At 36.9% G+C, this 72,089-nt stretch overlaps 2 protein-coding genes and 1 non-coding gene across 4 annotated transcripts; 1 reads left to right on the forward strand and 2 right to left on the reverse strand.

The window, feature by feature from the left end:
- Positions 1 to 22,550: 22,550 nt before the first annotated feature.
- On the reverse strand, positions 22,551 to 28,869 carry LOC122315123. The gene is made up of 3 exons (XM_043130896.1): positions 28,242 to 28,869; positions 26,808 to 27,617; positions 22,551 to 22,979 (listed from the first exon to the last, which is right to left on the reverse strand). Exons 1-2 carry the CDS (start codon positions 28,346 to 28,348, stop codon positions 26,843 to 26,845), a joined length of 882 nt encoding a protein of 293 aa, XP_042986830.1. The 5' UTR covers positions 28,349 to 28,869; the 3' UTR covers positions 22,551 to 22,979; positions 26,808 to 26,842.
- A 6,446-nt stretch (positions 28,870 to 35,315) lies between these two features.
- On the reverse strand, positions 35,316 to 40,475 carry LOC122315133 (protein TRIGALACTOSYLDIACYLGLYCEROL 1, chloroplastic). Of its 2 annotated transcripts, XM_043130912.1 has the most exons (4): positions 40,236 to 40,475; positions 39,333 to 39,375; positions 36,645 to 36,747; positions 35,316 to 36,486 (listed from the first exon to the last, which is right to left on the reverse strand). In XM_043130912.1, the coding sequence occupies exons 3-4, from the start codon at positions 36,689 to 36,691 to the stop codon at positions 35,469 to 35,471; spliced, it is 1,065 nt and encodes a 354-aa protein (XP_042986846.1). In that variant the 5' UTR covers positions 36,692 to 36,747; positions 39,333 to 39,375; positions 40,236 to 40,475; the 3' UTR covers positions 35,316 to 35,468. The 2 variants fall into 2 exon arrangements, with proteins under 2 accessions (XP_042986846.1, XP_042986840.1); XM_043130906.1 differs by lacking the exon at positions 39,333 to 39,375 and having other exon boundaries at positions 40,236 to 40,474.
- An 8,478-nt stretch (positions 40,476 to 48,953) lies between these two features.
- On the forward strand, positions 48,954 to 49,060 carry LOC122293708. Its single transcript, XR_006237344.1, has one exon. It is a non-coding gene; the product is annotated as a small nucleolar RNA R71 (small nucleolar RNA).
- The last annotated feature ends 23,029 nt before the right edge of the window (positions 49,061 to 72,089 follow it).

The raw sequence follows: 72,089 nt of genomic DNA on the forward strand, positions 1-72,089 counted from the left end.
ACCACCACAAAGCCAAGAACAAGCTGATGATCTCAGCTCATATCAACGTTTTCTCAACCTAGCTCCGATGCATAATGTTTCTCTTTAATCTTTACTTAGTCGCTACTGTCAACTCCATTGCATGTCTCTCTCTCGGGCTCCGTTGCCATTGACCCCAGCCGCACCGCCATCGATCTCCACTCAGACCCACTATTGCGTCCAGCCCTTCCTTAGTGAGCAGCCGCACGACGTCTTTCTCTCACATCTGTTTTTGGGAAGAGATGTATCCCTCTCGTAATTTCCAAAATCTCTATGCCCATTTATGATGTTTCCCAAAACACCCATATAGTAAGCTGAGTTTTGTGGGTTGGGGTTAGTTTTAAAATGGACTTGTTTTTAAATCGGGTTGGGTTTGAGTTTATTATAATTCAAAATTTCTTAGAGCATTTTATATGGGTTGAATTCATGTGAACTTGATATTTAAATTGGATTTATTGTATTTGACAGAAAGTGTGTTAGTGTTTTTTAATGTGCTTTATTTTATTGTATTAAGAAAGTACTGTATTATTTTAATTTGGGTTGTGATTAGTATTTTTTAATTAGGCATAATTTTACTTGGATAATTTTACAGGTGATCTTCGTCTCTTTTAAAAAAAAAGTCCATAAACTTGATTTCACAGAAAATATTTAAAGGTTTTAATTATATTATTTAGTTTTAATCTTACTATTAGATTTTGGTAGTAAATTTTAAGTGTTTAATTTTTTATTTTAAACACTTTAAGCCCATGACAATTCATAAATTTTTTTATGGATTTAAATTAGATATGATTATTAGTTTACAATGATTTTTAATACAAGTATTATTAAGGATATTTTATGAACAACTATTTTTTAAGAAATTTACGATTTCCTACTACATTATCTGGTAGTAATATTAAATTAAGTTTATTTTTGAAATGAATTTAAGTAAATGGAGAGTTTTAGCAAGTCATTATAGAAATTTAGTTATATTTAGTATTCCATATAGGTGACGATTGATATTTATTCGGCATGGTTGTGGAAAGATTCATAAAAGTTAAAAAATCTAAGTAGGGTTCTTATACTAGACTTTGTATAAAAAGAAATGAACAGAGGTTAGGGATGTAACCGGTCCGGTTCGGTCCGGTTTTGGACAAAATCTAGGATCAAACTGATAGGTACCGTTTTTCATTTTCCAAAACCGATTACGCACCGGTTACCCTCATAAACCGGTACTCCAGTTTTATCGGTTTCTGGTTTGGTTTTTCGATTTTAATAAAATACAAATTTGTTATAAAAAAATTTGTTTAAAAAAAAAAACTGATTTAAAACAATCTCCAACATCTAATAAGAATACAATGTTATTATGAGTCAGTCACTATTTATTTTAACTTGTCTAGACAAGACAAGATTTGAAGATAAACATAATGAGAAAACAAATGAACCTCAATTCATTTTTAAACACAAAGATAATCTGAATTTCAAATGGAACATCAAGACACTTTAAGAGTTTAGATAAATGCAGATGTTTGCATTTCAACATGTTATCTTTCAAGCTATTAGGAGCCTAAGTGAGGCAGAACCATTGCCTCATACCTTGTTTGTGAAACAATAACTAAAAAACTGCACCTAAAACTAGTTGGCTCATGCTACCAAAAACCCTCCACAAAATCTGCATCATTAAAACAACACAATCTCTCCAAACTGTACCACAAAATCTCCACAAAAATCAATCAATGAAGTAAAATCTCAGCTGATGTCATGTGCATAGCAGATTGCATTAAGTAGTGATTATCACTGTGATTAGAAACAAAATCTAGATCCATGTTTCCAACTAAACTTAACTTAATTAAAGTGATCAAAGCTAAGGAATGCATTGTAAGGAAAATACCCTAGTGAATCAAATTAATCAGGTTGAGGTTTGCTCTCCAAAACTCTCCAAAAAGCCACACCAAATGCCATTAAAATCCAAACAAGCTGAGCAAAAAGTTTTTTGATAGGTTAGAGAAAATCAAGCGATAACCCTAGACTCAAACACTTTGGAGTTCTCAATCCAAAGACTTTGGAGTTCTCAATCCAAAGTGACTACATTTATATCGGCAGAACCATACCCATGAGACTACATTTATATATGCATCAATTTATATTTTGCATTAACATTAATACGTGACAAATATGATAAGGAAATCAACAATCGGCGAAAAGAAGCAATCTACTTTCCCTAATTAAACACCATAAAAAAGATTCATAACCAGAGAGAGAGAGAGAGAGAGAGAGAGAGAGAGAGAGAGAGAGAGAGAGAGTACCAATCGGCAATCAGCGAAAAGAAGCGACAGCTAGGATTCATAAAACTTTGACGGAGTCATGGAGGGGTTGGAGAGAGGGGGATGTGATGGAGGGAGGGAGGGCTAGGGTTTTCGCCTTTCAAGGGAGGGAGGAAGTGAAAATGAAAAGTGGAAAGTGAAAATTGAAACTGAAAGGAATTTGGGGGGGATGGGAAAAACTGACGTTGAAACGGCACCGTTTGGATTGAAATTGGACTCAAACGATGCCGTTTCAACACACGTTTATTTAAAAAAAAAAAACTGAGTTGCGTGAAACCGTTTCACACAACTTAGTTTCAAAATGCTCTCCCCCAATGTATGTAAAAGGCGACATTTAGCTCCAGTTTTATACTAAATGGCGTTGTTTCTTGTTTGGCACATAAGATGTATTTTTAACTTATGATTCTTTTATTTTTTTTGGTACATAAATTAATTATTTAAATTAGTAAAATTAAAATTAAGTAAACTATTTAATGTGGATTGTTTAATTAACTCATTAAAAAATAATTAATCATAATTATAATATGATGTTAATTGCTAATTTGTTACTAACTTAGAGTATGTCAATGTATTATACTAATTGTCAATAATTCACTCAATATATTAAACTTTTTAGTTTTTACATTTTGTATATGATTAATAAATAATTGTATATATTATAATACTAAATAACTATAGACTATACCAATACTAATAGTAATAGTAATACTATATACTAATACTATATGTTATACATTATGGAATTTATATTATATATTATATATATAATAATACATTGATATTAAATTATTACTAATACTATATACTATACTAATAGTGATATTAATACTAACATATTAAGTTAACTATACTATTATACGTTAGTATTAGTTTAAATATTAGTTAAAGTTATAGTGATTACTTATTAGTATAACTATATAATAATATTGTTATTACTATATCACTGACTAGCTATAGTATCATATAGACTTATAGTGATATAGTATTATTATAACTACTAATACTATAATGATGATTTATATAGTTATTTATATATAGACTTAAAAGTGAATTACTAATACTAATAGACATAAAATGTAATTAATATACTAATATACATTAGTATGTATTTATCAAACATTCAAAAAGAATATGTTGATAATTTTAATTTATTAGGCCATAAATGTTATTAATATATATTTTATATTTAAAGCATATGATTAATTAAATTTTCATGTTTAAGATTAAAATTTTATTTTATAAACTATAATAATATTATCTTATAAATAATTATAATTTATTTTATTATATATATAATATATAAATAGAGGGTTCAATAAAATAAAAAAAGTACAATAAAATATGTGATGACCCGCTTTTACGTGTATTTTCACTGAAGGGTTGTTTTTAATTTAATTAATATATTAGTTTATTTATTTTGAATTAATGTGTTTTAAATTGGTTTTTAATTTATTTGATGTGTTTATTTTATTTAGTCGTTTTACGGTTTTTAAAATCGTTTTCGGCGGATCAGTTTTGGTTTCCGGAGTGAGGACTGGACCTCATTTCTTTTCCCTCATCTTTTCTTTTCTTTTCTCTTTTTCCTTTTTCTTTTTCTTTTTCCTTCTTTTTCTTTCTTTTTCTTTTTTTTTTCTTCTTCTTTCTTCTTCCTCCTCTCCCGCGTACGCAGCAGCCCCTTTTTCTCTCCATCCCGTCGCTGCCCCTTTGACCGGCCGGTTCTCCGCCGTCCGGCCACCGTTTGATGCACCGTCACCACCATTCTCTTCCCCTTCCACCATAGATCATCCCCACCAATTTTCAGAGCCATCGGACCAGCCGTTTGCTTTCGAGAGCCGCCGGAAGTGGCTGCACCTACTCTGTTTTTGCCCCTGTCGCCGGAACTGTTTTCTGCCCAGACCGCCGCCGTCCGGCCACCATTTGGCTCGCCGCCGGACTCGTTCGAACCCCCTCCCTCCGGCGCACCTTCCCACCAAATATCTCCCCCATCCGGCCGGCCGTTTGGCCGGAAGAGCCATTTCTTTCCCCACGGATTTTACTCCGATCCGCCGCCGTCTCTCCACCTCCGGCCACCTTTTCTTCACCACTTCATCACCGGTCCCTTGCCGTCCTAACCCACCCATTTCCGGCCTCCAACGACCACCGGAGCAGCTCCCACGAGCTTGTTTTCCGATTTGCCATTTTCGGCCATTTCCGGCCATTCCGCCGCCACCCACGGCCGTCCGTCACTTCCAATAGCTTCACAACCACCTCTAGACCATTCCCTATCAATCCCGTGTCCTAGTTTGTCCCCGTTCAAAAGTGGGTTTTTCAGACCCACGGCCACAGTGAATTTTCACTGTGACGTTGCTGTTTTTCCGCCGCTTGCAACGCCGCTTGTTTTCTAAAATTGCCGTATAGCGCTGTAAGTATTTTCCAAACCCTATTTTCAGATTTTAATATATATTGCTCATTCAATTATTTACTGTTGTTGGTTGTTGATTCCGGACTGAGTCCGAGGAGTTTCGGGGGTCGGATGGATGGAGGACGGAGTTGTCTGTTTTATTGATTTATGTTGGTTGATTATTTTATTATGCATTGATATGGCATTTCATGGTGCATGCACGTGTGTTTTTGTTCATGTGTGAAAAGCCTGTGTATTGGCGTGAGTAGTTTTACGGGTGCGTGTGTATCACGAGCCCAAGCCGGGATGGGTTATTATCTCGGTGGAGCTCCTCTGGTCACTCGGGAGCGGAATAAACTGAGTGATGTCCCCTGAGTTGTCGAGAGAGATGACGGGAGCGGGGCTAGGGGATGCTTGGCTACGAACGCGCCGGGCGTGGAACCGGGCATCGCCCTACTCACCGACTCCGTGGCCCTTCGCTGGCGAGGGCTAGAGGATGCTTGGCTACGCACGCGCGGGAGGCGCGGAACTGGGCATCGCTCGTTAGGTGTCACATGCGTGGTGGTACTCTACGGTGTGACACTGGAGCCAGGGTGTGCGGATGACCCCTAGGGGAGGTCATGGTGCATACGGTTAAAATTGGATAATGGTTTATGAGGCCAAATGGGACTTTTGGCGTGGGCCGGATGGACTTCTGGCGAGATATTGGGCCAAATGGACTTTTGGCGGCCAAATGTGACTTTTGGCGTGTTTTTCAGAAAGGATGTGTTTTTGGGCCAAATGGGTTGTTGGCGTGTGTGGAAAACTTGTGTTTTATGGGTTTGTGCATTGGGCATGTTTCATGCATCTTGTTTGAGTTATATGTGTTTTTATCTGGTAGTGTTTGGGTTTTACTTACCTGCGGTACCATTCGTGGTTCCGTAGCTTTTGGTGCAGAGTTAGAGGATGAAGAGGAGGAGGCTGAGCCCGAGGATGCGGCTCCGCCGGGTTGCTGATGTTATCTTTTTATTCATTTAAAACTGTATTTGTGTTTTGTAATATTTTATCTATGTACGTTTTAAATAGCTTGTATTATGTTAAGAAAAATTCTGGTACTTAGTTATATGACTTTCGTTATCCGCTGCGTTTTTCTTGTGCACATTTGTTGCCTTTGCACACACTTGGCACCCGTCGATAGGATGGTGATCCGGGTTGTCACCATCCGGACGTCTCGAATTCCCCGTGTTCGGGCGTTGAGATTTTGGGGGCGTCACAAAATAAATACAAGATAATTAAAAATACTACAACCAAATATTAATAAAATAAATGATTAAACCCAACAACAATTATATTATTAATATAAAGCAATTTAAATACAAAAAAATAACTAATACTATTATAATATTAGTGTTACTACTACATATAGTGATATTAATACTATAAGTCTATATTAGACTATTAGTATTAGTTTATATATTAGTATTAGTTATAGCTATATAATATATTCAACAATATAATAGTATTAATATTAGACTATTAGTATAGTTATATATTAGTATTAGTTATGGTGATTTAATATAACTATATTAGTATAAGTATAACTATAGTTTATATTAGAATATTAGTATTAGTATATATGTGATTATTTAGTATAAAGATTTATATACTAATTTATGCATAGACTTAAAGTATAATACTAATCGCAATATAGTATAAGACTATTAGTATCAGGTCATAAAATGTAAATTGTATTAATATAAATTATATACTAATATATATAATTTATATTAATACTATATAGTCTTATGTACTTATTAAAAAAAATATTGAGAGTTTTAAGTTTATTAGGCCATCAAAATTTAGCAATAATATTTGATTGATTTTTTTTTTTTTTTTGGTTCTTACTTCTTATGATAAAATGTTATTAATAAATAATATATATTTACAATCCTATATATTTAAAGCATATGATCAATTAAATTTTTATGTTTAAGATTAAACTTTTCTTTTATAAATTATAATAACATTATCTTATATATAATTATAATTTATATTATATATAAAATTTATATATAATATAAAACATATTATATAATTTTTTTAAATAATATATTAAACAGTACCAGTCCGGTCCAAAAATGGCAGGAACCGAAGCCGGTTCCGGCTGGTTTTCCATTTTTGAAAACTAGGTCCGAACCGGACCGATCCAAAACAGGCACATCCAAGCTGGTCCGGCCGGTTTTCTGGTTTGCCGGGTTTTTCTTACACCCCTAAATGAGGTTGATTTATTAAAATGTGTATGATATATTTTGAAAAGAAATATGAAAATAATTTCAGTTATGTGTTCTGCATTACTGTGACGCCTCCAAATCCCCACGCACGGACACGGGGAAATCGAGACGTCCGGATGGTGACAACCCGGGTCACCACCCTAATGACGGGTGCCAAGTGTGTGCAAAGGCAACATATGTGCACGAAGAAACACGCAGCGAATAACGAAAGTCATAAAACTAAGTACCAGAATTTTTCTTAACGTAATACAAGCTGTTTAAAACATACATAAATAAAATATTACAAAACACTAATATAGTTTTAAACCAAATATAAAGCATAACATTAGCAATCCGGCGGAACCGCATCCTCGGGCTCAGCCTCCTCCTCCTCATCCTCAAAACCTGCACCAAAAGCTACGGAACCAAAAATGGTACCGCAGGTAAGTAAAACCCAAACACCACCAGATAAAAACACATAGAACTCAAACAAAATGCATGAAGCATGCCCAATGCACAAAACCCATAAAACATATTTTTCCACACACGCCAAAAATCACATTTGGCCTTTATTCAACTCAAACCATTATCCATTTTAACCCGTATGCACCATGACCTCCCCTAGGGGTCATCCACACACCTTGGCTCCAGTGTCACACCGCAGAGTACCACCACGCATGTGACACCTAACGAGCGATGCCCAGTTCCACGCCTCGCGTGTTCGTAGCCAAGCATCCTCTAGCCCTCGCCAGCGAAGGGCCACGGAGTCGGTGCGTAGAGCGATGCCCGGTTCCGCGCCCGACTCGTTCGTAGCCAAGCATCCCCTAGCCCCCGCTCCTGTCGTCGCCCAGCGACAACCCAGGGGACATCACTCAGTTTATTTCGCTCCCGAGTGACCAGAGGAGCTCCACTGAGATAATACCCCATCCCGGCTTGGGGTCGTGATACACACGAACCCGTAAGTCCACTTACGCCAATAAACAGGCTTTTCACAATTACACAAAAACACAAGTGCATGCACCATGTAAATGCTATATCAATGCACAAAAAGTAACCAACCAACATAAATCAATAAACAAGCAACTCCGTCTTCCATCCGTCCGACCCCCGAACTCCTCGGATTCAGTCCGGAATCAACCAACTAACAGATAAATATTTATTGAATGAGAAAAATATATTTAAATCTAAAAGTAGAGTTTGAAAAATACTTACAGCGCTATATGGTATTTTTAGAAAGCTTGCGGCGTTGCAAACGGCGAAGAAAAAGCAACGTAACAGTGAAAATTCACTGTGGCCGTGGGTTGTAAAATACCCACTTTTGAACGGGGACAAACCAGGGCTTGAGATTGATAGAGAATGGTCTAGGGATGATTATGAAGCTATTGGAAGTGGTGGTTGGCTGTGGGTGGCGGCGGAAATGGAGGTTAATGGCCGGATTTTCCAAAATGGAAAGCTAGCTCGTGGGAGCTGTTCTGGTGACTATTAGGGGCTGGAAATGGGTGGGTTAGGATGGCAAGAGACCGGTGATAAAGTGGTGAAGAAATGGTGGCCGGAGGTGGAGCGACGGCGGCGGATCGGAGCAAAAACCGTGGGAGCTTTGATGGCGTTTTCCAGCCAAACGGCTGGCCGGATGGGGCTGAGGTTTGGTGGGGAGGTGCGCCGGAGGGAGAGGCTTCGACCGGTGGGGGCGGTGTGCCGCATGGCGGCCGGACGGCGGCGGGTCGAGGGGTGAGGTGGTTTACGGCGTGGGAGAGAGAGAGAGAGAGAGAGAGAGAGAGAGAGAGAGAGAGAGAGAGGGTCGACGCGGGGGAAGAAAGAAAAAAGAAGAAAAAGAAAAGAAAGAAAGAGAAAAAGAAAGAAGAAAAAGAAAAGAGAAAAAGAAAAAAGGAAAAAGGGAAAAAGAGATGTAGGAAAAAGATGAGGTCTAATCCTCATTCTGGGAAAACAAAACAAATCCGCCAAAACGAGATTAAAAACCGTAAAACGACTAAGATAAATAAAACACAACATCAAATAAAATAAAAACCAATTTTAAAACGCAATAAGTTAAAATAAATAAACTAATATTAATTAAAATAAAAACAACCCTTCAGTGAAAATACACGCGAAAGCGTGTCATCACAATTACTCATGAAATCAATAAAAAGGAGAAAATATTTTTGGCATGACTGGTTTAGACATGAGCAATATTTTGACATGCTGTTTCTTAAATGTGCAAAAGAGCAAATATGAAATCTGAGAATTTTGTACATGTTATATGAAGATGTTCTGAATCATTTTTTGATTATGTGAAAATTATATGAATATGTTCATCACTCTGTTTAATATGATATGTATTTGAAAAACCTTTAGCATAAATTTCTGATTTTTTTTTTTCTGATTCTAATACGATGGCTCTAATTCTATTATATAATTGGTATCAACATCTCTGATATGAGTGTATCCACCTTGGAAACAAAGTGGTTTTTTTATGTGTTCTTTCCTGTGTGCACACTCGGAACTCCGAGAATGAATAAGGAAAAGTTTCACATTTTAATATTGCCTAGTTTGGCCAGCAGGGATAGCACAACTACCACTGAAGTTAAACATGGTATATGAAATGATATGATATGGCGATATGATATAATACGATATGATATGATATGAAATGATATGATAAGATGATAATGTTCAGTTATGTTATGCCAAAGGGTTTTTGAATATAAACATTTTTAAATGTTGCTCTGATATTCTGATAACATATTTTGAGATCTATATATTGAAACTAAAATGATTTCTCATTGCATTCTAAACTCTCTAAAAAAGCTCATGTTTACATACTAGTATATGATCTCTACTTACTAAGTTGTTGATAACTCATCATTTATCTCCACAATATTTTCATATGTTTTGAATGTTTTAACTGATGATCAAGAATTGAAAGTATGTATAAGGCTACGTGAATATAGTGAATTAAGTATAAAGATGTTACTTCGGTTATCAAAGAATTTTATTCAATAGTTTTGTTTTGCTTTGTTAACTTGGTATTTTGGAAGGTTGATATTTATTTTAAGATTATTTGTATTTAGAATAATTATATTAGAGTAGTTGATTTGAAGCAGAGAGTCTTATGTGCCTTTGAAAATTTGGCGTCTATGACTATATGGTTGTAATATGATTTTAAGTGACAAGAAGTAACTTTCCAACCCATGTGGGCCCCGGGCATTATACTATTCTTATTAATTCAATCATTTACTTATAAAAAAATAATTTATATATAATATAAGAAATTAAATATATATATATATATATATATATATCGATCAAGTTCGGTTCAAGCCGGTTTCTAAAATATGAAAATAAGTACCAAATCAATTTTAGTCCTTAAGTATCACTGGTTTGGTCGGTTCAACTAGTTTTCAATTTTTGTTACACCCCTAGCCCTGAAGGCCACTAGAAATGCTCACTTCAAGCAAGGATTATGTTAGTTGGAGCATCCAGAAACTCGAGCAAAAATGCTCGAATTCTAGTCTGAGCAACATATCCCACCACCTGAGCGAACATTACGGGAAAAAAAGTGCTAGGTGTGGGTGAGCACTATGTTGAGCAAAAGTGGTCACCACCCTAGTGGCAGACACCATGAAAGTGAATGTAGGAGGGAAAAATGAAGGTAGGATAGAAAATGGACCTAGGACGAAAAAATGAGATTGCGACAGAAAAATGAAGGTAGGATGGAAAATGTACCTGTGATAGGAAAAATAAACCTAGGACGGAAAAATGAACTTAAGATTAAAAAATTAAGCATTATGCTGATCAAACTACTTGTCACCCTCATGGCCAAGCATTATGTTGATCAAAAGCATTCAGCCTCGGCGGCAAGCAAAGCTTTCATGCCACAAGGCGACCAAAAGTGCTCCCTAGCACAGCAAGCAAAGGGTGACATAACATAGAGGCAAGTGAAGAGTGCTTGCACCCTTGGTAGTCAAAGAGTGTTTGTATCCAATGCTCGTGTCTAGGCGAGCAACAATAGCTCCTAACCTAGCTAAGCAAATAGTGCTCATTCGATGGGTGAGCACTATATTAATCAACAACATTTGGCAGCTTGAAGTGCGAACAAACTCTCATCCAGAAGGCAAGTGAAGCACTTGAACCACGGGCAAGAAACAACATTGAAGAAACTCTTTTCCCCTGAGTGCAAGCAAGACACTTTTGCTCGTGACCAGCAAGGTGAGTGCTCACACTCTGAGGCAAGCAAAAGTATTCAACCCCCATAAGAGATTTGGCAAATAGTACCAACTCCATGGGAAATGGCGGAAATGCTCCTCTAACGGTGAGCATTCCAAAAAACAATGATGATCATAAAAGGGCTCATCGCCCTGGGCAAGCAACAACATCCCATTCTCAGGGGTGAGCACTTTGCTCACATTACATCCTTAAGATTGTGATCAATGGTTGTGGGAGCTCAAGCAAATTGTATAAGCTCCATTGGATCTAATGCTTACATGGGAGCTAAGCTCTCGAGCATGTAAAGTGTACCAAATCTCTAACAATATTTGACCTCTGATCAAATTGGTCAGATGACTTGGGATATTCGGCCACCAATCAAATTGGTCAGATTATGTGGTGAGCCACAACATCTCACATCCGGGGGTGAGCACTTTGCTTGCATCGGAGCGAGCTACTCACGCCCCATCTTAGAATCATGGTAATGGCAGCGCTACAACCAGAAATCTACATCTCATAATCTATCTCAAAACCATCAAGTTGATGGCACATATACCCACAAAAAATCTCCATCTATAAACAATCATGCTAATGGCAAAAATACACGCCAGAAGTCTCATGTTAGACCCACGACAATGACAACGTTGTGGGTATTTGGTGTGAAAGTGAGGATATTTTGGTTGCTCTATATTTCCATCTTTACCACGATCACGGGTCATGTTATGGTCAAATCCAGTCACATCGACACAATCGTCCATCTCTGTTGGTGGCCATGCTATGATCGATGAACAAACATGGCTATGAAATTTCTCTAGTGAACAAGAAGTCTAGAATAGAAGTATAAGAGAAAAAACAAAAGAATAAAGAACAATAAGAAGGTAGATGAAGAGTAAGGAGTGTGAGAAAAGATGAAGATAAAGATGGTTTTGGAGATTTTGGTTGTCAGCTGGTTTGATTTGGATTAAAGTTGTTACTATCTAATTTGATTTATTGTATGCATATTATAGTTAATTTGGATATGTGGCAGGGGTATTTTTAACCTAACTTCAATCTCTTGCATGGATACTTTGGTCAGATTGTCATTTGTAGCAAGGGCATTTCAATCCAATATGGACATGTAGAATGACATTTTGGTCCAAGTCATCACTTGAATTCTTAGATCATATTCTCTAAACCGGCTCTTTTAATTATAGATAGATATTGAATATGTGGATTTGAGTTGGTTTATTAAAACTTTACAATGATACAATAATTACAAGTATTGGTTCATAGTTTTCTCTATAGAAGGAAGTGTGGCATAGTCTACATTTTACAAGCTTGAGTTAAAATTTGGCTGCAATAAAGGAGCATAGTAGTACCTTATTTATTAAGACGCTTAGCTAGAGCCTAAGGGACTCTATTCAAATGGTTAAATGTGACAAATGGTTGAGTCATAATTTGATAAGAAATATTTAGCTTATAAAAAGATATCACTAGCTAATATGACTTGCTATAATACAGTTTGATCTACTCTATTGTAAAAAACTTGACAATTTAATATACCTCAACAAATTATATCAACTTATAAATTTTGCTTATATGAGACATTTTTGTAAACTTCACACTTCCCTAATCTAATTAGTCCCTACTTTTTATTAATCTCCTTGATACCAAACAACATGTGCATTTTAGTAGTCTAAAGAATCCTCACTTGTGCTCTCCCATGTTATCATCATTATCGTGATCACATACAACAAGCTTGCAGCTTGATAGATCAATGGCTCCACTACTTGTTGCCCTAATCTCTCTCTCTCTCTCTCTTCCTCACACACACACACACACACACTTTTTCTCCTTATCTCTCATTAGCCTTTTCAGCTGAACGACCTAATTAAAGCGTAGAGTTTAAGATCAAATAGTATAAGTTGTACTTGCAATTCAATATAGCCACAAAAAATACAACTAAATGACCTTGGTTAAGGTGTTGAACACACACACACACACACACTCACACACCCACCCTCCAAACTCAATTTACACCCCAGTTGAGCTTTTGGCTTAATGATGCAAGATAGCAATTGAGGAATCAAATTCTTTAAACTATGATTAGTTTGGTTGGGATTAGAGCTTTAATTGAGTAAATCAGGTTCTAATTCCGAGATTAATAAAGAATTGGAGGCACTTAAACATTTCATACAATGACTTGAGAAAACTAAGTCATGACATCCACAAGTATATTTTTGCCAATCAAATGCATGAAAGAGTTTCTTCATCCATGATTCACCTCATAACTATGAAATTATTTTAAGGTCTTAAATCATTTTATGCCCTTAATCATTCTTTAAAAATCATTTTTAAGGATTTTTGTGACCAATAGAGACTTTAGGATGGTCAAGAAGTAGAAAAATATAAGAATGGATTTCAGTATTCACACAAAACACCAAATTTAAGTGGATTGGCATGAAGAAAAAGCCTATATCCACTATCGAATATGCTAATCAAAAGTGGAGTACAAAGGAGTGGTAATAAATCACTCAAACCCAAAGTCCCAATACACCCAACCCTCACAATCTCGTCACTGAGAAACACTCAATTGGCTATGTCACTGTGTGATATCTCAATTTTCAAATGCATGCTTTTATAGACAAGATTTGCAAAATTTAGACATGAGGATAGACAAATCAATTGGCTTTCACTTTTGGGTTGCTAAACTTACTTGCATTTAATGCGTGCAAAGAAAAAGTGGCTTCCCTTTTAACATAGGAAGACAAGCCACTTGTTACATCCTTTTTACTGTAGATTTTCACTTCTCTTTTAACAAGAGCTTCAAGAGAAGAATAGGTAGAAGCACAATGATGAATCAACTTTACATGCATGTGGAAGTGTTTTGGTGAGACTAGAGTTCACAAAACCTAGGTTTCATGTATAATTCTAGTGTCTTTTATCAACAAGTAAAAGGACACCCATGAATGGTCCCCCATAGTTCCCATCCTCTCTCTATAGTCTTCCCTCACTACCTAGTGTCTTCCCAATCCTTCATAGAGTACCTCTTATCCTCCTAAAACAAACTCTTAATACAGAACTATATAAGGGATTCTAACCAAATGGAAATGGACTCGCTGATTTCACAAATAGAAGCACTCTGATAGTAAGACCTCAATCTAGAGCCTGCTGTTGAAGTAGTGTAAAAAAGTTCAGAGCTTGCACCGATTGGACGCTTAGTAGCTGCTCATCCATTGAACAGATTTGCAATACATGCAAGCATCAAAGTAACATACAAAAAATTTTAATAGAAGATCTGGAAGCTAATATGTTCCTATTTACTTTATAGTTTCCTCATGACAAATTCAAAGTCCTAAGTTAATCTCCATGGAACTTCAAAGGCCATCTACTCATCCTCAAACCTTCGTCCCCAGGCTCAGCATTGCAAGAAATATGCCTGATTCATACTACATTTCTAATGCAGATACATGGCCTCCCACTCGACCACATGACCCATGACAATGCTACAAATATTGGGAAAGCAATGGGAAATTTATTGGAGGTAGAGAAGATACAAAAACATGTAGAAAATATATTGGAATCAAGTTTGAAATTGACATCACACATCCTTTGAAACAAGTTTTCATTCTTCCTAGAGCTTTTAACAAAAATGCAAGGGAAAACTTAGTGATCAAAAATATTCAAATGATGACCTCAATGACCTTCACCTGTGGAAACAGACAAGAAAATGTTGGAATTGCTTTAAAAAATTCACTTCCATTCCTGCTATCCGAAATCTCCTAACTATCACCAACTCCGATGGAATTCTCAACAATAAGCGGTAACGATCTATAGCTCCATAATATCTACTCTCCAAAAATAAATCCCTCAATACCTAACAATACAAACCCAATCAGAGCAGGAATAAGTTTCTTCATAGTAAACTCTATCCCATCAATCAAGCCAAGCTCAAATTTCACATCAATGGGGGCTAATTACTGCGTCCCCTCTCTGACTAATTCGACGCAACAGGATAAGGATTACACCCAATCATTTGTATGAAAGAAACCCATATGAAAAGCTCTGTGGAAGCAACTGCACACAACAAGGTTTGGTAATTTGGTGCAACAAACCCAATTTAGCCCAAAACAATAAGCCCAACTCTCTCCTTTCACAACTTATTTTTCAAGGCCCTTCTTTAAACAAATGAGCTCACCAAATCCCTCATCCCAAGCCGTGCAACTTAAATCTATCTAGCCCACAAAGCCCAACAACTCAAGGCTCATATGATGATGTGTTAATTTTAAACCATCCAAAAGAACCCAATGAAGAAGTACGCACAGCTCCATCCAAATCTGAACACATTGTTAAAAGGTTGTGCACTCCCCCTACTCTAGAAAAATTTCAATCATTGAAAGTCACAAACCACTCAGTCCACATGCACAGTCAAAGCCTTATGTTACTGAGATGCAATTAAATTCACTAAGAAAAATTAAAAAATCTAGAGAGCAAGCTCGGTCAAAGCCTTGTCACAAGGCACATGCATCCTCAGTTTATGGAAAATCCCAAAAAGCTGAAGAGGTGAGCTTTAAACTACCTCCATTAGCTACATGAAGGCAATGATATGGAATTGCAGAGGATTTGCCCTACCCAAAGCAATTAGAAATTTTGGAGCCAATATTAGGAAAAATAACTCAAACACCATCGTTTTGTTGGAAGCCATGGTGCCTATAGAATGCATCGTATCTATTGTGAATAGTCTTATTTTTACCATTTTGTAAATTTTTCAGTCTCAAGGAAAAAAATAGGCGTTTTGCTTTTGTGGCATCTAGGTGTAGATGTAGAACCTACTAATATTAATATGAATGCAATTTTTGTTTTGATTTACTTTGATCCTCCTTATCATCATTGGTTAGTTACATATGTATATACTCCGCTCAATGGCACTTTAAAATAAGTTTCTAGAAACATTGGATTCAATATCTCGAACACTCCCCAGTCCATGTTGCTATATAGGTGACTTTAATGGTCTGTTAAACCAATCTGAAAATTTTCGTAGGCGCTCGATTACATCCTCCTCTATTGGAAGATTGAGATTTCTTGTGGAAACTCATGGCCTAATTGATATAGGTTTCACAAGCCCTTCATTCATATGGACTAATAATAAACATGGTTGTGCACTTATCAAAGAAACACTGGATCGTGGGATAGCAAACCAGCAATGGAGGGTCCCCATTTTTCCAAAACCAGGTAAGAGAAAAAAAGTTTCAATACAATCTTTAGGAACAACTAAAGCATGAAGAAATCTCGTGGCGTAAAAAATCCATAATCTCATGACTAACATCATCGGAACTCAACACCATGTTTTATCACCTCTCAACACCATGTTTTATCACCTCTCAACAACTATCAAGAGGCAAAGTAATGTGATTGACTTCCTCAAACTAGGCATAGCTAATTAGACGATGGACTGATCTATTATTGAGTTTTCTTTCATTAATTATTTTCGGTCCATTTATACATCCTCAACTCAATCTTTGTTGAGACTACTTAAAAATCTTTTTGAAAAGCAAGTCATGGATCAAGGCAATGCCTACTTTAGTGCCATTCCAAATGAAGATGAAATGTTTGCTGCTTTAAGACAAATTCCAAACCAAAAAACACCAGGATTAGATGGAATGACTGCTCTTTTTTATAGACATTATTGGATTATCATAAAAAGAGAAGTCATTGTTGTCACAAAAATTTCTTTCAAAATGGTAAACTCTTGAGACAAATGAATCACACAAATATTGCTATGATCCCAAATATTACCAACCCAAGTTCACCCCATCATTATTGCTTAATTAGCTTAGCTAATATCATTTATAAAATCATCATTAAAATCCTAGCCAATTATCTCAAAACCACTTTGCCCCGCATTATCTCCCTACTCCAAACTGTTTTTGTTCTTGATTGTAATATCAAAGAAAACACAATGATTGCACATGAGCTATTCCACCACCTAAAGAAAAAATCAAGGAGAAAATGATTAATTGCTATAAAGCTTTATATGGAAAATAGAAAAAAGAAAAAAAAAAGCTTTTGACTACATAGAGTGGATTTTCTGTTCACGGTGATGAAAGTTTAGGGATATCGTAGTGGTTAGATCAATCTGATTAAAAAATGTGTCACAGCAACATCTTTCTCAATCCTTATTGAGCACCTAGGGGTTTCTTCAATGCGCAAAGGGGACTCAGACAAGGTGATCTCATCTCACTTTTCCTTTTTATTTTGAGTATGAATGTGATATCTAGACTAATAGCAAAACCAGAAGTCCAAGGTAATTTTGAAGGAGTTTGACTAAGTAGAAACATTTCTCCAATTTCACATTTACTATTTGCAGATGATTTAATTATTTCATTAAAGCAAAAGAAAGGCAAGCTCAAGCAATTTCTGAAAGTCTGGAAAATTATCAGGATTAGTTAAGACAAAGAATAAATCACAACAAGTCATCAATATTCATCAGAAGGAATACCAATTCAACAACCAAAGCATCAATTAATTAGATAATGTCATACAAGTCATCCTCATCTAAGATGAAGTATCTAGACCTTCCAACATCGTTCAACAGAGCAAAAAACAAGAAATTATAAAGAATTTCTAGAGAAAATCAACAAAAAGCTAGAGGGTTGGAAATATAAGCTTCTTTTACAAGCAGTGTAGACCATGCTAATCAGAACAGTGGCAAGCACTATTCCTATATATCGAATGTCGTCGTTTCTACTATTGAAATCAATTTGCAAGTCTTTGAATACCAGCTTTAAAAACTTCTAGTGAGGCTTCTCCAAAGACTAAAAACAAAATTTGACCTTAAAATCATGGAAGTCTATATGCCAACCTGAGAATTCAGGCAGACTTGGCTTAAGAATAATGGAAAATATGAATTTAGCTTTGTTAGTGAAAAAAAGGATGGGAAATGAATCAACCTAATTCAGGTATTTGGCATTCGCTCCTCTCAGCAAAATACCTTAAAGCTACAAGTTTTTGAAATGTTAAATCAAAATCATCAGATTCATGGCTATAGAAGGGAATTCTCATGACAAGAGAGCTACTTCTAAAAGGTAAATGCTATCAAATCTCAATAGATTATCAGTCAATGTATGACCAAAGCCTTGGATCCCTACAAAGGAAAACTTTAAACCATGGCCTCTCCACCAAATGAATAAGGTACATCCCCTCTTAAATGTTTCTGATTTAATTATACAAAATCCTCGTTAATGCAATACTTTGAAAATGCCAACACCATTTGAATAAGAAATCCAAAAAATTCATTTACCCCAAAATAATGAAAGACAAGATTTGCTGATTTGGACTCCAAACCACAATGGAGAATTTTCCATGAAAACTGCCTACCATATATTGGCACAAACAATAATCAAAATAGTGGCAAAAAATTCCAGTACACCATTGCAAAGTCTTCCAAGCCCATTATTGAAGAAACTTTGAAAGTTGAAAATTTATGATCATCATAAATTACTACTTTGAAGAATCATATGGAATATACTTCCCACCAGACCAAGACTAAGCAATGTTATTACAAACTTTCTACCTAGAAATTGTCCATTGTGTAATAAAGAGGAAAAAATAATGATCCATCTCTTCATTGAATGTCAATTCACTCAGATAATATGGAGTCAAAGTAGTAGGCCTTTGAACCTTGCATCACTGCCGATTAACTCAATGTTATAGTGGATCTTAATAATAATAAATGCCAAGCTAGTTTTGGGTTTGAATGCTTCAGAGAAACATCCCTTCCAAATTTTCGCAATGCTAACATGGAGGCAGTGAAATGAAATTGTCCACAATCATGCAAATCCCTTTTTAAGGATTGCATAATTCCAACTGTAAAAGTTTTTCCAAGATTATAAACAAGCATGAGAGGAAAAATTAAATTCAATTCAAGATTAAACTGGCTACCACCTGCTTGGAACCATTAAAGTTTTTCCTTTGACGCTTCAGTGAGAGACTCATTCTCAACGTCATCAGTAGTATGCTGCGATTATGAAGGTAAGATCCTAGATATATGGGCCTAAAAAATTTAATCCGCAAATCCAGTCATAGGCAAAGCCTTAGCTAGTCTTCTAGCATGACAAGTTACAAACTACCTTCAAAGAAGTCCATCCATTCCAGTAGGAGATGCTCAAGTTGTTATAACAGCCATTGAAAAAGAGGACCCTTGATCACCAATATGAAAATTAATCCCAATCATTGATGATATCTGCCAAAATCTGCACCCTTGAGAAGATTGGAGAGTTAACAAATTTTATTGATCTCAAAATTGATGTGCGCACTCAGTAGTACAATGGATAACAACCAATTTAGTTTTTGGTTGCATAGCTTTATATAATCTTCTTAGATGTATTCTGTATATTGACAGTGGAAAGAAAGAAGTTAAAGAACCATCTATGAGACAATATGTACTTCATATTATTATTTCTATTAATATAAAGCATCCCTTATTAGATAAACAAAAAAAAGGAAAGAAAGAAGAAGAAGAAGAAGAAGGAAGACAAGGCACTTTACATGCTGAGCTCCAGGCCCTAGAATAAAATCACACTTGATGTTCCTTAGATAGTTTGAAATTTATCAAACCATTCACCTATTTCAATCCATATAGAGACTTACGAAGATGACAAATGAGAGTTTTTTTCACTTCCTGGTAACCAAGAGGAGGTTGTATAGCATATAAACTGTCTCCTTAAGATGACCATGAAGAAATTCATTTTGAATGCCCATATGATGTAAAGACTTGTGGTCAATGGGAAAAACAGCCAACAAGGTAAGAATAGTAGTCATTTTGGCAACGGGAGCAAAAAGTTTTTTGCTTGTGTGTTTGCAACATCCATTGCTTCTAACTATGTCAATGAAAAAGACTAAAATAGGACCAGGAAGACAACCCACCACTAGAGCTTGCTTTGCTCTCGCTCTACTCGCTCCTACTTGCCTTCTTCCCACTATAGTGAGAGATCTTTCACTTTAACATAGCACAAACCTCGCTAACCTTATTGGCCAGTTACTCTAACAATCGGGGCCCCCTCCAGTCCTTCCTCTCCCCTAGGTCCTTTCGGAAAGCTACCCCTCAACCGCTTTAGAGGACTTTCGCTACTGTTCTATGAAAGACGGATTGAGTACTAAGTATTAGCGTGCAATCCCATCTTCAACTGAGACCAACCGACCGACCGAATCCACTTGAAAATTCATGTAAAAGCTAGTCATTTTTTTTTTCTAATAGAGTAGTTAGTTTTGGGATAGAATTTTGTGATTTTAATTAAATCTTTTTTATAAGGGGGAACGCCACTATAAAATCAAATAAAAGAGCTCAATAAGAGAATTCCTTTTATTCCAGGTAAAACAAAACCTCTTTGAAGTATTAACTAATGTAGCAGGAGAGTTATATTAGAAACCCCTTTTTTATTTTCACAAATTAATAGGAAAGGTCCATATCTAAGTTGGATATAAGAAAGCTTACCATATATAACATAAAATTTCTCTGCCAATTCCTTCTAGTCAGGCCTCTTTGTCCGTTATTATACCCCGAGATGCAAGGATTATGTCACCAACTCAACTCCCTTTAAAGAACTCATTTTCAGTCCCCCCAACGTAACAACAGCCTCAATATTTCTATTTCATTAACAGCATGTAAACAACTCTCCTTCACCATCTCTTAATTAATAATAATTAGGCTCCAACTCTGAAGTGATTAAGATCACAAAACATTGCACAATCTATACTCAATTTAATGCCCTTTTGGCAGCAACTAGAATGAGAGAGTTGATTGAGCTTAAGGGCTGGAATAAATAGCTATTACACTTGAAGCCAATGGCACAAGGAATGTAAGTTTGTTTTATGTGTCTGATCATCAACAAATACCCAAAATATCATTTGTAGTCACCTTCCTCTACCTTGCTCAATTACAAGTTCTTCTTAGTTCATTAATTTTTGAGATTTTGAATCACCTCTCTAGCTAGACAGGGAAATTCCTTTCTTTTTTTTTAAAAAAATTATTATAAGTTTTATTATCCCAAATCATTCTTGCTAACTGGCATATTTTAGATGTGATTGTCCTTCAAGAGGTTGATACATTAAACTATTTTAAATGTGTCACATCAACGACTGTTATTGCAAATAAGAAAATCTAATATGAAAAGAAAATACTATTCTTATTGTTCATTCATACCATTTAGAAATTCTAAAAATTTTACTATTTTCTCTATAAAATTTAATTTATTTTCATAAAATCACATATATAATTCATAATTGTTAAGACTTACTGTCTAAGTTAATTAGGCAAACTAAATTTATGAATGGAATTCATCAACCTTGTATTTATAACAAACTAATTATACTATATCTTATGACTTTATTAATAATTTTAGACAGTCTTATCCCAAGTGCATGCCTGCAATTTTCTAAAAAATAAAAAAGCAATGTTACTCTTCATCTTGTATATGTTGTATATTATCATCCTCATTCACAAATTTTGAAGTTACACATAGGAATGTAATCGGTCAAGTCTAGTCTAGAGGGGTCACGGATTAAAAATTTCGGTCCACTCTTTTTTTTGGACTAGACCATTAGCTATCTATCTAATCAGTCCACATGAGCTAAGAACATCTTTTACAACTTTTATTTTTCTGGCAGAGAATTAATAAAAAATAATAATTAAATTAGTAAAATAAAAATTAAGTGAGCTGTTTAATATAAATTATGTAACTAATTCATTAAAAAATTAATTAAATATAATTATATTTATGATGTTAATAGTTACTAACTTAGTACTTTAGTATTCATAATGGCCTATATTAAAATTTTAACATTTTATATATGGTTAATTAATATTAAATAATTTTATTGTCCATAGATTATTAATGCTTACTTGCAATTTAGGTATCTTAAAAGAAAATTACCTAATTACTTTAATTAGGTGTAAATAGTAGAGTATGTATCTACATATAATAATACCATATATTATCATATGATATATTACTTAATTGATAGCATATATTATTTTATATTTTATATGGTCAATGGTGATAGATTAAATAAAAATTACATAATTAATTTATACAACTACTATATAAAATAATATATTATATATAAAAAATATTTAGAAGATTTAAATATTTCATCTAATCTATATAATCACATATATTATCGAATGATTTAAACATAAACATTTCAGTCTGATTTGGTCATGTCCGTTCCAAAAAAAGCACACCCCAGGACCAGACCGAAAAATGAATTTCTCAGACACCATGGACCGAGAACAACTGACCAAGAAATTTTCATCCTCAATTACACATTTTAAGTCACTTTATAGATCACCACTTAAATGAAAAATCACTTAAAATATGACACATCAAGTACTGGTGTGACTAGAGGTGACAAAACCCATGATGAAAAAGAGTATTAATTATTACTCCAAAAATGGCTAGGATAAGCCTTACTAAATTGGAAAAAGAATGTCAATTCATGTGACCCTGGTTTTTCTACAAAAGTTGGCATAGTTCAGCACCAACAATAGAAGTCAATGGCTACCCACTGTACTCCACCTAGGCCATGATAAAGATTTGAATAAAAATAGAAGAAAAAGAGAGATCAACAATGCATAGGATAATCTCCATCCCATTTCCTTCCCGACAAGCAACACCTAAAAGGCTCTTTGCTGAGTGAACCTCCCTTTCTCTACCCCTCGGCATTGTACATGGGACTTGGAGCTGCACAACCACAAGAGCCCAACTGCCTCGTAAGGACCATATGGGGTTTAAAAGAAATTAGAAAGATCGTCTGATATCTTCATAATCAACTAAGAGCACCTGAAACCTGTAATATACAGAATCAACAAAGAAGTTATAACAATTGAAAAGACAGCAATCGACAGAAATAGAAGCAGTCCATTGAAGTTTCTAATTTAGATGACAAGCGAGTAGGACACAGTCAATTAATATATAAGGGCAGATATGGTGAGGTTCTCTGGCTGCTTTTCCAAGTCTGCTGAAAAATTACTTTCAGTCAGTATACAATTTATGCTCCATTTGGTGTTTTAGGCCTTTTTTTTTTTCTTTTGATTGAACTTATGGCGTTTTTGGATTAACCTTTGAAATTCTTGGCAACCACAAATTATTTTTTCCCGGATAACTTTTTTGTTCGGATAAACAAAAAAGGTATTCAGGAAACAAGTTATGTATGAGGGTGGAAATACCATTTGGTCTGAAGCCTATATTTTCCTGGTTATTCTATGATACAGCTTAGAGATGATCAAAAGCTTATAGATCATCCATACTGCAGAAATTGGTAGCCCATGGAGACTATATGTTTCTGTAGAAGCTAATTATTTAGGTTGTTACCTATGCGGTGGAGCCGGCAGGTATAGAATTTTCATATCTATCGACCTGTTAATTACCATTACTCTATGACCTCAAATTGAGATATTTCAGATTGAAACCTGTGATAATGGAACTTTATTGATCACTGAAAAACTACATGAATGAAAGCCAGAACTGACACTGTAACAAGATTTATTAAATGGTACTAGTTTCCACAAGTCTGTCTCATTCCAAAATGATATATTAAAACAACCAAGTAATTTGTATATACAATACACTCATAAATATATGCGCATATATATATGTGCGCGCGTGTGTGAGTACTTATCAAAAAAATATATGCATATATGAAGTCTTGATTCCTTGCCATTCTATGGATTCAATCTTATCAAATAGATCATCCTACACTAACACCTTGTATGTATCAACTACAAGAAAAATCAAGCACTAATTTCACTGATTCCAATTTATGTTGTTGTAAGAAGTTGAGTTTGATAAAAAGGTTGCGTTTGTTTCAATGAAAAATAAGAAAAATAGGAAAATATATTCAGATGAAAATATTTTCTGGAAACATTACTGATTTTCTGATGTTTGGTTGACATCTGGAAAATGATATATTTTTTTTAAAGGCACCGGGTGTCCATGAACAACCTCCCGACTAATCGTGGGAGTGCACAGGCCCTCAGCAAGGAGTTCCATGCAAGTGCATCTCGGGTAATTCAAAGAGAAAATCCCCCAGTCCAATGGCTCCTAAAAATTGTTTGCATGGATTTGAACCTTAGACATGGGGGGAGCATATCCCCAAGCCCAAGGCCTTTACCACTTGAGCCAACCCTCAGGGGTTCTGGAAAATGATATCAAAAAGAGTTACTGGTGTTTGGTTGCACTGAAAATAATGACTACTACATATATAACTATTTATGTACTAATAATTTTTATGCATAATATTAATATACTCTACAAAAATAGAAAATCAATTTAATAATTTTTAAGATTATTTGTAACAATAAAAATATTCAGCAAAAGATTCTCTCTTTCATTTGAGCAAAAAGAAGATGTCTACTTATTGCTTGAATGAAGAAAAACATATCAAGAAGCAAGGGGAGGAAAATGACTTGCTACCCTGTAGAGGGGTAAGTCATTTTTCACCTCATGCACATCATTTTCCCATTGATCAACTAGCCATTTTCTATTAACCGCTGTTTTCTGTTTCCAAATAGTCCAATAGAAGAAATGTTTACCCTGAAAATATTTTTGGCTGAAACAAACACAATCTAAATAAAAATGCACCGAAGCATATAAAGGATTAAACATTCAAACCGATTGCAAACTTATAAAAGAATTTAACCTTAAAAAAATTAAAATTAAAATTAAAAATTAAAAAAAAAACTCCAAAAGACAGAGAACCTTAGGGGATGTTTGGCAAGCATGAGAATTCTCAAAATTCTCAAAACTTCTTATAATTTCATTCACAAACGTCACTCAAACATAAAACACTTTTCAATTTCTAATTTTTCATCTAATCATTATTCAAACACAAAAATCAATAAAACTTTTACAAACTTCAAAACAAAAATAATATTAAAAGATTATATTCAAACAATTTTTTAACTTTATAATACTTTTATTCAACTTTTTCTTTCTCCTTTATCAAAACCTAATAAAACATATTCACTCAAACCATTTCATTTCTATTCACAAAATTTTGAGATACACCAAGGATCCAAACATGCCCTTAGACTCAGGATGGCAAATTCATTTTGAAGGCATTCATGCGTTTGATCCTGTTTTTCCAGTCTTCATTGGATCGCTCTTGCTCAGGTAATCATAGTTTTGGAAGTTGCAATGTGCATCAAGATATTCTATACAGCTAAAGATTTAATGGGTTCCATAGTAGGGCATGCAGGAGAGCTAAGAATTTGATATTGCAAGCATTATCATAGAGGACAGAAGAGAAGAAAAAAGAAAAATCCTGGCTTGTAATTGGAAGAGTTTTTAGCAGAATTTTTAATCAGCTAGAAAGTCAAGAAAGACATAATTTCTCATAAAAGCTAGTGATAAACATTATAAGATACAGCCCTAAAACTGCAGTGAAATTATTTGATATCTTGGTAAAAATAAAGAACGATATCTAAAGTGGCAATGGCTATTAGGCCACATTCTTGTAAGAACATCATGAGAGCGATTTATTTATTTATTTCACTTTTGAATTGTTAATTTATTTACCAGAATTATTGGACCTAATCTAGTCTGCATATGGGTGGTGATTTTAGGACAAACAGGTACACATGTGGCATCTGTGAGCATAACTTAATTGTTTGTTCTAGGTCCTGTAAATGATAACAATTTATATTCTGAGTCTCTAGTGCTGTTTCTAAAGAAAGAAAAACTTGTATCTGACATGGCAATACCCCATATTTAGTATGTGAGGGTGATGAATAAAATCCCACATTTCTTAGGAGAGAGAAATTCTTGCGATTTATAGAGATTCCAAGAATTGTAAACTTGATTACTCTATTTAGAGTATAGTTTCCGGTGTGGCTTGAGTTTTCTATGGATCGTTGACTCTAATATCATTTGTAATGACCCAAGGAACGCCGGCTTTCCTTGGGTCATTATATTGGTCACCGTAAGAAAATGGACTCCACATGATTCTTGCGTCAAACGCATAAAACGCCGGGAAAAAATCAGACGCAAAAACCATGTTATGTTGTAGTGGCCTCACAACTTGGCCTATACTCTAAACAAACTAGTCAGGGTTACAATTAAAGCTCCTTAAAACTATTATAAATTACAAAAACTTCACCCTCCCAAACAATTTGAGATCTCATAAATCACCCTCTCAAGCTAAATTCAGGATAGTACAAATACCATTTATGAAGAAAAATACAGCAACAAATTCTCCTGCACTCTTAGATGGCCACTAGGGAGAATAAATTATATCTGGACTTTGATCCCAAAAAGGAATGGGATGCTGAAATATGCTCAAAAACGATTAAAACAGAAGTACATGAAGATTTACATTGAGACTAGAGTACTGCAGTATGCAGCTCCACTAAAAGATTATCAGAAGTCCAATTATTACAAACAACGTATTATAACTAGGATATAGTTGTGCCGGCTGGTAAATATTGAATCGTCATCATTTACATGTATGATTAAAGATTATATTCAATGAGATTTTTACAAGCTTACTTTTAACAGTGGCTCTTTCAGAGGGCTTTTATGCTTACTAATTTAGAGCTTTTGTTCAAATGCCTTGAGTGTTTGAAAGTCAACATTACCATAGAATACAGAAGAAAAATTATAGGGCCAGGACCTGTACCTTGGTATATACTGCCAAACTGTTTGTCTGTTTCATTAATTGGGTTTGTGTCCACTGAACTTGAACTTTAGTACCAACTGCTTTTTACTGAGTGCATTTACAGTCACAGGTTCACAATCATCCCTTTGAAGCCTCTTGTCCAAGCACTCATTTGTCAGCTCAGATTCACAATTATTCTCAGCATCATTTCCTTCACTCCCATGTTCCAGAGGTTTTTCTGAACCACATCCCAATATTCTGTTAATTCTGTAAAGATCCTCCAAAGTACAATTCTTTGCCACAGCTAAAATATCCACCATTGACCGTTTCTTACGTTTCCCTTTGCGCCTTTTTAGCTTATGCATCAACATCTTTGTGAAAGTCTGTGATTGACTATTCTGATCAACATCAAGGTGCAAACTAGGCATTGTAATTGAAGGTTGAACTTTGGGAACTATGACAGAAGAAGCAAGATCAGAAGTAATGTGGTTGCTCTCTTCAAGCTTACAGCTACTAGAAAGGGATAAATGGCAATCCTGGCTGGAAAGTTTTGATATTTCTTCATAAGAGTATGAATCACACTCATATTTGAAAAGTTTCTCCTGCCCAACAAAATCTTGTTCTTTATCGTCAAAGGAATCCTTCTTTTCATTATCTTTTCCAGAAGACTTGAAACTTGCACCCTGTCTGAGTGATAGAATGGCAGAACCACGGGGTTCAAAGGGTGGTAAAACATTGTGGATACCGTGTTTAAAACAGATTTGCAAGTATTTCTCCGGAAATGGCCAGCTACAATTGATATCATTTTGACGAGATGCAAGAGCATACTGCCTGCAGTACAGAAAGTTATCAGCAAGATCTCAGTCCATTCTCGGACAAACAGCTTAAGTTGAACAAATCAATCTGAATAATTCATCATAAAAAAGATCAAGGTGAGATTGCGTAAGAAGTACTGAAACGAAAAGGAAATCAAATCTCAAAAACAAGTAAAAGCTGGACATATAAGAATTGTAAAAGAACAAATGAAAAGGGGTAATAAGAGGATAATTTCTGATAGAAATACTATACCAGAAGAAAACAGATCAAAACATAAAAAGCTGGCAATTCAAACACATGCCAAAGTTGATAAAGAAACGGATTACAAGATTTGACCAAGATTCAGTTTAATCTTTAATTATGTCAAGGTATGCTCATCCATTTATTCCAATCATCCCATGCGGAACAGAAATTATAACTCTTTCTACAATCAGATTCTCGAAATACTATTAACTCAAAGGAAAACAAATTTCATTTTCTTACTGAAGAAATATCATCCAGTTTCAACAAAAGCGGTGCATGTGATCAAGTGCAATATCGAAGACCATGCAATGCCGGTACATAAAATACTAAGAAAAGTAACTCATAAAAGACTAGAAATACCAATATTCAAAACCAATGTAGGCAAAATGAAATCACCTTATGGAGAAGGACTGAATATCTCTTTCCAAGCTCTTGTCGTCGAGACAATTTTTTTGCTGCCGAGAATGCGAAGTCTCTGGCGGATTTTGCTGCTGAGACAGCATTGTAAGAATTGAACACGCTCAAATCAGCGAATGGCAAAGAATTAAAATGATAACAAGAAAAAAATGAGGTTGGATTAATTATAACGGCTGGAAACTATGCAAACAAGAGCGGGACCAAAAGCTGAGCTCCATAAAATTACGAAGTATTAGCAGAAATTCCAGGCCCCGTTAACCCAGAAAAACAGAATCAGGGACTTAGAATGTTTGGAATTGAAAAGAGGGTAGGCAAAAAGAAGGGGGCCCATAAAGAAGAAAAGAAAGAAATGGAAGGAAAATGTAACAGTTGGCGACTTGTGGGAGGCAGCAAGGGGAAGGAAGAAGGAAAAAGAAGGCTTGGAATTGCAGGGAAAGATTGGTGTCACCAAGCTCAGAGGTGGGGCGAGAGGGAAAGAAAAGTGGGGGTGAGAAGGGTATATAGACGAAGAAGCTGACGATGATGATGGCGAAGGAAAACAACAGAGTGCGAGAGAGGGAGAGTAATGGCAAGAGGGAGCAGGAGAGGCACTACTCGTTGTTTGATTTATTTATTTATCTTTTTCTTTTCTGTTTTTTCTTTTACTTTTACTTTTGATGAATTTTAGGCTGAGACGAATAGACACCGTCAAGAGCTGCTGAGACACAGCCAATTTCGGTCCTCCTTTTGGTCCAGACAAAAAGTGCGAAAAACATATATATTCGCAAAGAGAAATACTTTTTGCAGTCGGTAGATGTAGTCGACGTACAGTCGATTGTAAAAAAATAAATTAATACGAAACTTACATAAAAAAATTATTTTTATAACATTTTTTTATTCATGTAGGTTCCCCTGAATTCCGTACAGCCGACTGCACGTCGATTGCATTTACCAATTGTATGTAGCAAAACCCATTTGCAAATCGGAGCATAAATATGTCTTTTATGTCCTTGGTTTGAGAAATTTAAATTTATTTATTCATTTCATTTTGAAAATATGAAATATTCCAGATAAAAAAATATATATATGAAATATTTGTGTTTCATACCAATTTATAATTAGAAAGAGGGGTGGCAATAAATTACACAGTTTGTTAACTCAACACAAATACGATACGATAATAATAAGTTAAAATTTAGTCTTAATGGGTTCGGATCAAAACAGATTGAACCGTTAAAGCACGATTGCTTAACGGATTGATAACGGGTCAACTTGTTATGACACGTTAAGAAAGTTAAAGTTACAATTATATCCTTATACCTAAAAATAAAATTGTTAAAATTTCAATTTCGATATTTTTGTTGTTTGAATTATAATTGTGGACTTGTAGTTAGTTTCATAATTTTTATAGATATTATGATTTTAACATTTATATAAAATTATACTAAATTTAATAAGGTCAAACGAATTAATTTTATACATATTCAACTTATTTATATAAATAGTTTGAAACGGATCGTACTATGTCGTGTTAATATATTTTATAATATTCAGTAATGGGTCAAAACAGGTTGACCCGACCCGACCTATTATATTAATTGATTATCTTAAGGATTAAAATTTTGACATAATAAATTTAACGGATCGGATTATGATTAATATATATAATATAATATAAATATTTTGACACAACACAAAATTACGATTTGACACCCCTAACTAGGAGTATGGTATATATATATATTCTATATATAAAAGCCTCAGGCGAAAAACAATAGTGCTTTTGGTCCTACTTTTGCTTTCCGTTTCTGTCCCTCAATGTTTCTCCTATTTACTTTTGTGTCCTCGTTTGTTGATTTGTCTTCCCATTTATGACTTTCTGTATGGCCATGTCTTGCATTTTTACGTCACGTTTCTACCCTTGTTTGATTGCATGTGTAGATTCTTGCCCTCGCTTGGTTATTTTCGCTTTCCTTCTTTGTCGCTCTGTTTGTTGCTTTTGTACGTTTTTGCCCTTGTTTGATTTTACGTTTTTGCCCTTATTTCGTTCATCTGTACATTTTCCATTGGTTTTTGGTTTAAAAAATGATAAACACAATACTTTTCACAGTATATTTCACAATCATGTTTTAAAATGAAGGGTATTATTATAAAATATTATATAAAAATAACACTATTTTACAAAAATATCCTCATTTTATAGTATGTATTGTGAAAAGTATTGTAGAGAGTGTTACGTATGTACCGTTACTTTTTTGGTTTTGAATTTGCTTCTTTTACGTTTTGCTTGTTTTGATGAAGTGTAGCTTCTATTCTCTTTTGTTTTTTGTTTTTTTTCTTGCTTCTGTTCTTATGCTCTCTTTGTCACTTTCTCTTTCTCCATTTTCCTGTATTCCATTTTTTTTTTCTATTTTGGTCGTGTTGAGGAATCTCAAGAGTGAAGTGTCAAAGAGGAATCTCAGAAGTTAGGGTTTTCGATTTTTCAGTTTTTATCATTAATCAGAAGAATCTCAAAGGTGAAGCACCGAAGAGAACCTTCCATTCGCTGCCGGGTATATGTTCATTGGTCTTCAAAAACCAATGGAAAACGTACAATATGTATCTCACTGTCAACTGAAAGAAAAGGGAATAAACGGGTAAGTTCATCGACACAATAAACAATGAACACATACATATATATTAGTCTGTATAATAAATATAACCAGTGATGTAGAAGCAATGCAGTAATGAACACAAAAATTAGGAGTAGTGTAATTCAATAAAATTTGCCCAAAAGTCACAAGCAGTAGGAGTAGCAGTACCTGTAGCAATGATGGTAACTGACTAGCCAAAGAATAGAGAGCTGAGACGCCTGCTGCTCCTTCCTTATCAAGATGATTAGCCACAAAATTACCCTTCTGATAAGCATATATGCTGTATAGAAAAAGATAACACTTGCTGGAAAGCAAGTATATCTTTCCAAATATGATAGTATTGCCATGGTGGAGAAGTAGAATGGTGAGACCATGAAACAACAGCATGCAGCTAAATCAGTTTCAAAGATTATATTCGAGTAGTTTAGCAGTAAACAATACAATAGACCTTGCTTCAATGCCATCAAGTCTGCCAAGGTGATAGACCTTGCATGCTTCAATGTGGAGCAGTCCCCTAATTTGGGGTTTAAAAATGTCAGGGACCAGATGTTGCTTCTTTAGCTTTGCTCAAGTATGTTAGCACACAAACCTCGAATGGAAAAGGGTGTGGGGGGTAGAGATCACTTCCTAGTTGGAAGAAGGTTTGGTTGGACAGAAGAAGATAAGCTTTTGTTTTTGCCTGAATGACAATGTTAGTGATTGAATTGCAAAGATTGTTGAACAATGACTTTGCATTACCATATCCAACATTGTATCCTTGTGCAGCATATACGCGTCATCACCCCCGACTTCTCCCTCCATTTTTTTTTTTTATTTAATTTTCTATAAAGAGATAACATCTCCATGAAGATTATAAGAACTAACGACCTTACCTCTCTTTTGTTACTACAAAGAAGGGATATACCAGTTGACCATTTGAACCTTTATTGATTGTTATTACAAGTGAGGACATCAGTTGAGTACTTAAGACTGATTTAGATGTTAAGAATATTTCAAAATATTTGTGAATAGTAGTAAAATAGTTTGAAAATATCTTATTATGTTTTCAAACAGAGACCCTTATAGTTTAACTAGTATATCCTCCTTTTGTTGTAACAAATAGTTGTTGTAACAATAGGTGGGTGGCCGGATATAATCACCAGGAGAAGAAGTCTTTTGGCAAATTTAGAGGGAAAAAAGGGCTCATATGACTTTTTCTTGGCATGGCAAACTCGTTGGGGGGAATAAGAAGGAATCACTACAATAACTAACCAACAATGAACTCTTCGCACTGCAAATTACTGCCTACATTTTACTTTACACTCAAAGCTATAAAAGATTTCAATTTACATATTAAAAAGGGGGTAAAATAATTTTCCATCAGGCAAGACGGATAATATAAGTCATGGGACCGTAATGTTGTTAGCTGCAAGCAAGCACAATGTCTTCAGCAAGGTGCCATACTGCAAAAGAACATAAACATATAAGAGTTTGCAAAAACAAAAAATAACTCCATTTCCAGATGCTACGGTACCGATGATCCGAGTGAAGGGCCATGCAGCCACTCCTCTACCTTCCCATCTCCCCCCAAAGACTTAAAATTCGTTTTTGAACAATTTTACTATATTTTTCTTTTTCTTTAGCATAATAAAAATGACTTAACTACAGATTGCTAATCTATAAAGATGGAGGTTGCAACTCAATTTGATGGGCAGAATGCAAGTCTCGCGTGTTCAATAGTACCACATGTGCTGCTTCAATAGATTCCTCGACCTCAAATTTTCAACATCTCATGACCACTTACATCCCCCCACTTGAGACTCTTGCACTGCTACAATTCTCCAAATTTCTCATTCCTCAACAAAACCATGAATGGTTTCATCCTCTTATATAAATATATATTTTTTAAAGAGAACGAAACTCTAATTTTATTGATAACCTCACTTATGGCGGAGGAATACCGTGGAACAAATCACACACTTACAAGTTTTTAGTATTTTAATATGAAAAACATACATAATAAACCGATTGGAGCAACAAAAATATATCAACAACGCAATATTGGTAAACCTAGTCTATCAATTACAAGAGAACCAAAAATTTCTCTAGAGGCAATAAAAAACTTGTCACTTCGGCCTTTAACTCCTTCCTTTACTAAGAGATCTGCAACTGTATTAATCTCCCTGAAGACATGGTTGAATAAAATAACCGAGGTTCGAGCAAGCTAGCATAGCCTCTCCCAATAGTCCCTTATTTCCCAGTAAACATCACCCTTTCCAGGCCACCATTCTTCTAAGAAAAAATATAGTTGCAAGCATAATTATGTACTAATCTATACACCAATATGATGTGATTGATCAAAAAATAAATTTTATTGAAAATAGTATTAATTTAAATTTTAAATATGAATAAATCAGTATTAGTATACAGATTAGTGCACGACTGTACTTATATGTAGCAAAACTCTTCTTTTAAAGATGGGGAATTAGACACATTCCTCTATCCACATAGACAAGTTGAAAACTTAGCATCATTATCCTTTAATTGATTCTCCCCTTATCCAAGGCTGGGGAGTAAGAGACCTCCCTAAGCTTCTCCAACTCGTATAGAATTATATTATTTGTAAGTCAGTTTATAGGATACAATATGACATTATTCACGTAACATTATTTAATTTGTAAGTAACTCAAAATTTTGAACGTTAGAAATGAAAATTATAAAATACTATCAAGTCAGCTGTATGGATATGATGTGTTGTCACACCACTTGCAACTAGAAAAACTTTTGGATGCAATCTTATCGAATACAGCTGTCACTGAATTACATTAATATAAAACTTGGCAAACCTTTTCACGACACTCTCATGAGAGAGAAATACTTTTTTCAGTTGGGAGATACAATTGGCGTGTAGTCAGCTGTAAAAAAAAAATTAATACGAGATCTACATGAAAAAAAAAATTATTTTTATAACTTTTTATAATTCATGTAGGTCCCCTTGAATATAAAAAAATTTTTTTATAATTTTTTTTTATTTATTCTGTATAGCCGACTGCACGCCGACTGCATGTGGTGACTGTATGTAACAAAGCTGCTCATGAAAAGACTCTCATACCAAACCACTCTGGTGTTAAACCTCTCCCTGTGACCATCTCTTTTTAAATTAACTGTTCATCTCTATATAACATTTATTTAACTGCCCACTTCTTAATATTTTGGGATGATTATATGGGTTAGCAACCCGATCTTTTATACATTAGAATTTCATAATAACCTCATTTGCCTAAGAAAAGAACGCCTAAGTACCAAAAAAAAAAGGCCAAGAGCTCGTAGCCCTGATGACATGAGACTCAATCTTTATAAGAAAGGTTATCAATTCGATTCCTTTCCTAAATTTTTAAATCTGAAAAAACAAAAAAAATCAAAAAACGAAAAACAATTCTTGAAAGCAATTGCCATAGCCTGGGTTAGGAAAACAGTAACCAAAACTTTTATTGAGAACAATTTAAAAACTTTATTTAATTACACATATGAGATGAAATGAAATAAAAATTAAAAATTAAATAAAATTATATTAAAATCTATTTTTTTTGATATAATTCTTATTTTAAAATTTTAAAAAATTAAATTATTTATTATATTTTATGTGAAAGTTTGAATAAATTATAATAATTATATCAAATAAAATCAAAAGGTCTTATCTCATCCGAGGCCTAAATGCATGCATTATTGCGTGCTCGCAATGGTTGCGCATAAAGCAAGAAAGCTGAATGTCGTTGGCGAGAAGTAATGGTTGAAAAAGAAACTTTGTAAGCCCACAAAATAGACGAAAGGTTACCAAGGCATAAAAATATACTTGAGGTCTTTTGTTTTCTATGCGAATTAAGCATGAAAAAATGACACCAGAAAATACTTTAGACAACAAAATACAATAATTTACTTGATTCAACCATCAAGTCTACAATCATGGGCACCGCTACCAACCAATACCAATATAAAGAAACTCCTCCCATTTCTGTATTTCTTTTATAAGATAAGACGAAAAAAAAAACCTACCGTTTGAAAATTTTCATAACCAATAGGCATAACCCACGTACATATACAAGAGAAAGTCCCAAGAAAACCGAACTAAACTAGGAATTTATATAACCGCATGCTCTTAACACTAGTAAAGACTTGCACCAAACATCAGGACATCCATCTTGCTCTAGCACAGGGTAGATATATCTGAGCTTCATTATTCGAAATTTTAGGAACCAATACTTGTTGAATTGAAATCAAAATAAAGTCCTTACTTGGAAATGATATGCTTCAGGGTTATTTTAATGAAGCTTAACAATTAGAAACAACTAAAACTACAGACATCCAACTCTCACACTACAATTATTACACTCGTTCTTGCCATAGAACCCACCACTATCATCATCTGCTTCCTCTATAAAATTTAATAAAAGGGGAAATCAAGTAGTCCAAAATCATTAAGCAGGAACTGTTATACATAATATGTGTTTTATGTATCTGATTGCAGGCAATATCCATAGCCTAACAGCGGATAACTTATCAACAAAAAAACAGCGGAGGAGAAACTTCAATTAAACATCACAAACTCACCAATTGTTCATATACAACTCTTCAGTGAATCTCCAGTTCCTTGGAAAAAGCAATATGAGAGTGCAAAGTCAGCAATAAAGATACCAACAAGTGAAATAACCACAGCTGAAGTTGTAGACTCCCCAACACCTTTAGCACCTCCCATGGTGGTAACTCCCCATGCACAGCTCACAATAGAAATAATTGCACCAAAGACTTGTGACTTTAGCATGGCACTGATTATGTCCCATGGTTTAAGTGCTCTATGAGCAGAATCCAAGATAATGTTAATGCTAATCCCATAAACACCATCAGCCAAAAGGGCACTGGATGCCATCCCCACCGTGAAACACATTAGAGTCAAAAATGGCAAAGCAATACAGGACGCAATCACCCTGGGTGTCACAAGATAGTCGACAGGGTTGGCCCCAAGAACTCTCAATGTGTCAGTTTGCTCAGAAACCTGCATTGTTCCTAATTCTGCTGCAAACGCACTTCCGATACGCCCAGCAACAACTATTGATGTTATCACAGGACTCAGCTCCCTTGAGAAAGCCAGAGCTAATACCCCACCAATGGATCTGTTCAATCCCAATCTGGTGAATTCTCTAACGAATTGGATGGTGAAAGCCATCCCAACAAAAGCTGAAGTCAAAAGACAGACTCCCACTGATCTTGGACCAACTCTCTCCAACTGTTGCAGAGTATTCCTCCAGTGGAATTTTCCCTTTAGCGTCCTGATGATTACCTGTCCGGCCATGATAAGAACAGATAATCCCCTCCACAGATACCTAGGCGGTGACCATTTACTCAGTAAGGTCTCTGCTTCAGAATTGGGTGCATGGTTTGTATTTTTATCTTCTTCTACGACAGGGGCAGAAGGGTGACCATCATCTGTGTTGGGAAAGGCAAACAATCTTGTCGGTGGTACAGACACAAGAAATTTACAAGTCCGCGCTCTTCCAGTATAGCAGAATTTTCTGATAGGCACATTCGAATTAGAGGTTTGCATGTTCATGCATCCTTCTGGTTTTATGGTATTTCTTCTGCAGGTTTGAAACTTCAATCAAAAGTTGACAGACATGAAAATTTAAAGCAGGATCATGCATGCACCACACATACACAGGGAGGGAGAGAGAGAGAGAGAGAGAGAGAGAGAGAGAGAGAGAGAGAGAGAGAGAGAGAGAGAGAGAGAGAGAGAGACCTCGTAGAGAAGTACAAGAATGAATGGAGATGAGAAGCTGTTTGCATAGTTGGTTTCCAGCTGTTACGTTTCGCGTAAATGAGAGTAACCTGATTTCAGATGCCTGTACAGAAGAGAGGGACTCAGGAAGGGGGCAACGGGTCTGAAATTTTTGCCAGTATACTTCAAAATGTTGGAAAAATCAACATGATTGAGCACATTGAAAAGGCACTCCCAAAAGTACTCTAGCCAGCGACACTGAAGGCATAGTCTCAACTGAACGTGAAACTTGAGTCTTTCAAGTACCAGTAAAAATTATAAGAGACATGGGAAATGATGATAAACATATAAAATCTGAATCAGAAGCTGAACTAATCGAAAGAGCGACGAATAAGAATTGTAAAATGTCAGCACTTATTTCAGAGAAAGGCATACTAATAAATGAAGGTAATAACGCATCCTAATCATCTTGGAATTTTTACCGTAAATTGTCTAAATCATTGTAGCATACACCTATAATGGAATAGAAAGTCCTAATCTTAGCTTCATTGCAAACAAAACAAGAAAAGAATCAAAAGTAGTATCCTTATCCTAGGGCTCAGCTCAAGTAGTAATGCTTGGATGCGATGGGGTTTGATTAGTTCTAAGTTCAAACAATACCTACTAAAAAGGAATACAGAACAAACCACCCAAAAAATAAACAACTAAGCTTTAAAAGGAAAAACTAGCATGTTTGGAACCCTTAAGAAATAAAATATTGAATCCAAATGGCTCAAATCAACTCAGATTGATCTGGCCCATTGTAGTGTCTGGAATCCTTTTGCTTCCAGAATTGAGTTCACTTTGGTGTTGAATTGTAACGCCCCAATAAAAGGCCCAAACCACATGGCCTATACTCCAAAAGGACTAATCAATGATACAATTGACACCTTATAAAGAGCAAGAACTTCTCATTCCCAAGCAATATGGGATCCCATACACCACCTACTCTCAATCTTATCATATGTACCCCCCTTAAATTCCCGACATCCTCCTTAGGCCTGCCTGTTGTAAGTGGTACAGCTCAAGTCCCACATTTCTGGTTGGGATAGGCTCTGATACCATTTATAATGCCCCAATGAAAGGCCCAAACCACATGGCCTATACTCCAAAAAGACAAGTCAATGATACAATTGAAACCTCATTGGAACCTTACAAGGAGCAAGAACTTCTCATTTTTAAGCAATGTGGGATCTCACACACCACCTACTCTCAATCTTATCATATGGGGTATCACATGAATGAAAATAAGAATTCCATACAGGTTGTAAATCTGACCAAAATTTCAAGCAAACCACCTATTCCATCAGAAAAAATGGCCAAAATACCAGGAAAATAACATTTACACCTTATCTAAAAAATCTACATGCATGCATACAAGCTTAAAGGCCATTCTTAAACACACATACCCAGTGCATCAGTGCATTTTAAATCTATGATTAAACCCTCCACTCTATTCTCATATGGTAGGAATGTAAAATTTGAGCTAGAACCCACGAGCTTAATGACCAAATAAGTAACATGACAAAATTCCATACATGACCAGTAGTAGCCACCACCAAAAGAGAGTGGCACCCAAAGAGCCTTAGTAAATGAAATATGCAAAGGCCAAGAACATGGAAAATATAAAAGAAGCCCCAACCTGAGAAAGGAGACAAGACAACATAAACTCTTTAAGACTAAAAGATAAAATCTAAAAGAAAAAAGAGGAAGAAATCAAACAAGTCCACCCCCAACTGGGAAAATAACAAACACTAGGACAGCATTTTGAGCTTTTACAGCAGAATCTAAATACCCTCAAGTGCAGCAATTATGCTCTCACAAATGATTTAGTTCAAGCGTTAAGGCAAATCCTGCCCCAAGGACTACAATTCATTTCTTTTTTATTGGCACCGGGTGTCCGAGAACAAAGTCTTGACTAATCTCAGAAGTTCACAGGCTCTTGGCAAAGAGTTTCTCTTAAGTGCACCTCGGGTAATTCAAGGAAAGGTTCCCCTAGTCTGATGGCCCCTAGAAATTGTTTACACCCGAAAGAATTCAAACCTTACACTTGGAGGTAGTATACCACCAAGACCAAGGCCTTTACCACTTGAGCCAACCCCTAGGGGTTAAACACTACAATTCATGATCCTTCTCCTTATCACCACTCTCAACTCCCCAACATGTTTAGAACAACTTTAGGAGCTGTAACGCCTCAAGGGAGGCCCAAGCCACATCTAGGTCCTACTTCAAAAGACACAAAATGATACAATTGAGCTCCATTGGAATCATTATAAAGAGCAAGAACCACTACCTCCCAAACAATGTGGAATCCCATACACCTTCTACACTCATCAACCAGTAAAAGATATCACAATCTCCCCCCTTAAATTTCAAACGCCCTCATCAAGCCATGCAATCATAGGAGACACCGCTCAAGTCCTACATTTATTGTTAGGATTGGCTTTGATACTATTTGTAATGCCCTAGGGGAGTTCCAAGCCACAGTTGGATCCTACTCCAAAAGAACTAGTAAATGTTACAATTTGAGCCTCATTGGAATTATTAAGAGCAAGAACTTCTATCTCCCAAGCCATGTGGGATCACATACACCACCTAAAATCATTGGTCAATACAAAGCATCACGGGCACTAACCAGGTCGAATGTAAACTTGATACCTCACAACCTACCTGATGATTGAGTAGAGAATGATTATTTGAGGCTCTATCCATCCTGCACATAAAACACCAAACAAACCACCTCTCCTTTCAATCCATTCTCAGGCAGGACCAAATAAACCACCTTTGAAAGATATGAACAACCAAAGATCAATCCTCATTTCCTTTTATCAATAGATAAGGTTGAGATACGGAGTTAAAATAACACACCCAAGTGATAAGTATGCAAAAATCCTGGATTCTTGGTATGAGTACATCCTAGCTCAGCAGCATTCAGTAACAGGTCACAGCATACTATGTACTTTCTGTAAACTGTTGGTAACTATCTGAATGTATTAAAATTTTAATCAAGTACAAAACCATAGCATTGACTGCCATCAACAAGCTCCTAAACTGGCCAATGATTTATATTGATGCATCTTTAATTTCTTGGTTCGCAAAACCTCTAATTTGCATAGAAAATAGCAAAATACGCATCCAGATATGTGTCAGTTTAGATGCAACAAGATTATGCACAGGCACCCACGCAGGTGCAACAAGTTAACAAAAGGTAATATCTTGAAACTGAATTTACGTAATTGTATGAACCAATTTTTCACCTATCCTCAACGCAATGTATAGTTCAATTTACAGATATGAAACCACTTAAACTTCTTTGATTTTCTGAAATGAACAGAAGGTCATTACTGATTGTATTCTTACAAAACCCCAACAAACAGAACGGTAATCTTGTCGTCCTCGTTAATGGAGTAGTGAGTCAATAAAATAATTGGCTCAACCGGCGATTTGGAAGATACAAACATAGTTAATACTAGCATAACTGCTGCTATCATACCAAAACAAAAAGGGGGCGAGAAACCTTTTTACTCCTACCTATCAATGTAAGCAAACAAACAAAACCTGATATTAGCTTACCTCAAGACGGATGCCGTCAGTGAGAGAGGAGAAGGGATGGAACTGTGAAAGGTGCAGAGGGGTCTAGGTGATGTGGGTAGTGGCAGGTTTGGAGTGAGGAATTATGGGTAAGGTGGCCCTAGAAGGGGCAAATGAAAAGCAACTCCTGCAGACGAATATATATATATATATTTTGTCGAGAGACGGAGTGTGGAATTTACACCCCCACATATGTAATCGGGAAAAATGCTCGGAAGGCTGAAGCATGCCGGTCATGAGGTATAAAACACAGACCCTCCATGTCATCAATAATTAAATATCCATTTTGCCCTTACTTGAAAGTTGAATCCTTTGCTTTTGTTTTGCACCACCAGAGACCGGTCTCATTTTTGTGCATTTCGTTCTTTCTCCATCGCAAAACGCAGCGCGATGAACTGTTCTAAAACTCATACCGTTGGACTATGTAGAAGATGATCTACAAATGAAAAGATGTCTGGACTTTTAACTAATTTCCCCAAGTTTCCCACTGATGCTACTAACTTTTTTTTGCAAGTCTGGAAGCATGCTACATTTTGAACTCATGCACAGACCTAGCTCCTATCAATTACAAATTACAGACAACATCCAACATGAAAATAAACACGTGATAACAAATTGTTTAAATTTCACACAGACAGTAATGGCAATTGTTGGACACCCTGCTTTGTAAATGCCAGTATTAGGACCTGTTTCATTTCTGTTTTAATTGTTTTCAATCTTTCGGGAGTTGTTTCTGGAGGGCCTATTTAAACCAATGACCCATTTTATCATAAAAGCTCAAAGTGGGAAAAACCCATAAGAGAGGTCCTGACTGATTAAAGGGAGTAACAAGGCTCAAAGCTCATCGAAATTATACATGCATCATGCCATCTTTCACGGAAAGATATAGATTTTCTGCAGTTACATGATTTAATCATCACAGTTATCGGGTGATGATTCACATCGATAAACTCTGAATAAGATAAGCATTGTGTATAAGCCTATATATACCAAGTAACTCTTGATAGTAAAGGGTCGAACTCTCTTGAATTTTGAATTCTTGGGTTACAGTTACTGACTTAAGCATCGGAGTTTTCCCAGGTGGATTACACCCGAGCCTCTTAACAATACATGGTTGAACGGTTGTAGAGGGGAAGTGAGACACTTCCTTAACATTGGGGCCATTTGTGGGATACATAATTATTCAACGTGGTTTTCACATGCCAACTGTAACACGTTCCATAGCAAGCCGAGCAGTGAATACATTGCCACCATCTATAGAGGCACGATTAGCAGTAGTGGAAGAGAGGTTGAGTGATCGGTGAAAAACTGCAAGTGCACAGTATCGTAATTTTATAATAAAGTGATAAGAAGAGTATCGTCCTCAGGGATTGGTACCTTACTTTTGCCAAATACCAAAATTATACTAATCTTAATTTTATCTAGAGGAATCACTAAGATTTTTGTAGCTGCCAATTAAACTAAAATCAACTCAGAGAGTAATACGCAAATGAAATAAAACTGAGGTTCGAAAATCAAGTTAATGGGAAAGAAAACTTTTAGGAAATCGATTTCACCTAATTCTTCACTATGATTTTCTCATCCAGCTAACTTAATTTAATTCTTTTTGTTCATTAGCAAATCTCTAATCCATCCAACAACCTCTTTCGATAGTCAATTGGAAATTATTCTTGTTCATCAATTCATACAAGAATATGCAAATTAATAAAGCAAGAAAGCAATAAAACCAATGATTTAATTACTACATAGGTTCATACAAATCTTTCGATTTCTATACTTACCTATGCTGAAATATTCAAGATCTACCCTATGATTCCCTCTTTCGATAGCAAATCACAAGATTAAATATCATCTAATCAATGAACAGTTAATTAGAAGCAATAAACTCAGAATAAATCAGATAAACAAAGAGAGAATTTCCTTAAATTAGCATAGACAATCAAACATAGTTCAGAAATAGATTACATCGTTTTCCTAGAATGAGTAAAATTTAGCTCATGCTAGAAATGGAATTCAACATAAACGAATTCACCATAATTGTTCTGAGAAGATTGGAAGAAAATAAACGCTGAAAAATACTCCTCGAGCTCACTGTCGAGCGGCCAAGGAAATGATTCAATGCTTTTCTCCTGTTTGTGCTCGTGTATGATTCCAACGTACGTGCAAGAATTGGAATTCTCTCTCCAAAACAATTGAATTGAATCCTTCTAACTGTCTTTTTCAGTCCCAAAAGATGTTCTCCAGTCAAAAAGTACGGCTATAGAGTGAAAAATCCATTTTTATATCGTCTGACGACGGAAGACCCTAGATCTGTCAAAATACGATGTTCGCTCGAGCGGGGTGTCGAGCGCACGTCGAGCGTTCGACTCTGTCTGATTTCGCTCGAACGTCCAATCAAGCACACATCGAGCGTTCGACTTTGCCTGATTTCGCTCGAGCGTCCAATGTCTCCGCTCGAGCGATCTTGGTTTTTCAGCAACCCGCTCGAGCTCCCTGTCGAGCGACAGTCGAGCGTTTGAATTTGCCTGAATTCGCTCGAGCGGTCAAAAGCCTCCGCTCGAGCGAACTTGTAAAATCTGCAATACGAAATTTTTGCAAGTCATCAAATACCCCCAAACTTACAACTTTGTTTGTCCTCAAACAAAAAGAAAAGCAAATGATAGTTTAGACAATATCAACTCGACCTGACAGAGAAGTATCATCACTCACCAAGCTTTTATGAGTTTAGATTTCATCTCTAGTATCTTACTCTTTTAACATCAAAGATAGCAAGAAAATCAATCAAAAATTTTGCAATTTGTCAAGCAAGAGTTAGGCGTTTACTTCAACCTAAAGCTAAGACCTTGAGTGTGTGTGTGATATAGTCAATTTAACCTCAAACCACCTGCAAACTCAGATAAAAGTAGAACAACCAAAATCAGAAGAATTTTCTTAAAACTTAACCCCATAAGTCCATTTTCAGAAATCATCTCCACTAATGTAGTCAACACCAAAATCAGAGATCAAAAGGTCTTTAATAAGGTTGTAATGATAGGCCACAGGGTGAGGGTTAAGAAAGAATTGGATATGAAAAATCAAAGCAAACTGGGAAAATACTTAGTGAAAAGAATACTAAAAGAGATATCCACATGATTCAAATCATAGCTCTTTCTTGGCAGTATGCTCATACTTGTGGCATTATTATTGCTGTAATCACTGATGCAATACCAACAATTCCCTTAACAAAATCTGAGGTAATTCACACTCCGCTTCACGACTTCTTTTTCTTTTTCTTTTTTTTTTCTTTTTTTTTCTTTTTTTTTTCCAGTCACTTCCTTTTTTCTTCTTCTTCTTCTTTGATCAAACAGAGTAAACATAATACGGTTCATTATGAAACAAATTTTCTCTTTTAAATGTACTCTCCACCAAAGTATTTTCTCAAACTATCAAAGGTAGATTCATTGTTTTTCAGGCTTAGAGCGGTCATGGTTTATGTAGTTCAAAAAATAAATAAAGGCTTATGAAGGCTCAAGGGGGTTTACTATAGAAACACACCATGTAATGATGGCATGATATTTAGGACGGTTGGGAAAGCTTTTTGGTTATGCCAAAGAAATGCCTAGATTATTTCTCTAATATTTGGTCTCAACTAGGATTTCGCCTCAAGGACCCATCAACGGATTCTAAAGCAAAGCAAAATCGAACTTCCCTCTTTCAATTACTTCAACTTCTTCTCTTCATAAGCAAAATGGAATAAGAGAAAAACGACTACGTGCTTAATTTTGTTCAAGGTCAAAGATTTAAACCAAAGTACCCACAAAACTCCACTTGACATAAAAGAAATTTTTGAAAATTTTTCTCAAAACTATCTTCAATCACAAATTTCAGAGTCATAGAGAATTCAATCTTACTCCAATGCATGCTTGGTAAGAGAATCAAATAACCCATCAACAACCCAAGACTTAGAAAACAAGAGGATCAAATGACTATAGGAGTTTACACCCTCAAACTTAAACTAAACAATGTCTTCATTCTAATGCAAAAGTAAAAAGGATTGAAGAAATAAAAGGAACTTCCCTGGTTTTATGATGAATCTTCCGTAGTTTAAAATTGTTTCAGCTCTTTATTCATGCTAAATAAACCTGCATCAAAAACCAATTTATTAAAACTTAATAAATAAAGATAATAAAATAAATGAAAGAATGAAAGAAAGATCTATGGGTTGCCTCCCATAATCGCTTTGTTTTTAAAGTCTACAGCCAGACTTTTCAATCATCATCAATTAGGATCTCCAAGAGGAATAAATGCATAGTTCATCTCCATTTTTTCTCCATAGTAGTGCTTCAATCTCTGACCATTAATTCTGAAAATATTCCCTGTCTTGTCCTTCAAATCTACTGCTCCAAAAGAGAAAACCTCATGAATTGTATAAGGACCTGTCCATCTTGATTTTAACTTTTCTGGGAAGAGTTTGAGTCGTGAATTGAAGAGTAAAACTTGTTGTCCTGGAGCAAACTCTCGCCTAAGAATCTGTTTGTCATGCCACTTCTTCGTCCTCTCTTTATAGATCTTTGCATTTTCATATGCATCATTCCGGAACTCTTCCATCTCATTCAATTGAAGAAGTCGCTTTTCACCTGCTGCCTTCAAATCAAAGTTAAATTTTTTTACAGCCCAATAAGCTCTATGCTCCAACTCCACAGGAAGATGACATGCCTTTCCAAACACTAATCGGTATGGAGACATCCCGATAGGTGTTTTAAAGGCTGTACGGTATGCCCACAAAGCATCATCAAGCTTCTTCGCCCAATCCTTTCTATTGGTTTTGACCGTCTTTTCAAGGATGTTCTTGATTTCTCTATTTGAAATTTCAGCTTGGTCATTAGTTTGAGGATGGTAAGCAAGTGCTATCTTGTGCTTTACACCATATTTAGAAAGAAGATTTTCAAATAACTTGTTGCAAAAGTGAGTCCCTTCATCACTAATAATAGCTCGTGGAGTGTCAAATCTTGTGAATATATGCTTGTGCAGAAATTTGAGCACTACCTTTGCATCATTTGTTGTTGTAGCAATTGCGTCCACCCATTTTGACACATAATCAATTGCTAATAAGATATAAGCAAAACCAAAAGAAGGAGGAAAATGCCCCATAAAATCTATTCCCCAAACATCAAACAACTCAACTTCTAAGATACCTTTCAGTGGTAACTCATGACGCCTTGAAATATTTCCCATACATTGGCATCGGTCACAAGTTTTCACCAAAGTGTAACTATCACGAAAAATAAAAGGCCAAAAGAAACCACTTTGAAGTAACTTAGCTGCTGTACGGGTGGCTCCAAAGTGTCCTCCATATGATGATGAATGGCAATGATGGAGGATGTCTTGCATCTCTTCTTTCGGCACACATCTTCTAATGATTTGATCAGGGCATCTTTTGAACAATAAAGGCTCATCCCAAAGATAATAATTCACATCATGCAAAAACTTTTTTCATTGATGGTAAGTAAGATCAGGTGGTAAAACTTTACAAGTTAAGTAGTTAACAATATCAGCATACCACGAAAGCTTGATCTCACATGCAAACAACTGCTCATCAGGGAATGCCTCTTGGACCACTGACTCTGGTCTTTCTTCCTCTTGCTCTAACCGAGAGAGATGGTCAGCCACTAAATTCTCACTTCCTTTCTTGTCTCGAATCTCCAAATCAAATTGTTGAAGAAGTAGGATCCAATGAATTAGCCTAGGCTTAGCATCCTTCTTGCCAAACAAATAGCGAAGTGCTGCATGATCAGTGAACACTATCACCTTTGTACCAATGAGGTAGGACCGAAATTTATCACAAGCAAACACCACAGCAAGCATCTCCTTCTCAGTTGTCGTATAATTCAACTGAACTTCATTCAATGTCCGCCTTGCATAATAGATGGCTCTAAACAGCTTGTCTCGCCTTTGCCCCAACACTACTCCAATTGCAAAGTCACTTGCATCGCACATAACTTCAAAAGGTTTACTCCAATCAGGCACAATCACCATTGGTGCTGAAATTAGTTTCTCCTTGAGTGCATTGAAGGCCTGCAAACAAACAACATCAAAGTCAAATGCAGAATTTTTCTCAAGAAGATTACATAAAGGTTTAGAGAGTTTAGAAAAATCCTTGATAAATCTTCTATAAAATCCCGCATGTCCCAGAAAACTTCTGATTCCCTTCACATTCTTTGGAGGTGGTAATTTCTCTATGGTTGCAATTTTGGCTCGATCCACTTCAATTCCTTTAGATGATACTCTATGGCCAAGCACGATCCCTTCTTGAACCATGAAATGACATTTCTCACAGTTCAGGACTAGATTCTTATCTTCACATCTCACCATATCAGAAAAGATAGCCATCATGCAACGTTAAAATGTCGCAGGGGCATTGCACAATCCAAAGGGCATCCTCCTAAAAGCAAACGTTCCATAGGGGCATGTGAATGTAGTTTTCTCTTGATCTTCAGGAGTTATAGCAATCTGATTATACCCCGAATAACCATCCAAAAAACAATAATAGGAGTACCCAGCCAATCGATCCAACATTTGGTCAATGAATGGAAGTGGAAAATGATCATTCCTTGTTGCTTTATTCAGCTTGCGGTAATCCATGCATACGCGCCATCCCATGACCGTTCTTGTAGGAATGAACTCATTATTGTCATTTTTCACCACCGTCATTCCACCCTTCTTTGGTACAACTTGCACTGGACTTACCCATGAGCTGTCTGAAATAGCATAAATGATTCCAGCATTAAGGAGTTTCAAAATTTCAGCTCTCACTACTTCCTTCATTGTTGGATTTAATCTTCTTTGGTGCTCGATCGTTGGCTTGTAAACCTCCTCCATTAAAATCTTGTGCATACAAATGGAGGGACTTATTCCTTTTATATCATAAATAGTTCATCCCAAGGTTGTTCTATGCTCCCTCAATACACGCAGCAACTTTTCCTCTTCTTCGGGTGTGAGTGATGTAGCAACAATCACTGGAAATGTATCACTATCCCCCAAGAACGCATAGCGAAGATGCTCAGGTAATTGCTTCAACTCTGGAGTTGTATTTTTCTGCATCTTTTCTTTAGCATTTTCAGATTCAGCCCTTGGTACCACTGGCTCTAGCTTTCCCACTTCATTACTAAGTGATGTAACCTGCTGCAATGCTCCCAAAGCAAAAACATAGTGGAGAAATTTTTCACTAACAAAAGGCAAGTCAGATTCAAAAACAGCAGAATTATTAAAATCAAAAGCATGAGATGAAGTGGTGATACAGCGTTCTAGGTGATCGGATGGTATATCTTCTTGAAAGGCCTCTTCTACACATTGTTTAATGATATCTACTCGAAAGCAAGTATTTGATTCTTCTGGAAATTTCATGGCTTGGTAGATGTTGAACATAACTTCTTCCTTATTAACTCGCAATGTCAATTCACCCTTTTGAACATCAATCAAAGCCCTTCTCGTAACCAATAATGGTCGGCCAAGAATTAGTTGGACTTCTTCATCTTCTTCCATATCCAATACTATAAAATCGGCAGGAAAAATAAATTTATCCACCTTTACCAATACGTCTTCTATGATTCCACGTGGATACTTGATGGATCGATCCGCTAGTTGCAAGGAAATTGTTGTGTGCTTCATCTCTCCAAGTCCTAATTTCCTGCATATAGAAAGTGGCATAAGATTAATGCTAGCACCAAGATCACATAAAACCCTATCAAAAAATGAATTCCCAATAGTGTAAGGCAAAGTAAAACTCCCCGGATCTTTTAATTTTTGAGGCAATTTCTTTTGAAGAATGGCACTGCATTCTTCAGAAAGTTTCACTGTTTCAAACTCCTCCAATCTTCTCTTCTTGGAAATGATGTCCTTCAGGAATTTGACATAGTTTGGTATTTGTTCCAAGGCATCTGCAAAAGGAATATTTATGTGAATTTTCTTAAAAATATCCAAAAATTTAGAAAATTGCTTATCTAATTTTTGCTTTTGAAAACGCTAAGGGTAAGGAAGTGGAGGAGCGAGAATAGGAGGATTGTCAGGAAATGAAATTGCTGGAGGCAAGTCAGTTTCATTGACAATCTCCTCTTCTTCTACTTGATCTTTGCTTTGGCCATTGTTCGCAGCGGTAGGGGTGGACTTGCTCTCCTTTAATAGTGACCTCTCAATTTCTTTTCCACTCCTAAGTGTGATGGCCTTGCATTGTTCCTTTAGATTCACTTCAGTGTTGCTAGGAAAAGCTCCTCTTTGTTGGGCATTGATGGTCGTGGCTAGTTGCCCAATTTGCACTTCAATATTCTTCATAGTGGCTCCCATGTTGCTACAATGAGTCTTAATGTTGTCCAACCATGAATCGGTCTTTTTAAACCTTGCATTGGAACTGCCATACTTGTAGATGCAACATATTCTGTACTTTGTGGTATCCTTTGTGTTGTCAAGGCTAAAATCTGATGAGATAGAGTAGCTACTTGAGCTGAAAGGGCTGCTATCGGCTCCAAGTCATGAATTCCAGCAACCTTCTTAGCCAAAGTCCTCTCAGTTGGCCATTGATAGTTGTTTGAGGCCATTTCTTCCAAAAGGGCAGTAGCACCCTCAGCTGTCTTTGACATCAAAGTGCCACCAGAAGTAGCATCAACTATAGTTTGAGTTTGCCCATTTAACCCGTTATAGAATATCTGAACTTGCAACCAATCTGACAATCCATATTGTGGGCAACGTCGAACCAAGTCTTTATACCTTTCCCATGCTTCATAGAGTGACTCAAAATCATTTTGCTTGAACTGGCCAGTCTCACTCCTGAGTTGGGCTGTTTTTGCAGGAGGAAAGAATTTAGCAAGAAACCTCTCAGCCATGTCCTGCCAACTAATGATATTTCCCGGTTGTAGAGATTGTAGCCAACCTCTAGCCTTGTCCCTCAAAGAAAAAGGAAACAATCTCAGTCTAATGGTGTCTTCAGGAACACCATTGATCTTCACAGTGTCGCAAATCTCCAAGAACATTGCCAAATGAATATTGAGATCATCCAGTGGCGATCCGCTGAATTGAGCCTGCTGCACCATGCTAATCAAAGCTGGTTTGAGCTCAAAGTTGTTGGCATTAATTGTTTGGCGCATTATACTCGAGTAATTTCCATTCACAACTGGTCGTACATAGTCCTTCAAGGTGCATGGTAGTGCCTCACATTCTTCTTCAGCCATGGCTAGTATCTTATTTCTTCTTAGTGATCTAAGAGTTCTTTCAATCTCCGTGTTGCCCAGATGACTAACACAAGAGGGGGGGTGAATTGAGTTGTATTAAAAAAAAATAACAATTATAAATCAAATATATAATATAAAATATAAACAAAATATGAAATAACAATAAATATAAAAAGTAAGGATAAGAGAGAAGCAAACTCGGTATGTTAACGAGGTTCGGCCCCACTGCCTACGTCCTCGCCTCAAGCTACCCCTTGAGGATTCCCAAATTCACTATTCAACCTCCTTTAGGTGGAGATAGGAACCTATTACACCTTTGAACAACACCGCTACAAAGGATCCGTGTAGAACACCCTCTACACTTGCAATCACCTTACACGTGGTGATTCAACTATTCCCCGTGTAGAATATTTTCTACACGCACAAGGGTTATACACACCATTTTTCTGATACAAAAGCTGATAGTGGGTAAGTTATCAGAAAACACTCCTCAATGAGTGAAATAAGAACAATACAGCGCAAACTATATCTCTCAAAATGAACAAGGATTAAGGCTCAATGCTTAGAGAAGAGAGAATGAAAGCTTTGAATGAATGTTGTATGCTCTTGGTGTTGTTAATGTGAAGTTCTCAAATGATCTATTTATAGGCATATGAGACTTCATATTCAAATTTAAAAAGATTCACATGTCAAAGACAACATCATTCACTTTTTCAAAAAATTCAAATAAAAGGTTCTTCTTTTTCAATTGTCAAAGACAACATCATTCACTTTTTTAAAGAATTCAAATAAAAGGTTCTTCTTTTTCAATTGTCAAAGACAACATCATTCACTTTTTCAAAAAAAATCAAACCTAATCTTTTACTTTTGGCACATGACAAAATGAGCACACTTTCATTTTCAAAAAATTCAAACCTAATCTTTTACTTTTTGTATAAGTCTAAAAAAGCATCAATCACTTTTGAAAATATTCAAATAAAACATGTACATGTGAAAGATAACAATCAATCATCTTTAATATTTTCAAAATTCAACCCTTTAATCAAGGCATGCACATGCAAAAGATGACAATCAATCATCTTTCAAAATTTTCAAATTTAATTTTCAAAAATATTCATGCACATGTGGAAAATGTATTTTAATGCTTTATGATAAAATATTAATTTTGAGAATTAATCCTAATTTCGAATTTTGAAGAGATTTACAACATTACTCTATAATTTTAATGTGAACTTGTTCCTTTCTTGCTCATGCTTGTTTCCTTGATGTGCTTGACTCCATTGTGTAGACAACTTGAACTTGAGACTTCTTTATTCTTTGAATTCATTTGTTATCATCAAAATCCATGTGTAAATATATAATTACACAAAATTTGAAATCTTGGGTTCAACACTCCGGATCAACAGGAATAATATCACGGGATCTAGCACGGCGCATCCAACGTCAAAAACACACCTGCAGAACAAATTAAAATAAAATTCTAAATTAAAACCAAGACTACTTTGTATCGATATTGACAAAAAGAATAAGAATAAACCAATCCCCGGCAACGGCACCATAAACTTGATCGGTGCAAAACTGTAAGTGCACAGTATCGTAATTTTATAATAAAGTGATAAGAAGAGTATCGTCCTCAGGGATTGGTACCTTACTTTTGCCAAATACCAAAATTATACTAATCTTAATTTTATCTAGAGGAATCACTAAGATTTTTGTAGCTGCCAATTAAACTAAGATCAACTCAGAGAGTAATACGCAAATGAAATAAAACTGAGGTTCGAAAATCAAGTTAATGGGAAAGAAAACTTCTAGGAAATCGATTTCACCTAATTCTTCACTATGTTTTTCTCATCCAGCTAACTTAATTTAATTCTTTTTGTTCATTAGCATATCTCTAATCCATCCAACAACCTCTTTCGATAGTCAATTGAAAATTATTCTTGTTCATCAATTCACACAAGAATATGTAAATTAATAAAGCAAGAAAGCAATAAAACCAATGATTTAATTACTAAATAGGTTCATACAAGTCTTTCGATCTCTATACTTACCTATGCTGAAATATTCAAGATCTACCCTATGATTCCCTCTTTCAATAGCAAATCACAAGATTAAATATCATCTAATCAATGGCCAGTTAATTAGAAGCAATAAACTCAGAATAAATCAAATAAACAAAGAGAGAATTTCCTTAAATTAGCATAGACAATCAAGCATAGTTCGAAAATAGGTTACATCGTTTTCCTAGAATGAATAAAATTTAGCTCATGCTAGAAATGGAATTCAACATAAACGAATTCACCATAATTGTTTTGAGAAGATTGGAAGAAAATAAACGCTGAAAAATACTCCTTAAGCTCATTGTCGAGCGGCCAAGGAAACGATTCAATGCTTTTCTCCCGTCTGTGCTCGTGTATGATTCCAACGTACGTGCAAGAATTTGAATTCCCTCTCCAAAACAATTGAATTGAATCCTTCTAGCTGTCTTTTTCAGTCCCAAAAGGTGTTCTCCAGTCAAAAAGTACGGCCATAGAGTGAAAAATCCATTTTTATATCGTCTGACGGTGGAAGACCCTAGATCTGTCAAAATACGATGTTTGCTCGAGCAGGGTGTCGAGCGCACGTCGAGCGTTCGACTCTGCCTGATTTCGCTCGAGCGTCCAATCAAGCGCACATCTAGCGTTCGACTCTGCCTGATTTCGCTCAAGCGTCCAATGTCTCCGCTCGCCGCTCAAGCGAACTTGTAAAATCTGCAATACGAAATTTTTGCAAGTCATCACTGAGGAAGGCGTTGGAAACCATGGAAATCTTGCAGAAGGAAAATGAAGACCTACGGTGGAAGAATGTTGAATTTGGCGATACTGCTATGCCTGCTCACAGTGAGCAAGGTGAGGGGGAGGCACACTACAACACTGAGGCAAATATGGGGCGAATAGAGAAGGAAAGAATGCATGATGAATTAAAGGAACTAGTAGGAAAGTACAAGGAGATGGCGAAGAGGATGGGAGGATCTTCCTTAGTGGAATGCCTGCTGCATTAGACAAATCTGCTGTACAACGAACAGATTATGGCCATGCCGCTCCCGCCAAAATTCAAAGTTTCCCAAGTAGACATGTATGATGGATTCAAAGATCCAGTAGATCATTTGGAAAACTTCAAGACCCGCATCATGCTTCACGATTTTCTGGAAGAGATTGCATGCCGAGCTTTCTCTTTGACCTTAAGGGGACGACAAGAGGATGGTTTGGAATCCTCAAGCCAAAGTCGATAGATAGCTTCTAAGAATTGGCAAAGCAGTTCCTAACCTTGTTTATGCCTAGCAGGAGATGTCGGCGCCCAATCGCCTACCTGCTAACAGTCAAGCAAAAAGAAGATGAGAACCTGAAGGCTTACCTTACCCGCTTCAACATAGAACGATTAACAACGGATGACCAGGATGAAAAGATTACCCTTGCCTCCCTTCTAGCCCGAAAGACTCATTTCACCCTCAGGGAATTCATGGATAGGGCGGATGACTTTGTTAACGTCGAGGATATGCTACAGGCTTTGATGGATCCTTGTAAGGAGGATAAGAAGATCGAACTGAGGAGCAGACAAGTTGACAAGAAGGCCAAGGCGAGTAGGTAGGAAAGAGCACGATAAAGGCGGCCAGATCACAATCCTAGACTAATACATAGTAATTTGAACATACGAGAGGAAGAGAAGGAGAGGGAAGAACGTTGCTCACTCAAGACGGGCAGTCATTATTGCAAATATGACCAGGCAAGTTCACACTGCATTGAAGAGTGTATGACCATGAAGAAGAGAGTAGCTGAATTAGCGGGAACAGGCGAATTGGAACTGATGCTGGTAGAGCGGTCGAAACCTAGAAGGCGCCAAGAATCTAGAAAATGGGCTAGGCGTAGTAGTAGCCCAGAATGAAGGCATTAAGTAGGTGGTCTCCAAAATGATGGAGACAGGGCGCCCCCAAGAGGCAACAGGAATAAAGCGCCCATAGGGGAAATAAGGACCATAGCGGGAGGTTTTGTCGGGGGCGGCGTTTTTGCATTTAGTCAGAAGGCGTATGCACGGAAGGCAAGGTATGAAGAAGTATTTGTAGTAGACAGAGCTCCTAACCAACAAAAGCTTAGCAATCATCGAATGGTAATATCTTTTGGAGAGGTGGATAGAGAAGGAATGTTGTACACGCATGATGATGCTTTGGTAATCACCCTTGTAATAGCTAACTATACGACTAGGCGGGTGCTAGTTGATAATGGAAGTTCAGCTGATATACTATTTTGGGAGGCGTTCACCAAGATGGGCATTGATATTGGTAAGTTAAGGCTCTCCCCAACACCATTAAAGGGTTTCTTTGGAGACACGATCTAGCCTGTAGGGGCTATCACCCTTCCGGTGACCGTCGGGACTGAACACGGATGGCGACCACCATGATCGATTTCTTGGTGGTAAAAGCTCCCTCTTCTTACAATGCCATATTGGGAAGACCAACACTCAACCATCTCAGGGCAGTAATGTCCACATACCACCTTAAGATGAAGTTCCCAATCGATAGAGGGTGGGGGAATCACGGGGTGAGCAGGCTGTAGCCTGAGAGTGCTATGTCCAAGAGTTAAAAAATGTCTGAACTGAAGTTTATGTTGTGACAGAGTAGAACAAGGCATCCACACCACCCCTTGCATCACTGTTGGTGGTGACTTTAGAAAAGGATGTGGAGGTCAGGGACGATCAGAGTCAGCAACATGTTGAAGTCAACGAACCATTGGAGTTCATGACGTTATATGCGAACTGCCCAAGAACTACCACACGCATTGGGACACAAGTCCCATCGGCAGACAGAGAATTCCTGAAGTAGCTGTTGATAGAATACATGGATGTCTTTACGTGGAACCACGAAAAAATGCCTGGTATAGACAACGATGTCATTGAACACTGCTTAGGCATGGACCCTACGCACAGGACAGTTTGCTAAAAAAGAAGATCGTTCAATATGGAGAAGTACGCTACCATTAGTGAGGAGGTAGAAAGGTTGCTCGCAGCTGGTTTCATTAGGGAAGCCCATTATCCAGAATGGCTGTCCCACGTAGTTTTGGTGATAAAGGCGAATGGAAAGTGGAGGACGTGCTTAGATTTCACATATTTGAATAAAGCTAGCCCAAAGGACAGCTTCTCGTTACCACGAATCGACGTTATCATGGATGCAATGGCAGGACACCGTTTGTTGAGCTTCATGGATGCATACTCAGATTACAACCAGATACGGATGCATGCAGCAGACGAGGAAAAAACCTCGTTCATAACAGACAGAGGACTGTATTACTACCAGGTCATGCCTTTCGGATTGAAGAATGCAGGGGCAACCTACTAGAGGTTGGTAAATCGAATGTTTAAAGAATAAATCAGAAACTCTATGGAGGTTTATGTGGTCGACTTGTTGATAAAAAGCAAGGATCCCGCCCTACACCTTGATGACTTGCAAAAGGCGTTTGGGATCTTACGCCACTACAAACAAAGGTTGAACCCTACAAAGTATACCTTTGGAGTTCAGTCGGGGAATTTCTTGGGCTTTATTGTGTCTGAAAGAGGAATTGAAACCTCCCCAGAAAAGTTAGAAGCCATACTCAACATGAAGCCGCTGAGAAGTCTGAATGAAACTCAGCAGTTGGCAAGTAGAGTAGCCACCCTAGGAAGATTCATAGCCAGGACAACAAACAAATGTCTCCCTTTTTTCCTAGTATTGCGAAAAGTGCATCCCTGGAAAGAAGAGTGTGATGAGGAGTTCAAGAAGTTGAAACAGTACTTGGCCAGCCGACCCCTTTTGAAGCGGCTAGAGAAAGGTGATGTGCTCTGTGCATATCTAGCAGTCTCCCCGCATGTCGTGTCCACTATCCTGGTGAAAGAAGAAGGGATCGCCCAACTTTCCGTGTACTACATAAGTCGGGCTCTTAGAGGAGTAGAAGCAAGATACCCTCAGATGGAAATGCTAGCCTTTGCCTTGGTAACGATAGCTAGAAAGCTCTGCCTATACTTCCAAGCCCACACAATAACGGTGCTTACAAAAGCTACATTAGCAAAAATCCTAAGGAAGCCAGACAACATAGGAAGACCAATAGGATAGGCGATCGAGTTGAGCGAGTTTGAGCCAAGAAAGGTAGTTAAGGGTCGAGCACTGGTAGACTTTGTAGTGAAGTTCTCAGATTTTCTCCACAAAGACACAGTAGCCCTATTGGGAAAGCTATGGCAACGTTTCATAGATGTCTCATCCTGCCGAGCAGGCGGGGGCCTGGGAATACATTTGTTAAGCCTTGATGGCTAGGAACTGTACTACATGGCCACACTGGCATTCAAAGTGACAAACAATGAGGGTGAGTACGAAGCAGTCATAGTGGGACTTTCTATAGCCACCAAGATAGGGGCAACCGAGATAGAGGCAAAATTGAATTCGCAGGTAGTAGTAAATTAGGTGTTGGGCCTGTACGCTACCGAAGGTGAGAAATTGAAAAAATATCTAGCATGAGTCTGAGAGGTACGCGACCTCTTCTCGTACTTCACCATAACTCAGATACCAAGGACGACCAACAAAGTCGTAGATAAATTGACACGAACAATGTTGGGGATGGAGAAGATGCCCCTCCCATGGCGAGTTGAAAGAAGAGTCATTGAGGTCCCCGCCATTGGCGCAGAAGTAGCTGTCTTGGGCTCCAACATTCCAGATTGGGCAAGCGATGTGGTTGAGTATTAGATAAAGGAAAGCTACCAGAAGCAAAGGAAGAGGCGAGGAGAATGAGAAGGAAAGCAGCAAGATTCTTTCTCATAGATAGAGTCCTTTATAGAAGGGGTTTCTCTGCCTCTTTGCTGCGATGCATTGTCACACAAGAGGCACAGTACGTATTAGCAGAGATATACGAAGGAATATATGGAAACCATTCTGGTGAAAGGGCATTGGCCAGGAAAGCAGTCAGGGCAGGATACTTCTGGCCCAATGCTTTAAGGGATACTTAGGAGTTCACTAGGAAGTGTGTCGAGTGCCAAACATACATGACTATACCACATGCCTCCCTAGAGGAGTTAACATCCGTGACGGGGCCGTGGCCTTTTGCCTAGTGAGGTGTATACCTGGTGGGACCTATTCCACAAGGAAAAGGGGGAGTGAAATTCATGGTAGTTGCCGTAAATTACTTCACGAAGTGGGCAGAAGCAAAACCATTGGCGACCATGACTAGCAAGGTCGTAACAAGGTTTTTGTGGAAAAACTTTGTTTGTAGATTTGGAATCTCGCAGAGCATAGTGACAGACAATGGACTCCAGTTTGACTACGATCATTACAAAGAGTGATGTGTTGAGTTGAAGATCAAGACAAAGTACTCCTCGCCTGGCCACACCTAAGCGAATGGGCAAGCAGAAGCAATGAACAAAGCGTTACTCTCAATCCTTAAGAAAAAGGTGGCAGAGAAGAAAGGAGATTAGGCGGATTAGTTGCCTGGGATACTCTAAGCATATAGAACACCAGTCAAAATCCCAATAAGGGAATCTCCATTCACACTGACATATGGGTGTGAGGCAGTCCCACCATTCGAAGTAGGGCGTCCAAGTTACAGAACGAACTACTTCTCGGCCACTAAAAAGATGGAAGAGTACCTTGACTTATTAGAATAAGAAAGAGAGATAGCAGAAGCCAAAATGTTGCGGGGAAAAAGGAAGAACTAAGCAGCACTTCAACAAGAGGGTGAGGCCCAAGACTTGTAAAGTAGGGGATCTAGTTTTAAAGAAGGCCAGGGTGACTACCCAAAGCGAGGAAAAATGGGGTCCTAATGGGAAGGGCCCTATCTTGTAATAGCTAACAACAGGCCTTGATCATACCTTTTGAAAGACAGCCAAGGCAAAGAGTTGCCACATCCATGGAACGCAGAGCACTTAAGGAAATTTTATTAGTTGAGTTTATAGCATTGTCATTTCCGTCAAATTCATTTCTTCAGTATTTACAATATTACATTCATATTCATGTAGCGGAAATATTTGCATTCACTTATAATTGCTTAAAAACTGTTGTGCTCAACGTTATTAGTAACTTTCCTTTAAAAGGTAAACAACATCCGAGAGAGGACATTGGGGAAAAGCCTGGCAAGCACAGAAAGCAAAGGGCGCATAGGGCTTTAGGCCACACCACCTCTAAACACCAAAAGCAAGTCTTAGTAGCTTATGGTGCCATGAAAAAGGGGCGTGGAGGTCCTTAAACCCTGCCACCCTTAAACACCAAAAGCAGGCCTTAGCAGTTTATGGTGTCATGAAAAAAGGGCATGGAGGTTCTTAGACAAAACCACCCCTAAACACAAAAAGCAAGCCTTAGCAGTTTGTGTTGTCATGAAAAAGGGCCGCGGAGGTCCTTAAACCACGCCCCCCTAAACACCAAAAGCAAACCTTAGCAGTTTGTGATGTCATGAAAAAAGAGCACGGAGGTCCTTAGACCACGCCACCCCTAAACACCAAAAGCAAGCCTTAGCAGCTTGTGGTATCATGAGAAGAGGGTGTGGAGGTCCTTAGACCACGCCACCCCTAAACACCAAAAGCAAGCCTTAGCAGCTTGTGGTGCCATGAAAAGAGGGTGCGGAGGTCTTTAGACCATACCACCCCTAAACACCAAAAGCAAACTTTAACAACTTGTGGTGCCATGAAAAAAGGGCGCGGAGGTCTTGAGAGCACGCCACCCCTAAACACCACAAGCCTTAGCAACTTGTGGTGCCATGAAAAAAGTTGTGGAGGTCACCACAAGCTGACCAAGAACAAAAAAGAAAAAAGAAAAAAAAAAGACAAAACAATATGAGCAAATAAGACAGAACAGTTTGAGCATAAACAAGAAGAACAAAGATGTGCAACGACAGAAGTAACAAGATACTCATCGTTGTAAACCATAGTTTATTAACAAAACAATTTTACAACATGTGAAAAGTACAAAAGTTTTCATAAAAAAACAAAAGGAAGTAGGCCAGGAAGCTAAGAAGCGTCGTCGGGAGGCGGCAGCGGAGGTACACCTATGAAAGCATCATGAATATTATCACGCCCAAACATGTTGACTCAACGGTAGGCATTTTCCTCAGGAGAGAATAAACCCTGATCTAGAGTCTCGAGATTGGTGGCGGGGTCAGCCAGAAGGCGGTTCCTAAGCCTCAGAATGCCAGAGCCATGGCCATAAGTGAAGGCATGATCCCTGGTAGCAGGAACGTGAGCTAACTGGGAACGAAGCCATGTGATTTCCACCTAAGCAGCAACTAGCTCATTCGTCTTCTCAGTCAGCCTTTGGTGCTTGGCAACAAGAGCCAAGTTTGCCTTCCTAAGATCCTCATCAAGGTCTTTACGGCTGTCTTTGTATTGCTCATGGCAGTTCCTGAGTTCTTCCAAGACCCCCTGCGCCTCTAAAAGATCAAGGGCGGTAAGGTGAGCTTTCTCCACGGCGGTCGCCAACTCCCATGATAGCTCGCTATGGCCTTCTTGTAAATGAGCCAATTCTTCATGCGTTGAATTTAACTCCCCGTCGTGGGCGAGAAGCTCAAAGTTTAGGCGAGCCTTCTCGGCTTCAAAATCCTTCTGAGCCTCTGATAGTTGGAGCTTGGCCGAGTCCCTTTCAGACTAAAGAAGTGTTAGGGCAAAGTCATCCCTGACCTTCGCCTCTTGGGCAAGGCGAGTAGCTTCGTGGAGCTCAAGGACTTCTCCCTCGTGCATCTCCAGATTGCTCTGCAATGAGTGGGAGTAACCTTCTGACTACTCCAGTAGAATCTCCAGCTCTTTCTCCTTCTCAGCTAGGGCTTCCAACTCAGCCCTATCAACTTGCCATTTCTCAAAAGCACGTTTGGCAATGTAGCATAACTTACACGACTCCCTGACCTCCTCCTCAAGGCAAGCACAATCTGCCACAATCCACGTTGGCAGATCGTTATTGCCCTGTAGAAAGAAAGTAAAACAACCCAAAGTAAGAAACAATTTGTAAGCACAAAAGGAAGAAAAACAAGTTGCGTTGTACCTCAGAGAACCAGTCTCTTAAACGATTGGCCATCTGAGGAATGGCTTCAACTTGGGCACCAGCAGTAGTAAAGGAGGCACCGCCACTAGCATCGCCCCCAGCAATTTTCCTAGGGCTAGAAACCACCCAAAGTGAGGAAGCCTTCACAAGCCTCAGAGGTGAATCCGCCACCTTTTCTGATAGACCCCTAAGGCATGCTGGTGGAAGGGGAGGGGTGGTGTAAGCTAGGTTGGCCTCCATCAGGCAGGCAACTTCTTGTAGAAAGTTACCCCACTCCTCCTTGAAGAAGGAGTCAGTGTCTCCCCCAAATGATGAGGCGTGGAGGGGGAAGAGAAAACCCTTCACCACTGCCAACCGGCGAAGGAGTACTTCCCTCAGAGACAGTGGCTGGTGGGGTCTTTGGGGCGGTTTGCTTTGCCCCCGCATGCATCCTCGTGGCATGAGGGTGTGTACTCTGCTGCATGGGCATGATCACTCTCTTGGAGTGGGGAGACTTCGTCTGCCTTATCTATGGAGAAGGCATTGGTCACCTCTCCACGAACAGCTCCAGTCAAAGGGGGTGGGTGAGCCCTCACACCCGTGATAGATTCTAGATTGAAGTGGCCACCACTTCAGCGTCCAACTTGCGTTCCCTCACTAGACCCTATAAAACAGGAAACTCGAATGCCAAGGTCAGATGCCAGAGGGAGCGCCTGCGGGGCGGACACAACTCGGAGGGAAGCAACCAAGTCAAAGAGGGCCAAGCTGGCTAAATCCTCAATGTCCCTCAGACTAGAGGAACGTGGCTGGGCGAGGGACTTGCGGGGTGATGGGAGAGTGGCAGTAGCTGGTGGGGTGGACGGTTAGACCTGTTCACCCCCTGAGGGTGTGGCAGTCTCCTTTAACTATGGTGTAGAGAACGCAGCAGTGGCTGGCTACAAGAGTGGATGAATTTGGGTGCCCTACAAGGGCGCCAAAGCTCTTGTATGTGAAAGTGCTGAAGGCACAGCTGCAGCCAGTGACGGGGGCATTTGGGCATGGATGCCCTCGGAGGACACCGAAATTTTCTTTTGAGGAGGCAAAGGGAGAGGAGAGTCTTTAGAACGGGTCCTTGTTCTTTGGACTTCATTTTATTCTTTTTCTTGCTCATTTTCTCCCTCTTCTCGGCGTTCTCCTCTTTCTCAGATCGCCTCTTTTCCTCTTTCTTTTCTTGAACGGCGTGATCACGCCTTTTACTCTTTTCAAAGAATTTCGGTAGAGGAGGAGGAATAGTGGCAGAAATCATGAATGAGTGCCCTTGAACATAGGATCAGTTGGGAGACATCAGGAACCGATCAATATAAATGGATGTCAACAAAAAGTCGGTCTAGAGATCATCAGGATAAGCTTTAGCCCAGGAACGGACAGTTTCAATTCGGGCCAGTTCTTGATGTGATAGAGGTTCCATGGTAGCCTTCTCATCAGGTAGAGGTCGCCAAACTGCTTTAACTGGAAAATCCCTAAAAATGTCTTCTTGGCATTGGAGTACCAAGTCTCAAACTGGATCAAGGTCTACCCGTCATCTTTTTTGCGAAAGCTGACGATGTTACCCTTGGTGGCAGCCCTCACATTGTAAAAGGCTAAAAATTTATAGGTAGTCAAATTAAGATAAGGGTCACCAAGAGGCTCCAGGACCATATGGAAGACAATGCAAGCGTAGAGATACGCCTTCAATGCAAATGGGTGAAGTTGAGTCAGTGTTAGATTAAGAAGGTCCAAGATATCGCGAAGAGGGTGGCAAAATGAGAGCCTCAACCCATGTGGCAAGAGGGATACAGTTATGGCAAATTTACCAGTGAAGCCCTCGTCATCACAACCTCCAGACGAGGGGACTTCCATCACAGTCGTTTCGGGGATACGATATTCCTCCCGAATCCGTGGAAAATGCTTCTCTTGGAGGTCTGAGCTCCACCCATATCCATTGAAGGTCATGCCTTTCGGGGAATTGGAAGGGTTGTACAAAGCTATCACCTTGGTCAGCGATGGAAACTGGAAGAGAGAAATGAAGCAAGGAGGCAAAGGAAGACAAAGTGGGCAAGAAGCAAAAGCAAGAAAGGAAGCACAAGGAAGAAAAGCTAGTAGAGGAAAAATTAAAAGAGACAGAGAGGGGGTATTTAAAGAAAAATGAATACAAAACGCCAACGGCCGTAGACATCATGGCCTGACACTGAAGCAGAAAAGTAATCGATGCATGAAAGCTCCCCTCCCCTTCTGCCACAATAGTGGAAAATCATGAGGGCTCATTGGTTTTTGAAAAAGTGAAACAACACAGGAGAAGAATATGAAAGGTCAGCGAACACCAAAGGGTTCATAGAAGGGCCAGGCTTGAACCAACGGTTATCTACTTTCCGTGGGCCCAAGCCCATGGTAAACCATTAAAAGATATAGGGCTGGGAAGCAAGGAGGAGGCCTATGGCCAGGTTCACAACATTTACAAGGCGACAGGATTAATCAATATAAATCCCCTATGCTTGGGGGTGAAGAGAATTAATGGGGTAGATGGATGGCCTATTTAAACCAAGGGCCCATTCTATCATAAAAGTCCAAAGTGGGGAAAGCCCATAGGAGAGGTCCTTGGTTGATTAAAGGGAGTAAGGAAGCCCAAAGTTCATCGAAATTATACATGCACCACACCATTTTTAACGAAAAGATGGAGATTTCATGCAGTTACATGATATGATCATTCTAGTTATCGGGTGATGATCTACACTGATAAACTCTCAATAAGATAAGCATCATGTATAAGCCTATATATACCAGGTAACCCTTGATAATAAGGGGTCAAACTCTCTTTTGAATTATGAATTCTTGTGTTACATTTACTGACAGCATTGAAATTTTCCCAGGTAGATTACACCAGAGCCTCTTAACAGTACGTGGTTGAACGGTTGCAGAGGGAAAGTGGGACATGTCATTAACAATTTGATTTCATGAGCATGCGGATGGTTTTAGAATTCTTATTGCTTTTCCAATTTTTCAAAAGTTATTTTTTTTTTTTGTGAAGTGTTTCTATAGTTTGTTGAACCGTGTTTATCTAGTATTTTTGGCTTTGAAATGGTTTTGTTAATTTGAAAAGTGATTCCATACTAGAGAGCATGTTCTATCAAATGTTTTAGACATCGTATTTAATGGGATTTCACTTTTCTTCTTCCAATTACTAGTATTATCATTCTGAATATAAATTAAGATAAAATATAAAATGGAGAGAGAGAGAGAGAGAGAGAGAGAGAGAGAGAGAGAGAGAGAGAGAGAGAGAGAGAGAGAGAGAGAGAGAGAGGTGATTACCTCCCCTTTGGGCAATGGGCTTCTCAGTACAATGGGAGGACCGGAGGAGGGCAACACAAATGGATGATGGGCGACTGCCTTTGAGTGATGGGTTTCTCAGCAAAAGAAAAGGATTCGTTAAGGAGGAAGCCTGGGGGTAGAGGAATGTTTTTTTATTTTGACTTGTCTATCTTTTATCAATGGTTTTTTTTTCCTAAAATTATTATTTATCCGTTTATTTATCAATTATCTCTTCCCTCTATAAAATTAAAAATGAAAAATAAAAAATTTGGATAAGACATCTATGAGACAGATTTTTAAGACTTGGCTATAGTTTAGATACTAAGATGAGATGAGATCGTTTTAGATAAAAATTAAAAGTAGAATATAATATTGTTAAAATATTATTTTTTAATATTATTATTATTTTGATATTTGAAAAAACTGAATTGTTTATTATATTTTATTTGAAAATTTAATAAAGTTGTAATGATAAAATGAAATGAGATGAAACCATTTTTGTATTTAAACGGAGCTAGGTCTTAAAGATCAATAGTGAACATCTGACTTTATATTGAAACATTGGTATTGGACTAGTCAAATGCAAGTGAAGTTTAAAATATAGCTAAATTTTACTTAAATGAGCTACATTGAACTAGCTAAAATCTTTTAAGTGAAACTTTGAGGCACAATAAATGGAAAGAGAAGTCCAAATTTGGTTAGTCACTGTTCACAGATCAAACCTATATTTAATTTACAAACTTTTGATTGTTTGCATTTAATGTTAACACTAACTATATGTTAATTAATAATTTAATAATTTCTAAATTATTAATCAACATATGCTTAGTGTAGTGACAAAATATGAAAAAGAAAATTAAAAAATTATTAATAAAAAAATAATGTTATACTATTATTGTAGCTTATTTTTATCTAGTCTAATGTGTGGTTATACTTGAATGGCTTTGGCTTTTAGCCAAAACATCTAGTTTAGCTAAATTTTGGCTTTGGCTTTAGTTAGGCAAATGCCAATGCTCTAAGCTAAAAAGATCCGTTGGACAACCCATAATCATTTGGAAGTTTGAGGGTTGTTCACTCAAAACTTAGGTCTTGTTTGGATTCAAAAAACATTTCAATTCATCTCATCTCATCTAATCATTATAATTTTTCTAAATTTAAAAATAAAATACAATAAACAATTTAACTTATTCAATTAAAATTTTTAAAAAAATATTAATTTAAATAATAATTATGAATCATTCTAATTATTAAGTAAGGAGAACTATGAAGTAATATATTGAATGAAAATATTCGTTTATTCATATTAGATTAGTACAAGCTTATGTACGACCATTGATGATAAGTGGATTAAGTGCTTCAGTAGTATTATGTTTAGATTTTTATTTATTTATTTTTTCTAAGCAAGATCTCTTCATTAACCAAAGTAGCAAAGTAATAAAGTCTTGTTAATTATACAGAATTGGTGGGAGGGTCTTTCCCACTGTGAAAAGATAACAGACATTGGAGAGTGCTTATAAGGGGTATGTTACCATAAAGAAGCTTGGAAGCTGCCCATTGTGCAAATATTGTGCGCACATCAATTTTGAGATTGATGAATTTTCTTCATTTTCCATTCTTCAAAGTTGCTTAGCAGATGCTTGGTGTCTCTTATAATGGCCTGCATTGTCCAGTCAGTTGGTTGTTTTGCTCTAGTTATTGCATGGACAACTTGCTTAGAGTCTCCTTGAATGTAAATCTTGCTCAACCTTCTGTTATGTGCCTCTTAAATTGCAAGGAATGCCGTTGTAGCTTCTCCAGTGTTGGGATTTGTACTGTGTAGAAAGGTGGTGTTTAGACTAGATCTCCATAGTTAGTTCTGCAAACTACTATTGCTACACTGCCATGGCTTCTAACTTCTACTTCAAAGGTGAAAGCCTTTATTTTTGGGAGGGGAGGGGGGATCTTAAGTGATCTTCCTGATGGTTTTTTCCTTGCCATGCTTTGGTGTGTTCATTGAAAGCATTAAAGACTTTGAGTACAAATTGCTCAATGTTTGAGGTGGTTGAATGATGAATTACTTGAGTTATTAGGAACCAAAGAATGTCCATGGCAAGGGTGGCAAAGAGTTGGAAAGAATGTGCCTCATCTTTCGACAGGTTCAGTTCAGTGACGTGATTGAGGATGATTTTGATCCAAGTTGAGATATGTTGAGTTGTAAATTGATCAATATTTATGGGCCATTGGGATTGCCTCCAAAGGATCCTTGAGGATGAACAATTTAAAAACAAATGGTTAAGGCTTTCCTTTTCAATTTTACATAACGGGCAGAGTATTTGGTCATCTCCAAGGAGAAGGACTCTTTTTAAAAGAGATTTAGTCGGCATAATGTTATGATGAATTTTCCAGAGGAGGAGCTTAGCCTATCTTGCATTTTCAGTCTCCAAAGTTTCTTCTAGCTCTTAGTTGAGTGTTGAGTGAAGCTATTTTGTTGGTTTTTTTTTTTTATCATTGCAGCATAGGCGGATTTGACATAAAATTTTCCAGTTGAGTGATGCATCCATTTGATTTTGTCATCCCTTGTTGTATAGTTATAGTTGGAAAGAGGGATTTTTTGGATATCATTAACCGTATCATTGGAGAAAAGAGCCTATAGGAGTATGGTTTTCCATTTTCTAGGCTCCTCAAGGGTTAATTCCACGACCTTTAGATTGGTCTCTCTGGTATGATTGTTCATGAATTAAAGTACTAGATCTTTTGGCTCCTTATCGTCGTGGAGGAAAAATAGGACTATTCGAGGGAGCTGGAGTAGGCAAAACAGTATTCATTATGGAATTGATTAACAACATTGCCAAAGCTCACGAGGGTGTATCCATATTTGGTAGAGTAGGTAAACGTACTCGTTAAGGAAATAATCTTTACGTGGATATAAAAGAATGTGGAGTAATTAATGAACAAAATATTACAGAGTCAAAAGTGGCTCTAGTATATGGTCAGATGAATGAACTGCTTGGAGCTTGTATGAGAGTTGATTTAATTGCCCCAACTATGGTAGAATATTTTCGAGATGTTAATGAACAAGACGTACTTCTATTTATAGACAATATCTTCTGGTTCATCCAAGCAGGATCTGAAGTATCTACCTTATTGGGTCGAATGCCTTCCACTGTGGGTTATCAACCCTCTCTTAGTGCCGAAATGGGTTCTTTACAATAAATAATTACTTCTACCAAAGTGGATCCATAACCTCTATTCAAGCAATTTATGTACCTGCAAACGATTTGACCGATCTTGCTCCTGCCATGACATTTGCACATTTAGATGGTACTACCGTACTATCAAGAGGATTAGTTGATACCAAAGTGGTGGATGATTGACTCATTATATACTAGAAATAATCGCACGAAATCTTTTGATAACACGAATTCCTATATCTCAATGATATCCCACGATCAAGACAACTGGCTGAATCCTGCTAAACCATTTCATAGAAATTCATTGATATCTTCTTTTTATAAAGCAAATCGACTTCGATTCTTGAATAATCCACATCATTTATGTTTCGATTGTAACAAAAGATTTCATTTTTATGTGGAAAAGGCCTATGTCAATAATTATGATTTTATGTATAGACAATTCCTCAATATCTTGTTCATTAGCAATAAAATATTTTCTTTGTGCGGCAGTAAAAAAAAACAAAAATACTTTTTTGGAGAGAGATGCTATTTCACCAATCAAGTCATAGGTATCTAACATATTCATACTTAACGATTTTCCACAAAGTGGTGATGAAAGGTATAACTTGTACAAATCTTTATGTTTTCCAATTCGATCCGATCTATTCGTTCGTAGAGCTATTCACTCGATCGCAGAAATTTTTGAAACACCTCTAACAAAGGGACAAATGTCAATTTTGAAAGAACTTATTGTAAAGTCAAATAGCAATGATTCGAAGCACTTCTTTTTACACTATTTTGAAAACCCAAGGACTCAATCGTATGGATATGTAAAATATAGGATTTTGAATCCTAGCAGGAAAAGGAGGAAAACCCAAGGACCCAAAGCTATGAAACTTGGGTTTGGGTCTTTTGTCGAAATGTAATGGCCTTACGTTTTCTTTTTATTTATCCTTAATTTAATGGTAGATAAATGGTCCACCTAAATCAGCATATTTTTTTGTTTTTGTTTTAAGCCTTGTAATTCTTCCTTAGCCAAGCTTGGATAGAATAGCAGAGCAAGTACAAGTATACAAGTATACAAGTATTAGTAGAATAGCAAAAATGCATTCTTCGTCATTAATACGTTTGCTCGCAGTCATTGTGGCCTCTTGGGAGAATCGATGACTGCATAAAAAATGTTCTTGCTAGTTGTGACGCCCCCAAATTCCGTTTGGGATCGGACGGACATTTGAAGCGTCGAGACATGCAACACAAGGTTACCTGCCCCCGTTCATGACATATAAGATGCAATGTTCCTAACATGCATCTAACATTATGCAATATTCGCAGCGGATAATTTTTTTCTTTAGCAATACTATGCACCAAATTGAAAATATCCCAAATGCTTAAAACATACTTCATACATAAAGACCCATTGAATAGATCACAACACTAGTCCAAAATGGTTATGATCCAAAAAGTACTAAAGATGCAACTCCATTGTATAAGTAGTAATTTACGTTAACTACTATATTAACATTGACGTCGCACCGTTGCTTAGTCAACTGTGTCTAGTTGATCAGCTCCTGATTCTCCTTCAGGTCCGTTAACAAGATCTACCATTCGGGGGGAATGGTAGTTGGGACTACCAAAGTGAGATTTGATTACAAATCTCAGTAAGTTAACAAAAAACTTCCACACAAGCTAATGATGCATGGATGACAGTAAAAGCATAAATGCATAATCAAATTCATAAGTAATTAAAGCATAACTTGGCGTACAACATAACATAATTAACATAACTTAAATTGAAACATGAACTGAACTTGACTTGACATGAACTTGATCTGAAACTTGACTTAACATGAAAAATACATACTCCACAGTTGTTGTGGCCCCATGTATTCTATACAAACTTGACTTAACATGAAAAATACATACTCCACAGTTGTTGTGGCCCCATGTATTCTACGTGTAAATACATACTCCACAATTGTTGTGGCCCCATGTATTCTACACAAACTTGACTTAACATGAAAAATACATACTCCACAGTTGTTGTGGCCCCATGTATTCTACGTGTAAATACATACTCCACAATTGTTGTGGCCCCATGTATTCTACGTGTCACAATTGCTGTGTCTCACGTAGTATATGCATCACAATTGCTGTGACCCCATACATAAGTAATCAAGATGAAACGTGACTGGAATGCGAAAGGACTGAAACCCTGACGTAACATAACGTGACTTGAACATAACTTGAAATACATGACCAACTTGAGATAGAAACATTTCGTAACATGGCATAACATATAATAGACAACATATTTAACATGGCATACTTGTAATGTACAGTAATACATGACAGAATATATTATGTAACAGATAAAAATTGATGACAGAATAAATTCTGTATAATAGACAAGTACGTGATAACTTGGCATGGCATGACATATATGATAACATACATACATACACTGTAGTTCCTTTACTTAGCATACATACACAGTAGACTGCTAGTAAGTTAAAAGCTAACTTACCTCGATCTTCGCGTTTCTTATAAAACTTCAAATGCGATCACGAGGAACTGTAATTAGTGATTCTAAAAGTTAGAACTAAATCACTAATAATTTGAAATATGAAAAATACTAACTTAAAGAGTAAAATTTTCATTTTACTCTCTACATGTGGGAAAATGACCGTTTTACCCATAACTTAAGGATTTTGCATAATAACTCCAAAAGTTTCCAAAATTTACATTCCTCATGTAAATTTTGTCCTAAACTTAAATATCAACTCAGAAAAATTTAAAACAAAACACAACTATGAAGAACACACTATGGCCGAAACATTCATAGGCCATTTCCCTTGATTTTTGTTGCAATTCCTTCCAATTTCAAAACTCATGCTTAAACCAAAATTTTGCAACAAACATCTTCCAATCCTAAGTTCAAAACCATACTTAAAACATCCATTTATAAAAAGCTAATAATTAACACCAAACTTTTTTGTAAAAAGATCCAAGCACTTGAATCACAAGTTTTGACCTTAAATCAAAACATCTCCAAGAATTTCAAAAATCAAATCTTACTTCTAACATATTCATAATATCATCCTAACATCAACCATGCTTTAAATCATCAAACTAAAGTCACCAAAATCACAAAATAACATTTGGAGTTTTTGGTTTTACACTTAGTCCAAAAACAGGAACTTTTTCCTCAACTAGTTTTGATAAATCTCTTGATCTATGACTTATAAATATATGATCTTCAAACCAAACCATTACATGGTTTAAAAAGATGTCCTAAAACATATACAAGCTTCTAATTCAAGATCACATGGTTAGAAATTAACCAAAACATAAATTTAGCCAAGAATATCTACACTTTGGCTTATCTGAATATCTCTTTGCATAAAATTTCATATATTTGAAACTAACATCAAATATCTTCAAAATAATAATATAACATGTATATAAGATGTTTAGGATCCTCCAATAAAATTATCAAAGTCATTAGAATAGGTTTAGACCACCAAAGAGTTAAACTTTCTCAAAACAGAAACTGTTTTTCCTCTTCCAGTTTCTAAGTTTCTAAATCTAAGAACATCTTTCATCAAAACCTTTAATCATGTAAAACTCCTCAACCAATAGTCACATATACATGTTAACAATACTCCATAAAAATTTCGGACCAATATCTATCCATTAGCTTGGTCAAAAACTCCAAACTATAACATATTCTCCAGTTTATCTCCCAGAATGACCTTTCTATAGTTTACACAATATTTGACTGACCAAATGATCTTCAAATGGGGCAAATAAGATATAAATGTAAACTAGACTCAAAAAGGAACAACTTATATGAAGGAGACTTTATGATAAAACACTTACAAAAGCTTCGAAATGGGTGTACAAAAGACCTCCTAAAAGCTGTCCGAGAGAGAGTGTTTGATATTCTTTTAATGAAAAGTGTAAATGAAGATAATTTCGTGGGGAGAGCTGGCTGGAGATACTTATGGATGAGATATGGAAGAGATGAGGCTGGAGTTGAGAGTTGAGTGTAGTTTTCTCCTACCCAAAAAAAATCTATAAATGATTATCTTATAATATTCTATCCAATAATATCTAAAAAAAAATCAACTTAAGATATTTTTATCTAATAATATCTATCAACTCAAAATATTTTTACCCAATAATATTCACGAAAATTACCTCAAGATATTTCTTTTTATCCAATAATATCTACAGTTTTGAACAGACGTTTTATCCGAAAATATGAAAAAAAGTTATTGCGCCATAAGACTTTAAATAATCCTCCGAGTCTAATGGCACAAACCATAATACATTTTGACACTTCTAACTATCTCCAATAATCAAAAATACACTTATGATACCATAGTAAATAATAACACTAACTATATAGTTAGACAAAAACCTATACGATTAATGGATTCGTGAAAACTTATGAGGTTTTCACGAGGTTCCTAAAGTTAATAGAAATTTCACAATTGAATTTCTAGCGGGCTGTTACACTAGTACTAGTACATTTGAGAATTCTTAATTGGCTAGTTGTAGTACCGCTCTCGCGGCACACACCAAAACAGTGCTTTACCTCTAGATGTCTAGTCAACTGTTGTGCCTCAACGTATTTTGGGGACAACTAGCTAGCTCTGGAGTGGCATTTCACCCCTAACCACAACTCATAAACTGATTCTTCAACATCAGTCTGTTCGGACCTCCACTTAGTTTCACCCAACCTTTATCATGTTTATGGATAGATCACCCAGGTTTAGATCCATAAGTAGTGACAATTGCCCTATGAAGACTCGCTTTCGCTACGGCTCTAGTGGGTTCCCTTAACCAAGCCACTACCTATGAGTTGCCAACTCATTCTTCAATAGGCAAGCGTCATTTCGAATTTTTTGTTGACACAGGTTTGTCACACAAATAGCAGTAGGAAATGCTATTTGGACAGTAGTAGATCAAGGTATGTAACAAGTAGAAGTCATGATAAAAGGCCTTGGTCTCGGAAGAGATGCGGCATTAAAAGCAATTCGTAGAAGTGGTATAATATTAAGTTTCATATGAGATATAACCCCTATGCCACATAATGGATGTAGGCCCCTAAAAAAAGACGTGTGTAAAAATAAACAAAACATTTCAAGAGAAATAAATAATTTAATGATTTGAACAAAGAATAATATTACTATTGTTCGAGAGAAAGTAATAGTATCGACTCGGACACTACAATGGAAGTGTGTTGAATCAAGAGTAGATAGTAAGTGCCTATATTATGGATACTTTATTTTGTCTCCACTTATGAAAAGTCAAGCTGATACAATAGGCATTGCGATGCGAAGAGCTCTTCTTGGAGAAATAGAAGGAACATGTATCACACTCGCAAAATCTGAGAAAATACCACATGAATAGTCGACCATGGTTGGTATTCAAGAATCAGTACATGAGATTTTAATGAATTTGAAAGAAATTATATTGAGAAGTAATTTGTATAGAATTCATAGTGCGTCTATTTGTGTCAAGGGTCTCCAAATTAAATTAGATTATGACATAGGAGTATGTCATTGCCCCACATTCTTCTTGCAAGGCCATGTAGTACTTACTCTCGAAGTCTTGGCAAAATGGTGGGAAAGTATAATTATGATTCTGTTGTTAAGATATTTGTAACGCCCCCAGCCACCACTTGGGATTTGGCGGGTAGTTGCGACATTGAGATCACACCATATGGGCAACACCCCTTACGTTTCATGGAACATTGTGTGTTTGTATGCTTCTCATATATGCTTAAAAATACTCACAATGGAAAGGATTTAAAATTCTAGAAAGAAACTAGAAATAATGAATAGTAGGAAAATATACTTAAGTCACTCAAAATGTTATCTCTAAGTTGTCAATCACCACGTTAATAAAATTTACAAACCGAAAAATTTGTTTATCACCAATTTGAAATAATATCATAATATTGCAATAAATCAAATTCTTAAACGGGGATAGGCCCCCATCCTACTCCTTGGGTTAGGTCGGTTCTCCTTACTCATACTTGTCCTAATCACCTACATCTACAATAAAATCTATACTTTTGAAGGGAAAAATCGTAGTGGGACTAGCATAATGCAAATTAGAGAAATCTTAGTAAGTAAAAGACCATACAGATAATTAT

The sequence above is a fragment of the Carya illinoinensis genome, chromosome 1 (assembly GCF_018687715.1).
Source record: "Carya illinoinensis cultivar Pawnee chromosome 1, C.illinoinensisPawnee_v1, whole genome shotgun sequence".
In the NCBI taxonomy this organism is placed as follows: domain Eukaryota; kingdom Viridiplantae; phylum Streptophyta; class Magnoliopsida; order Fagales; family Juglandaceae; genus Carya; species Carya illinoinensis.

Coding starts and splice junctions, on each gene's coding strand:
- LOC122315123 (XM_043130896.1), bottom strand. CDS start 28,348: ATGCTGTCTCAGCAGCAAAATCCGCCAGAGACTTCGCATTCTCGGCAG. Junction 27,618..28,241: donor ATTCAGTCCTTCTCCATAAG/GTGATTTCATTT, acceptor TCTGTACTGCAG/GCAGTATGCTCTTGCATCTC.
- LOC122315133 (XM_043130912.1), bottom strand. CDS start 36,691: ATGCAAACAGCTTCTCATCTCCATTCATTCTTGTACTTCTCTACGAG. Junction 36,487..36,644: donor TTCTTGTACTTCTCTACGAG/GTCTCTCTCTCT, acceptor TCAAACCTGCAG/AAGAAATACCATAAAACCAG.